The following is a 72,089-nucleotide window of genomic DNA, read 5'->3' as shown; positions in this document are numbered from 1 at the left end:
CTTGTGCACTTACACTCCTAGTATTTTCCTGTGGGTCGAAATTTCCTCTTTGAATCAGGGCACCAGTCAGATTGCATTAGGGCCCAACCTGACTATATCATTTTAACTTTATTACCTCTTTAAGGGCCCTAGCTCTAAATACAGTCACATTCTGAGGTACTGGGGGTTAGGGCTTTAACATGTAGGTCAGAGGGATCCATCAGGGGTTCTTGAACAGGGAGGTGATATAAAAATGGAATAAGGTGATTGCATCTATATGTGGTATGAGTGGTAAGAGGGGCCACTATATTAAATTATAACCTCTGAGTTTTTACAGATTCATCTTCTGAATGTCAACATGAGTTATCACTAGCTGCACAGCTATTAAAAAAGAAAATTTGCCCTCTTTGACTTATCAGTAAACATTGCAAGCTCAGACCACATAATTTAGTCATAGTTCAAAATGCTTTTGAAAATCAATGATTTTGTCCTTTAGCTGGCTATGGATGATAAATGAATATCCTTCCCAAATTCTCAGCTAATATAAGTTTTTACTTCAAATTTTAGTAAGGGAACATCATGATTCGATAGGAACAAAAGGAAAATACAAATTTGGGAATATACATGTCCAAAATTGGTATCTTGATGGGGGCATGGCATGCATGTACTACTTCATTCAGTTATTTGTATAATGATGACTATTTAGCTATCACTGTCAAAAATGGAATTAATTGGAAAGTTCTGCAAATGACTGACTTTTATTGGATTTATTGCTTTATTTTTGGCATGGAGACTTATTTTTCATTCTAGTTTAAAGAAAAACCATGTTGCCATTTGGCACAAACAAAATGGTCATACATTCTGTTTATTAAAATAAGTGTATTTGTTAAAAGCTTATTTTAGGTACTGTGACTGATGCTGAAGACATAGAGATGATTAAGAAATATGACTCCTTTAAAGAAATTCCTAGTATAGCTCACCATTCATATTCTGGAATTATTATGCCCTCAGTGCCCTGCTTTATCCTAGTCTTCCCAAAGATCTTTGATGATGACCTAAAAGTGTTTGGAATTTGCAAATTTTTTTCTTCTTTGTATTTTAAAATCTATTTTGTAGATCAAAAGATACAATGACACTCTCTCCATTTAAATGCCAATCATTAATCTTTTAACATTTCAGAACTAAATTTGAGGATTACCCACGCACTCAACATCACTATCATTTGTTTATTTCATCTATTTCTTACAAATTTTCTATTGTTTAAATAGTTTTAAATGACTGAGTTGAACATGAGTTTCCCCCCTCCGCCCATTGTCTTAGATGCTGTTCTTTGCAGACACTTGAAGTGTTCCAATTTATGAAATTTGTTTTCCATTTCTATGCTACTATTTTCTAGATGTTTGGGTTATTCATTGTCGAGGCCAATATGTGTGTGAATACAGAGAGGCAAATAGTGTTTTGGTTAGACCAAAGTTTTGAAGGCTCACAGCATGCAGCTTGGGGCAGAAGGATATGTGTTTTTCTGGATGGTCTCAAAGGAATGAATCAAAAGACAAATCTGAAAGGAAAAAGAATCAGTGAGTTTATTGATTAACACTTAACTCATTTAAGCCAATTGTGCTCGCTTGATTTGTTTGAACTTCAATCTTTTCTCTTCCTGATAGTCAATAGTGTCCCAAGCAAAGGCATAGAGGTGAACTTACACGTTCCTTATCAGGGAGTTGGGAATGATTATTGTTTTCACATATCTTGCACCTGATCAAGGCATAAAGTCTTAAGATATAATTACCATTCACAGTAGGACTACAAAAGAACCTCATTAATACATGTGTCCAGGCTATAGCTCTTACATGTAAGTGTAACCTGTTCTCTGTGGTCTCCACAGCATCGTGGGCAGAATTGAAGGATTGCTGCAGCATTCTGTGCACTTCTGGTCTGACTAATTGTTTCTCACTCCCATGCCAGCTCTTATGATCTCACCGATACTCTCAATATTCATCAATGTAGGCTAGCTGCTTTAACATAAAGCCCTACACCTCAATGTCTTAACAGAGTGTGTGTTTATTTCTCTCTTGCAAAGCAGTTCAATACAGGTGATTTCCTAAACAGTGATTCAGGATACAGGGTGCTGTCATCTTATGTTTTATCCTCCAGCATGGACTTGGGGTTCTCTGCTGGATCCTTGGTGCCCATGCTGTGAGTGGGGGGAGAAAGTGTGAAAGATGTGGGACTTTCACATGGGTTCCTGAAAAGAGTGTGTATTAGTTTCTTCTTATTGCTGTAACAAATAACCACAAACTCAGTGACTTAAAACAAGACAAATTCATTACCTTACAGTTCTAGAGGTCAGAATTCCTAAAATATGGGGATGTTAGAAGGGGAATAACTTCAAGCCATGCTGTCTGAAATTATTTTAAATTTTTAAATCCTAACCTTAAGTGGATTCTTAGTGCTATGCTCAATAATTCTACACATTTCCCTCATTTGTTATTTGTCAACTTTTAGTATGCATCAGAGTCACTGGGTGGGCTTAATGAAATACATATTGCTACATTTTACATTCAGGGAGTCTGGGTGGAGCTGGAGAATTTGCATGTCTAATAAATTTTTATATGATGCTGCTGGTCTAATGACCACACTTTAAGAGCCACTACTGTTATCTAGTCATTCTTGTATGCTGTGAAAATTTTCCACATTTCTAGCATCAAATTTCGAACACCTTTTTTAAAAAAAACATATTTTATTGATTTTTTACAGAGAGGAAGGGAGAGAGATAGTTAGAAACATCGATGAGAGAGAAACATCGATCAGCTGCCTCCTGCACACTCCCTATTGGGTTTGTGCCCGCAACCAAGGCACATGTCCATGACCGGAATCGAACCTGGGACCCTTGAGTCCGCAGGCCGACGGTCTATCCACTGAGCCAAACCGGTTAGAGCTTGAACACCTTTTTTTATAATTCTTAAGTTGGTAGTTACCTTGAATCCTGTATCAGAGCTTCTAAAACTGTGAGTGGGGAAGGACAATTTTCTTTTTTTTAAATTGATAGTCTGTTGCTCTGTTTTTCATTTCTAAATTTTTAAAATGTCCAATCTGTTACTTTTGTAAAAATATAACAAGTATGTGTTTTAGTGTACAAAAAAAAAAAAAAAAAAAAAATGGAGAAAAGAACACAAAGACAGGTAAAAAATGAGCCTAAAATTTTTAGTATTAGGGTCAGCAAACATAAAAGCACTCTGTCCAATTGCCATAATACTGTCCAAACACATACTCTGAATTATGTTCTCTTTTCATCAGGAGCCAGAAACCAATGGGTTGTGGACAGTGCCTGCCTGTAGGCCACACTCTAGTGGCACTGCTCTGTATCACTGAAAACAGAGCAGTCAGAAGGGACCTCTCTCATGCCCCATCACCATAAATCTACCAATCTACTTTTCCCAAACATCTCCCATTGCTATATATAAACTGTCATTGCTCTTATAAAGGGTCAAACCCTTTTGTCTACTCAATAAAATTTTCCTCCCTCTCTCAAAGTCCATTTGTTTGCTCTACTACGTCAAAACAATAACAATAACAACAAGAAAACTGTGGTACTTTTCCCTATTACAAAAAAACAAAGCTTTCCTGGACCTCATATTTCTCTTACAGCAAAACTCTTCAAAAGAGCTCATAGTTATTAAAACAACAAGCCTATGCTGTCATGGTAACTACAGATTCTTCAACCTACCTGTAATGCTAGTTCAGAATGAAACTTGACCTGTGTTGCTAGTGTTCACCTGTTGTGGGCAGAGGGGTATTGAAGAGTAAGTAGATCTCTTCTCCTGAATGTATCTTTCACCAACTTGCCCACCCAGTTCTCTCCCCCTCCCCTTAGCAGGGAAGCAAGGCTGAAGTGTTTAGGCTGCCTTCACCACATCATTAATGTAGGCACCAACTGAGCTGGACCCGCACCAGACTCGATGTCATTTAACCACTCATATCCCCAGCAACCCAGTTAATTGCTATTTCCCACAAACCTTTCTTTGCAAGTTCTGCCTTAATTTGAGACAGTTTCAATTAATGTTTCAAGTGTGATTTCATTAGACAATGTCACGCACTTAATAAAAATCAAGATCTATTGCAGTTACAGTTTTTTTCCTTCTGTTTCATAATTCTCATATTCTAAGTAATTATTTTTTTATGGCATGATTTGTCTTTGCCTAGTCTGGATCCTCATTGCCTCTGAACTGTTATCTTCATGCACGCAGAAATTCCCTCTTTTAAATATAATTTAGCTAAGGCAGTATTGCCTTTCCTTGTAAAATTACAGAATTGTCATCTCCCGTCTTAACATTTTTCCTCCCTTCTTATTCAGTTTTCCCAGGACACCAGATATTCTTTGAAGTGTGCTAATGTAATTTATTCTCCCTTTCTTCACAGTATCTATTTGTTTGATGAAGGATCCATCGCTCTGTTTTGCTGCTATCGCTCCCCCACCAAGAAGTATTTTCTTTTGCCTTCCTGAGTCTATCTCGACTCTGTGAGTGTAGGATATGTGATTTCCACATACCACTCCACAAACTTTGATTTTTGTGAATGTTGAAGGGGGGAGAGATTATACAAAGTAATGTAGGGCAGGAAGTCACTGTAATAAATCGAATCTTTTCAGAAGATTTTTCAGCAGACACACAAAAGGGCCTGGTGCACTGCTCTCCTTGGCCAAGAGTAGGGAAAGTAAAGAATTCCAGTCATGCAGGTCAAGTAGTAACTTGGCCCATCTGAGCATATGCCTTAAGCCTGAGGCCAGCGGTGTGGCTCGGTGGTTGAGTGTCAACCTATGAATCAGGAGGTCACGGTTTGATTCCAGCCAGGGCACATGCCTGGGTTGTGGGCTTGATCCCCAATGTAGGGTGTGCAGGAGGCAGCCAATCAATGATTCTCTCTCATCATTGATGTTTCTATCTCTCACTCCCTCTCCCTTCCTCTTTAAAATCAATAAAAAGAAATTTAAAACAAATAAACAAAAACTACCTGAGGCCATAGGGATAACTCTGAGATAACAAAGATAAGAGCTTTCCTAGAATGATAGGGTGACCAACTTAATCCTGATTTGCCTGGGACTTACCTAATGTCTTGGAAAACACCTCAGTCCCAAGGAAACCCGGAGGGTTGGTTACCCTATATATCACAAAAGCCTCTTGTTGGATATGGATGATCAATGACCTCTCCTGGCAGTGTGCTTTCAGGGGATATGTTTATTTTTTGTCCAACTCAAGCAATACAACTGTCCTCAATCTGTGTATGTGTATATATATAGATGGTGGGTGGGTGTAGCAATGGGAGAGAGTCAGAGGTTGAGGAGCAAGGAGGGATAAAAAAAATCCCCACAATATGAATAGCACAGGGATATGGGGACTTCTCTGTTCCCACCATCATTACAATAGCATCCTCTGGTCCCTTCAGATTTTGAATCAGGTATTTAATATGCAGCATCTCTATAGAAAACCTCATTTGTCATTTGTTATCAACACTTCCATGTGAAATTTCAAGTAGCCTTTGGCCTGGGCCAAACAAAAATGGATAGGGATCTCTTCTTCCCTCCTCAGGCTCTTCCAACTCAGAGAATTAGTAGGGAGAAAACTTCAACATCTCTCTCTACCATTGAATGGCTCTTCCACAAATGAGGGGCGGTGGCTACTATGGTTGTTTAGAAGCTAACATTTATTGGGTCACATTTTAAATCATAGAGTTACTTTCAAAGTTTACCTCCAAGTAAACTTTTCTCTTTCATTACCTTCCTCACCCAAGGATATTTTTTCCATTGATTTTTTAGAGAGAGTGGAAGAGAGAGGGAAAGACAGAGAAACACTGATGTGAGAGAAACACCTCAATTAGTTGTGTGAGATTGGTTGCCTCTTGCATGTGCCCTCACCAGGGCCTGGCCTGGGGAGGAGCCTGCAACCGAAGTACATGCCCTTGACCTGAATGGAACCCATAACCTTTTGATCTTGATGTAACCTTGTCAAATTGCCTTCTTTCTCTTAGAAATGTGCACTTAAGATTCATCTATGCCTTTTCTTTTTCTTTTTTTTTAAAAAAATATATTTTATTGATTTTTTACAGAGAGGAAGGGAGAGGGATAGAGAGTTAGAAACATCGATGAGAGAGAAACATGGATCAGCTGCCTTCTGCACACCCCCTACTGGGGATGTGCCTGCAACTAAGGTACATGCCCTTGACTGGAATCGAACCTGGGACTCTTTAGTCCACAGGCCGATGCTCTAGACACTGAGCCAAACTGGTCAGGGCCATCTATGCCTTTTCATAGCTCTTTACTCCTATAACTGAATAGTATTCTATGGATGTACCATGGTTTGTTCATCATCATCCATTCTCCTATTGAAGGACATCTTGCTTGCTTCCAGTTTTTGGTTATTAAAAATAGAGCCACTATAAATATTTGTGTGCAGGTTTTTGTGTGGACATAGGTTTTAAAATCAGTTGGGCAAATAACTAGGAGCATGTTTACTTGATACTATGCTAAGATTGTAAAGTTGTTTTCCAAAATAGTTGTTTCATTTTGCATTCCCACAGGCAATAAATGAGATTTCCTGATGTTTTGCATCTTTTCATATTTTTGTATCTATAAAATGAATCCTCTAAAAGGTCCAAAAGAGTATATATCTGAATTACTTAGAAGAGTAGTAAATACTCAATACATGATAGTATTATTGCTATAGATTTTTTAAAATATACTATTGATCCAAGAGACACGATTTCTCTAACTTTAAAGCAGAGGAATGCTAGAGAGGGAGTAAAATTTGCATTTTCTGACATGGCTTAAAAAACTATCAGACTGTTCTGAAACTGCCTCCCATTTACAGACTTATAGAGTATCAGATTAGGAGAACTGCTCAGGGTCTTGCCTCATGAGAGACCCTTGGCTTACCACACACCTATATTGTTCATAGACTAAGAGTTTCCCAAAGTCCAGGGCCAAACCTACGTGTCTCATCATTCCCCAGCATGCATTCTAGGGCTCTATTTATAGATCATTCATTCATTCATTCATTCACTCATCAAAAGTTATTGAGCATTGACCATACCAGGCAACAAGTATGCAGTGGATGAGCTTGAGAAACCATATTTGAGGGGAATAACAGCCAAGTGGGAGGGAATAGAATCTCACTGATGTCCTTTTTCATACAATGACAGTGAGTAGAGTCGAGGTGATTATAGGAAATGCAGTATTCTCAACAAACCACCCGCAGGTTCATAAGAGAATTCTGGGAGCTGAGTTTCTGCATGGTTGGGAGTCAGGTATAGATCATTAAAAAGGTTTCCTGAGGCTTGCCTTCTTCTCACACAGACCATTTTGTCATCAGTTTTTTTAAAGACTAGTGGCCCGGTGCACGGATTCATGCACATTGGAAGGAAATTAATTAGAAGAAAGATTCATGTGGTAATTATGTTACTGCAAAAATTTACATGTCAAAATAGTATATATAATAAAGTATTATAAAATTACAATACAAAATATTTTCACATCGCTACTCGCCCTTTCTCTATACTAGAAGTATCAGAGAGGAAAGAAAATTAATAAATATATATGAAAATAATATATAAATTTATTAATAAATAAACAATAACAACATGATATAAAAACAACAGACATGATATAAAAATAACAAAAACATGATATAAAAACAACATTGATAAAAACGATTGATAAATTGATTAATAAATAAACAACAACATGATATAACAACAACAAAGACATTGATAAAAACAGTGACTGATAAATTGATTAAACTTATTCTAATATCTCCCTGTACACCACATTAAGAGTAAAAACACTTTCAGAGTGCTTGACTAATTTCCCTTATGATGAAGTATTTACCACTTTAATGTCAAACGCTCTTTGAACTTGAGAGAAAGCAACATATAACTGACCATGTCTGAAAAGAGATTCAGGTAGGAATATTCCTACCCTGTCTAGAGTTTGTCCTTGTAATTTATTAATAGTCATCACAAATGCTGGCATCATGGGAAACTGTCTTTGAATTAATTTAAGTGGGAGGCTGGTGTCACACAGGGACAAATCAATTCTTGGAATCAGAACAACCCTCTCCTTCCGCAGATCCTGTTAATACTTCAGCTTCGATTATGGTAGGTCACAATCTTTTGATAATAAATCTAGTATCATTACAAAGACTTCATTTACATTCTAGTATTGTGTGTGATTGGTGCCAGTGAGAGCTTTATATGTATTGCACATGTGCGAGTCAACATTTATTTTTAAATTGCCAGTGTGTGTCATATGTACTGGCCTGTTGGATGTACATATGGTCAGTCACTTAGCTTTATATATATATATAGACTAGAGGCCCAGTGCACAAAAATTTGTGCACTCAGGGGGGTGCCTCAGCCCGGCCTGTGCCCTCTCGCAGTCTGGGACCCCTCAGGGGATGACCACCTGCTGGCTTAGGCCCGCTCCCTGGGGGATCGGGCCTAAGCTGGCAGTCAGACATCCCTCTGGCAGCCCGGGAGCCCTTGGGGATCTCCACTTGCCAGCAGGGAGCAGGCCTAAGCTGCAGTCAGAAATCCTTAGTGCTGTTGAGGAGGCGGGAGAGGCTCCCACCACCACCGCTGTACTGGCAGCCATCAGCCTGGCTTCTGGCTGAGCAGAGCTCCCCCTGTGGGAGTGCACTGACCACCAGGGGGAAGCTCCTGCATTGAGCATCTGCCCCCTGGTGGTCAGTGTGTGTCATAGTGACTAGTCATTCCCAGTCATTCTGCTGTTAGGGTTAATTTGCATATTACCCTTTTATTATATAGGAGTGCCTGGCCAGCTGGGTGAGGGGCTGATGGCTGTTTGCAGGCTGGCCACAGCCCCTTCAGGGTGGGGGTACCCCCTGGGGTGCCTGGCCAGCCTGGGTGAGTGGCTGATGGCAGTTTGCAGGCTGGCCACAGCCCCCAGCCACCCAAGCTCCCAGTGGAAGCTGGCTGGAAGCAGGTACCTGGGATTTATTTGTCTTCTATAATTGAAACTTTGTTGCCATGGGTGGAGGCCGCAGCCAGCTTAGGGGAGGTGGGAAGCTTGGCTTCCTCCATCGCCTGGGCAACCAAGCCTCCTGCTTGCTCCAGCTCCATGGCTGCTGGCCACCATCTTGGTTGGGCTAATTTGCATATAGTCACTCTGATTGGCTGGTGGGCATGGCTTAGGGCATAGCGAAGGTACGGTCAATTAGCATCTTTGTCTTTTATTAGTGTAGATAGGGCATATTACAAGGGAAATAGGTTTAAATATAGCTCAGAATAGAAAGTGAGATCTATACTTGGCTGAAGGCAACTCAGTGATCTTCCTTTGGGTGCCACTCGCATTCGCTGGGCTTTCTGCCTGCCAGGGCAACCTCAAGGTTACTGCTCTCAGTTTTAACCCTGTTCACTCTTTGAATGTACAATAACAGGACTGATTGCACACTTTTCCTTCCATCCCACACTCCTACACTTTGGTGTTGGTGTCTAAGTTAATGTTTTTTATGTTCTTCCCATTTTAAAAAACTGTTTTGAAATGTTGATTATCTAAGGGAAAAAAAACAAAACAAAACACCCGAACCTGTAATTCCAAACCTGTATGAAGATTTTGCTGACTTCATGAAGAATGGAGCACTCTCACACTCCCTGTTTTATTTGTCCACAGGAGAGCTGTATAATGCAGGTTGGGTATTTGCATCTATTTCCATAGAGTGCTGCTGTGTTCCAGCTCTGCTCTGTGTAGAAACATTCTTGTACTATTTCAGATAACATTCTATTCAGAGATGAAGGCCCAATAAGTAGGATAATCATGATTTGAAAAATATTTCATGCTTTCTACCCAAGTGTTCTTACTACTACTCCAAATGCTTGTCAGAATTTTGTTAAAAGGAAGAGAAGTGAATGCACAGCCTCACTAGACCTATTGATTTCATAGGTCCAGTAAGAACATAGCACCCTGAAGAGGGCTAATCAATCTTAGAAAATATTCCTGCTACCTCCCAAATTAAGTGCATTCCTTTCAAATTTCTTATTTATTATTACAGTACAAATAGTGGAGCCTCTGTTGCTTCTCTTGCCAAAGGGTGTCATCCTCTTGTGTTTCCCAGCATATTCTCTCTCAGCTCCTCATTATCCTCTGATATTGATTTTTCTACATCTAGGTCAGCGGTTCTCAACCTGTGGGTCGCGACCCCTTTGGGGGTTGAATGACCCTTTCACAGGGGTCGCCTAAGACCATCAGAAAACACATATAATTACATATTGTTTTTGTGAATAATCACTATGCTTTAATTATGTTCAATTTGTAACAATGAAAATACATCCTGTATGTCAGATATTTACATTATGATTCATAACAGTAGCAAAATTATAGTTATGAAGTAGCAATGAAAATAATTTTATGGTTGGGGGTCACCACAACATGAGGAACTGTATTAAAGGGTCGTGGCATTAGGAAGACTGAGAACCACTGATCTAGGTGATGAGAGGAGCTAACCAATATAAATCTTGTCTCTCCCTCCTCCAAAAACAATAATATCTCCTTTATGGGCCTATTATCTTCTGCATTGTAACTTACACAAATCTCCCCCAAATTAAACATTTCTCCACCTAAATCCTATCTGCCCCTCCAGATATCACTATATCTCTTTCTTCCCCATTACAATGAAGCTTCTGATAGGAACTATTCCTACTTCCTCAATAGCTCATCCCTTGGCTCTCTGTAGTCTGGATTTGGTCCCATTATTCCAACTCAAGCAATTTTTCTGGGGTCATCACTGATACCTCTGTTGAGGGATCCAGTATGTACTTTGTAGTATTGATAGCATCTGACCTCCCTGTAGCATCAGACTGTGGACTAGGCCTCTCTTTGTCACATTCCCTACAGGTGTTTTCAGCTCCTCATACTGTACTTTATAAATAGATAGTGTCGCCGAGACCGGTTTGGCTCAGTGGATGGAGCGTCTGCCTGCGGACTGAAAGGTCCCGGGTTCGATTCCAGTCAGGGGCATGTGCCTGGGTTGCGGGCACATCCCCAGTGGGAGATGTGCAGGAGGCAGCTGATCGATGTTTCTAACTCTTTATCTCTCTCCCTTCCTCTCTGTAAAAAAATCAATAAAATATATTTAAAAAAATAAAAATAAATAAATAAATAGATAGTATTGATTGCTAACTATGTGCTAGGTACGATTCTTAGAACCATGCATTTGGTCATATTTTTGTACCTTGTTCTTTAAAAAAACAAAGTGAATGTGATTGGGGGCACTTATGGAATGCCAAAAGGAAATATCAGATGAATAATATGATAAAGCCAAGATTTTTGTGGTTTTGTTGCTAGAAAATGAACATTTATATATTGGCAGTGGGAAGCTTCCATGGCCTTTATTATAAGAACAACAGTGTATTTAATCACTAAATGGAAAGTTCCTGATGTCAGGAATCTTTACACTTCTTTCTAGGTTTTTTATCTTGAATATTTGACTTTATGCTAGAATGAGAACTGTCACTACATATCATTTTAATTACCCTTCTTTTTTGCTTTGGCTCATATCTCTGTCCCTTCATGTCCACAGTCTCTTGTTCACTCCATCTTCCCCTTATTGGCAGGAGCTGATAAAGGGTTGGGCCAGGGCTTCATTTAACTTTGAACCATGATGAATGACATTCAAGCAGAGATGTTGTATTAGTTTGCTAGGGCTGCTAGGATATTTTTTCATTGATTTTTAGAGAGAGTGGAAGGGAAGGGGGAAAGACAGAGGGAGAGAAACATCAATGTGAGAGAGACATATTCATTGGTTGCCTCCTGCAAATACCCCAACCAGGGCTGAGGATTGAGCCTGCAACTGAGGTACATGCCCTTGACCAGAATGGAACCTGGAACCCTTCAGTCTGTGAGCCGACGCTCTATCCACTGAGCCAAACCGGCTAGGGCTGCCTCTGTTTCTTTACATCATTTTTCTTCTATGCATGTTTAGAATCCCTCTTCTTATAGTGACATCAATCATACTAGTTTAGAACCCTCCCTAATAATCTCATTTTAATGTGACTATCTCTGTAAATATGCAATGTCCAAATAAGGTCACATTGTGAGATAATAGTGTTAGGACTTCACATATCAATTTTTGGGTGAACACAGCCTATAACAGATGTCAAGCCGAGGGAAGAGGTTGGAGATGAGATGACATTTGCTGTTATTTGTACAAAAATTACATTTAAAGCCACGAGGCTGCATGAAATTACTATCTGGCATGAGTGGAGATAGAGAAGATGCCTTCAGATGCTCTAACATTTAGAGGTGGGTAATTTTTACTCAGACTTACTCTGAATCTCCAGACATACATTTTCATGAATTATAATTCCACCTAGATTAAGAGCTCGTGACTTTCTGAAGGGCCCTGCTTTCTGAGGAGAAGAGCACTTTGTGAGGTGGTTAAGATTAAAGCAGAAACTTTGCTAGAGAGGGGGAAGTTTCTAAGGCCTGGGGCTGTTGTGTTATTCGAAAAGCTCACTTTTGTTTTTTTTTTTTTGCATTGCCTGGAAAAACTTAAAGCAAAATTTAATATACATTAAAAAACTTTTCCATGACTGAATAATAGTCTTGGATAGAAAGTAGGAGACTTATTTCAGATGTGCAACTCCCAGGATGTCCTGTAAATGAACTAAAAAAACAAAGCCATTTTATTTTCATCTTTTGTTACTCATTGACACAGGGCAAACCATTTTTGCTTGTTTTGAGCTTTTAGAATGACTGCAAATCATGGTTTAGCTGTATTCCTGGAAAGGTAGTTTCTGCTCATCCAGTTAGCCGACATTTGCCCAATGCCCTTTGCAAATCATGATACTGAGTAGGATGATCACAAGTCTCACCTAAGGTGCAGTATGTGATGATTTTGCTTCCTGGGATAATTCTTCATGCAGACAACATATTACGGTAGGAAGAATGAGCAACTTAGTCATGAATTTTCTCCCCAGCTCAGACTCCAATCTAGAGCATGCCTTATTACTAGATTTAGCCCAACCAATGAGAGGTGTGGACTTGATGACTTATGATATTTCCACTAAACCTAATGTTCTCCAATCTCATGCTTTAAAAATTATCTACAATTTTGAAAAGCTATCATTGTTTCCAGACAGACACAACATGGCCTAATTCTGTGACTTGATATTGATGTGGAAATGACATTCTAGGTGGAGAGACTAAGTGTTCCTGTTCACAAAATAACAAGAAAGGTTTAAGAACAAATCCCCAACATCCCCAACACCCCAAACCTTGCCTCCGGTGTAACTTCATGCTTTTGTTCTACACCCACCTTGTATCTGTGACTCACACTCCATTAAAATGTATTTAGAGTGATCTTTATGAATGTTAGGCTTCAAAGTGTTCAGCTTTCTTGAGAAATATATTTAAAAATATCATCTTTTTTCTTATCTTCTGACTATCATTTTGAACTATTGTTCTCTTGTTTGGGGAACTCCTCCTCACTTTCTGTACTTAGATTAATACCCTGAGGTGTAATATGTGAGCAAAAGGCTGCCCTTAAAGTATACTTACCACCTTATGACTTTGAGGCCCAGAATCCTTGCCATCAGCTACAACTTCCCTTTTAATGACTGCTTAAAATCTAACGTTCTCCTGGGCTTTGTTATTCACCCATGATATAGGCATGTCATCTATCATCTATTGTTCTGAATCAGCAGCAAAGGAAACATAGGATTATGTCCATTCAATGGCAGAGAAAGTCACCTAACTGGTGTCAAAGACATAGTTTGCCTTTTTACTCTAAATACTGAATTTCCTTTTCATCGCCTAGAGTCTTCATTTGCAGACACTCTTCTCATAAGGATGTCACTTTCCATTTGATTTTAAAGAGTAATTAAATTTAAAAATCTAGAACTGGAAGTGAACTTAACGATAATTAGACTTATGAGAAAGCACGTCTAGTCTAGTGGTGAAACAAGTTGTTCAAGTTCACACTGAGACAGGCAATGGGACGCTCCTTAAAGCTTTAGGCTTGAGGATGAGAGGCAGCCTGGGGTGTATCCACACCTACATTGACTCCCAGTGAGTCTAATATTTTTCCTCAAACAAGACTTTATATTATTATTTATTTTATGAAATGAATGATTACATTTAAATATCCATGTTTTTTTCCTTAAATTTGTATTTATAAACCTTGAGGACTAGCTAATACTTGAATAGTTCTGGAACATTATGACTTTAAGGAGAAAACATTTTATGTTGAAATAGAGTTTTCTTTGTGCTCATTTATTATCTCAGAGGACCAGAGAGCTTCTGGAAATTTTGAAAGTCAGGTTGTTTTTTAAAGGTAAATGAAATCTACTTAGAAGCAGTAGGAGTGTGGATCTCAAGGATGTGACCTCATCCTCAAGGCCCTGAACTTAGAGATCTTTCTCTTCCTGCTACCCACCTAATGATGTAGCATTAAGACTATTTCAAGGGTCCAAACCATAAATGAGACCAGCTTATGCAGAGGCCCATCTCCTTCTTTTAGAATTTAGCTCAGAAGTTCATACAAACCCTCCTCCTTTCTTTTCCACAGACTGGATCATGGGCCTCTACATCTTTCTGTGTTTCCCTATATTAAGCACTCACCATGTTCTGTAAATGCCTACTTATTTGTCTTTTCCCCTACTATTCTGTGGCGTTTGAAGTCAGAGGTTAAGTCTTTATTTTATACCGATACAGTACTTAGCACAGTGCTTGAGGCAAAGTGCATGGTTAATAAATATTTCAATAGGTAAATAAATGAACATATGTGTAGTTGTATAGAGAAGATATTAGCCAAGGTCCTTGGAAGAGCAGGTGTCAAGACAGGACTAGATGTTGATGTGTTTTATTATAGAAAACACCTATAAGAGAAAAAGGAGAGGAAACTGGGAAAGGCTGGAGGCCCATCAGAGTGTTAGAAGTCTGGCCTTGAATGAGAAGGAACATACGCTGGGCAGAGAGTTGTAGACTGATGAGCAGTCTCAGGAAGGTGCTAGCAACTGGGTGGAGGGGCTGACAATCTCCTCCCCTTGGTAAGGACTGGACATCCTAGACAAGAGCAGCCAAGTTTCTAGGGACAAGTAAGGTTGTTATTGTTTTTCTCATTTTACACACAAGGAGACTGAAGGTCAGAGATTTTATTGTCAATCATTTGCCTGGGGTATCTATCAGACCTCACTCCACCACGTCTTAGTAGTGTTTAGTGCCGTCTTATTAGATCTACTTGATTCAGTAAAGTCTTGTCCCCAATAATCTGTCCTGCAGCTCTGCCACCATAGCATAAATTTCTTATGTAGTGTTCATCTCATTGTAGGTTTGGGTGATTCCTCCCTCTGATGAGTGTGGGCGGAGTGCTTTTCTCATTTCTTAGTAACTCATTTCTTTCATCCAGTGTTCTCTATCCTTTACCACCGAAGAGCTTCAACTCCATATTTCCCTTCCTGGAGCAGGTCCTCTATCTAAATTCCTTTTAGACAGTTAGGGGAATGTCAACAGTTTTTCCTGAGTGGTTTTTTCCCTCCTTAAAAATGACCAGGTTAAAATAATTACTATCCAAGGGAGCATATTTTGGGATGGCAAACTCTGCTCCTCCTTATTAACACAATAGAAATGTGCATTATTAACATAGTAATATATACCTAAAGTCTATTAAGTAAACTCAGTGTTTTCTTCCTTCCTCCCTCCCTCCCTTCCTTCCTTTCTTTTCTTTTCTTTTCTTTTCTTTTCTTTTCTTTTCTTTTCTTTTCTTTCCTTTCCTTTCCTTTTCTTTTCTTTTCTTTTCTTTTCTTTTCTTTTCTTTTCTTTCCTTTTCTTTTCTTTTCTTTTCTTCTTTCCTTTTCTTTCCTTTCCTTTCCTTTCCTTTCCTTTCCTTTTCTTTTCTTTTCTTTTCTTTTCTTTTCTTTTCTTTTCTTTTCTTTCTTTTCTTTTCTTTTCTTTTCTTTTCTTTTCTTTTCTTTTCTTTTCTTTTCTTTTCTTTCCTTTTCTTTCTTTCTTTTGGTTAATCCTTACCCGAGGATATTTTTCCATTGATTTTTAGAGAGAGTGGAAGGGAGAGGGAGAGACAGATAGAAATATCAATGTGAGAGAGACACATTGATTGGTTGCCTCCTGCACATACTCTGACCAGGGTCAGGTATCCTGCAACTGAGGTATGTTCCCTTGACTAGAATTGAACCTGGGACCCTTCAATCCACAGGCTGATGCTCTATCCACTGAGCTAAACCGGCTAGGGCAGTACTTTCTTTATGGAACAAAAATTAATAACTCTTTTTCAGTTTAGTATTATTTTTTTTAAAAAAATCAACCATATGAAGCTTGTATTATTTTACTGATGTTGCTCAAGAAGAGAACTTTAATATAACCCTCTTCTTGAATTCATTGCATGGCAGCAATCTAGTTTCTTAGTTCATTTCTGAAATAAGCTGTAGATCATGTGAAGAATTTTCTAAAAGCTAGCTTGGGGGCAGCAATAAACTGTATCTCATGGTGCAAGCTGATGAGTGTGATTTTTTCCCTCTGTGCAGATCTAAATTGCTTTTGTCTTCTCAATTCTGTGGAGAGTTAAACATTAAGAGCACAAAAGAATGCTTGAAATGCAGTTATTATGTAAGAAATAGAGTTGAGCTTGACAAAGATTCTAGAAGTAGGTATTCTAGAATAAAAATAGAATCAATGTATGATCTTGTAAAAGGTATACTATCTTATGGACTCTCCACTTTTATGTTTTTAAGTTGGGGATAATAATAATACCCAATGTATAGCATAGTTGTGAGAACTAAATAAGATATGATATAAATATTAGGATGGAACCTGGATCAGTGAATATATTTATAGATTGTTTTAACTGTGATATTAAATAAATTATGGTAAATCTATATTGTAGTAGTCCATGCAGCATATAAATACTGCTGTAGAAAAATATTTAGGGACATCAAATATGTCTAAGACTAAAAGCAGTTTACAATATCATATGCCCCATTTGGTGGAAAATATATAAATGGGCGAAGAAAATAATTTGTTTTACCAAGTATTAAAGAATTTATACAAGTTAGTAATGATCTACAAGGTCAAGGCAAAGCCACATGCTCCAGAAAGTCATTATCACAAGGGACTCATTCATGTTCAATATTGTTTGGGTGGCTGATCCCTTTTTATGCCTTCTGGCGTATCTATTATCCACAGTTCTGGTTTTTTCCATGTTTGACCACTGCCTAGCCTAATTTAACATTTATATTTTTTCTTCCATTTCTAAGCTTTCAAATTAAGAGAGCGAGGCTAAGCCTTGAGCTTAGTCCAAATTCTTTAACCCAAATGTGGTCATTTGTGCTTTTGTGCTTTGGGTATGAGTTAACTCTGTATTGGAAATCTTTCTGAATCCTGCCCACAGCTCTAAGCATATGGGTAAAAAAATTTTATTTTTCAAGATGAATAAACTTTGCACCAAGAACTTGAGGAAATATTTTGAACTTATCTGACTCCAGATCACTACCCACAGCACCCGATCCATGGACAAGTGGTTGTATTTAGCATTACTTCCTGCAACTTACACAACTATGTTTGAGATGGCAAGTTGTCCACAAATTCTTGTTCCCCCTCCTCCACATTATAGAATTACTGGGGCTGTATAAAATCTGAGACAGCAACTCTGCAAATCCACTCCACTCCATATGTAACCAAGTGATAGGAAAATAAGAACGAAAGTAATCTGTGTCTCTTCCAGACCTGATCCATAAACACTTGTGCTTTCATGGCTTTTCCTCTTCGGACTGCCCCCAATTGGAAATGAAATGTTCAAGATGGCAGAGCTTCTGACTGCCTGGGTCCTTGAATGATGGCAGGGAGAGGGGCCATTCCACTGTCCTTTACACGGGCCCAGGACTTGTCCCAAAGTCTATTGTGCTTAAGCTGGTATTTATTTTAGGGCTTTTGTTATAGCAGTCTGCCTGCCATAACTAATTCTCTGGGATTTAATTATTTACCGTTTAGATATTTTCCAAGCTATGAGCATAATGTATTTTATTTCATGTGATGTAGGGAAGAAAAAATAATACTCCAACCTCACACTGAGTTAATTACTGAGACAACTTTCTAACTCTACTTGATTATCTCCGACTTTTACTGTCTGCTTATACAGAGGTTACTTAAGCAATTATCTGGACTTATTTTTATCTTATAAGATCTTCTGATCAAAGTTCTTGAATACATACTTAAAGTAGCTTAGTGATAGATACAAACAGAAATCTTTTCTAAGTAATTTTTCATCTTTCTCATTACAACACTATATCAGAATGTGGAAAAGAATAGAACATAATCAAAAGGACAGAGTAAGAAATGACCTTGAATACAAAGTTTAGTCTTTCATCAACCTTCTCTGTTAGCTTTAGTGAGACATTTAATTGTACAATGAACTGTTCTGTGCCCTAAAGTGGAATGCATAATTTAAATTCCCTAAGAAATTCTTTTAGCATTTTTTTTGTTTTAGTTCCTGGCAGGCTGCCGAGACTTGAAATAAGAATTATAGATTCTGTATAATATTAAAGGAATATTTAGGAATGTGCTATATTCTTACATTTCAAATTTTGATTTTTTAATAGAGTAGGAAAATGAGAACACCTCACTTATTCACAGTGGGAGTTCTGAAAAGAAATGGGCACTGTGATCCCTGACAGATGACACATGAATCAATTATGGGGTCTTGGAGAGACTGGATTATTTGCCAAACAATTTCCTGGGCTTAATACCCCATTCTAACTTTAAAATATTGTAACCTTTTAATTGTTTGACATCTTCTGAACTTATTTATATTTTCAAAAAAAGTCTACTTCCCTCCTTCCCTGCTGAAACCAATTTGTTGTCATGTTTGGTTGATTTTGCCAAGTGGATCTTTCACATAAAATCTGATGACTTTCCTCAGTTCTTCCTCTTCTTCTTTAAAAAAATATTTTTATTGATATCATAGAGGGAGTGAGAGATAGAAACATCATTGATGAGAGAGAATCATTGATCGGCTGCCTCTTGCACACCCTACACTGGGGATGGAGCCTGCAACCTGGGCATGTGCCCTAACTGGGAATCGAACTGTGACCTCCTGGTTCATAGGTCAACACTTAACCATTGAGCAATGCTGGCCGGGCAGTTCGACCTCTTCTTGAACACTCATAAGCATTTAATACTTTGTCCTTTGACTTTCCTTGGGTTATCTGACATTTTTCAGATCTTGTTCTTTTATTAGGATTCTAGACAGAGTTAGGAATTCCTCTAATTCTAGAGCTTAAAATAATTTCAGTGCTATGAATAAATGTGAGCCTGGGGGGCAAATCAAGAAATGAAATTTCTTCCAGTTTCTCCATCTCTGACTGAAATTCAGAACCTCAGCATTATTGAATGGTTAGTTTCTATAAATAATCCATTTAAATGAGGACATCTTAGTATATTTCAATATTGGGTTTTATTAAAAACTTCACTGATATTCCACAAGAGGAGTGTGTCTGCTACAGAGAGTGGGACCCTCTCCTGATGTTTTCCTGCCAAGGGATGCAATAGCTCATCTTTCAGGTAAAAATTCCTTTATCGAGGAGGTACTGTTTATGAAACCCTTATTCTGTTGCAGATACTGGGTTCAATGTTGTGGTCAGTGATGGGTAGAGGAATGTGAGAAGGAGGAGGTACTGGCATTAATAAAGTCAACTCTGTGTTTTCAGAAAGCATTCTATCTTTTAAGAAGAACCAAGTGATTATTCCAATATATCAAATACAAAGTAGAATTTTGGTAAGTGCATAACAAAACAGCTAAGTGTTATTTCAAAAGGGAGGGGAAGTTTATGCACAGTTTTGATCAGGGAAGTTTTCAGAAAATAGCGTCATAGGACAAGTAGGGTGTCCTCTTCTCCAGTGGGTGCTGGGGATAGAGTCCTTACAATATCTTGAGAAAAACAATTTTCTGAGACTCAGACAGGAAAATGAGTGATTTTATTTGTGTGGAATTACATCCCTGGGTTTCCAAAGTCTGATTTCCTTAGTCCAGTTATAGAAGAAGTGTAGCTGGGGTTTCAGTAGAGCTAGAAGCAAAGCCAGTGTCCAGAGTTTTCTTTCCATGTTGGAACTGGTCCAGTTCAGCATCAGGCTAGCAGCAGTCAGTTAGTCCATTGTGTGTGGGGTCCACATGGCTCCGGGCTATGTGGACAAATATATGAGAGCATACCCTAAGCAATGAGTCCCAAGAACATAAGAGGAACCAAGAGAGCAAATTCCTTTGTTTAGGGGATTAAATATCCCAAATCTATCCCCTTGCAGTGGCCACGCCCATTCTGGCTAATGACCTTTGTTCCCAGGTGTGATTGACAGAAAGCACCTTCAGTAGTCCCCTCCAACTTTGCTGGGCATGTGTCTATCTTCTCATTGCTCCTTTCCTGTTATTGATAACTAGGTTAATTACAATAGTATCAGTAGTAGCATCTGACAGTGGTCCAGTAGGACGCATGCAATATAGGCAAAGCAAGATGATGTCATTTGATTCTGAATTAAATATAATAGAAAAAAATCCCAGGAAAAGCAAAGATGGACTACATGTGGGACATCTGTGATTACTCTGATTGACCAAAGGTAGAAGTAAAGTGAAGGAGAGAGATCAAATCAATTAGAACAGGTACTAGGGGTTTCCACATGGCAATATTTAATATTGACTCTTCAAAATTCAGCTTCAGGCATCATCATTTCTGGGGTACCATCCCTGATATTCTTTTCCCATCTTCAGAATCACTTCCTAATCTGCATCACTTCTATACACATGTCTACTGGTACATTTGACATACCATGTGATAATTTGTTTGCTGATATGTCTCTCAGGATATATCAGCAATGGAGAGTTCATTGAGACAGAAGGAATAGCTCATTACTATTTCTGGAAGTAGAGTGAGTACCTACTGCATAGGAAGGAGGAAGGCAGTAAATATTTATTAAATTATATTAAATTTTATCAACAGATCTTTTTTTCTAAATTTAATATTTTCCGAGGATACTCTCTAATTCAGTGGTTCTCAACCTTGACTGCACATTAGAATCCCTGGGAATCTTTTTAAAATCCTGATTTCTGGGCCTCATCCTCCGGGAATTCTGTTTCTTTGTTACTAATGTTGTGGCCCCACCCCATAACAAAGAAACAGAATTTCTGGAGGATGAGGCCCAGAAATCAGGATTTTAAAAAGATTCCCAGGTGATTCCAGTGTGCAGCCAAGGTTGAGAACCACTGTTCCAGTTAAATGCCCCAAATAAAGGCCCCAATGTAAACTTTAAAATGTATCTTTGGTTTTAGTGTGAACTTTAACTGTAGACTTGATGCATAAATAATTCAACTGTATTGAATAAAAAATGATTAATAATGGGCTGTAATTTTACTAGGAACATAAGTGGGTAGCTGGAAACCATTTCATAGCAGATAACCAGAAATATAGTATCCTCCCAAAGACTAAAAATTGCAGAATGATTCACCTAGAAACTATATAATTATTTCAGCTATTAATTTTTTTATCTAAAGTAAATTTTATTTATAGAACAATGTATGGCAGAGAGGCATTTGTATGCCTAGATAAAATGGATGCATAGTACCTCTCATTTAAATCACTTTAGATCATATGATTTAGAACTGTTCAGCTCAGAACAGAAAGGGCTGTTTTCAGAAAAACTATAGGTTATAAGAATGAATCATTTTTAAAACCTCAGTTTCATGTTTAATGACTCATAAAGCTTCTTAAAACAAATTATAGGAGAAATTATTAAGAAATTGAACTTTGCAATTAGGCAGACCGTGGTTTCCCTCTCTCCCTTGGCCTTTGCTGTCTGTTTGGCCCTCTACAAATTACTGAACCATTTTAAAAGTCAGTTAATGCATCTGTAAAATAGTTGCAATACATATCTTGTTGAACTGTTTGCAGAATTAAATACAATTTTCTGTGTAAATGCTTAGGCCCCTTGTCATCTGTCATCTATGCTCAGAAAATGATAGTTATGTCAATCACTACAACAGATGCATAGGAATGGGTGATGCTTAGGAAAATGTCAGAGATTTTACTGCCTATGTTTTCTTCTAGGATGTTTATAGTTTGGAGTCTTACATTTAAGTGTTTAATCCATTTTGAGTTTATTCTTGTATATGGTGTAAAATAGTGGTCTAGTTTTATTTTTTGCATATATCTGTACAATTTTCCCAACACCATTTATTGAATAGACTAGTTTTACACATTACATGTTCTTGCCTCCTTTGTCATTTATTAATTGGCTATATAGGTGTGGGTTTATTTCTGGGCTCTCTATTCTGTTTTATTGATCTATGTGCCTTGTTTTTACGCCAGTACCATACTATTTTGATTACTAAACCTTGCAGTATAGTTTGATATCAGGTAGCATGATATGTCCAACTTCATTCTTTTTTCTCAAGATTGCTGTGGCTATTTGTTGTTGTTGTTGTTTGTGGTTCCAAATAAATTTTTGGATTGTTTGTTTTAGTTCTGTAAAAAACACCATTGGTATTTTGATAAGAACTGTGTTTAATCTACAGATGCTTTGGGTAGTATGAACATTTTAATAATGTAAAGTCTTCCTATGGATGAGCATGGTATATGTTTCCATTTATTTGTGTCTTCTTCAATTTCTTTCTTAAGTGTCTTATAATTTTCTGAATACAGGTCTTTTACCTCCTTTGTTAAATTTACACCTAGTATTTTTTCAATGCTTATCTAAGTATTTCTTGTTCATTCCTGGGACTTAGAATATTCCCCCCACTTTTATTTGAACAATAAGAGAATTGTAGTTCTGGTGGTTTGAAGTTGGAGGGTAAGCTCTTACTTCTTTTTTTTAAAAAATATTTTTTTATTGATTTTTTACAGAGAGGAAGGGAGAGGAATAGAGAGTTAGAAACATCGATGAGAGAGAAACATCGATCAGGTGCCTCCTGCACACCCCCTACTGGGGATGTGCCCGCAACCAAGGTACATGCCCTTGACAGGAATCGAACCTGGGACTTTTCAGTCCGCAGGCCGATGCTCTATCCACTGAGCCAAACCAGTCAGGGCGGGAAGCTCTTACTTTTCTATTCATGCTACAGTTTTGCCCATAAATTTGTATTAAAGGCTATTAAAGCATTGTTGTTTACTCAACTGCTAAGATTTCCTTCTAAGGAGGTAGTTTAATAAGTGCACAAAATTCTTGAGAATGTTCATTGCAGTAGAGAAAAACTGTAAAGTCCTAAATTCCCTATAAGAAGCACATCTCTAAATAAATGATGTGCAAAAATACAGTGGGACATTATAGACCTAGTGGATGTATTGTTAAATAATATTTTTGGGGACATAAACTTATGATTAAGATAATTAAAATGAAGATTATAATACCTAATTCTTAATAGAGCTTATTTGAAGATACTATTTTAAATGCTTTGTGTATGTGTGTTAACTCAATGAATCCTCAAAACAATCCTATGCCAGCAGTAGTATTAGTTTTCTCCCATTTTACAGATGAGGAGACTGCTACAGGAAGGGAAGTAATTTGCCCAAGGTAACAAATAGTTAATATGCCATGTTTATGTAAAATGTGAAAACATACACACATATTTATGAGATACCCCTCTTGTTTGAAGAATACATGGGAGAAATATACTCTTCATCACTTCTGTGGAGATAAGTGGTGGCTTTGGAACAGAGGTGGGAGGGAGACTTTTAACCTGTGATCCATGTGAATAATGTACCTTTTTTTTTTTTCTCAAATAGTTACATTTTTTCCTATTTTTTATTAAATTTATTGGGGCGACATTTTTAAAAAAATTATGTAGGTTTTGAGTATACATATCTATGCTATATGGTCTATATATTGCATTTGTGCTCACCACCCAAAGTAAAATAATCTTCTGTCATCATATATTTGGCCTATTTTATCCTTTACTAACTCCCACCCCTTTCCCTCTGGTAACCACACTGTTGTCTGTGTCTACCTATTTTAAAATTAAACAAATGGAGAAGTTACTAGGGTCTGAGCCTGGTATTTGTGTAAATGCAGAAGAGAAATATTGAGGATTTCAAACAGAGGAAGCACATGTTGGCAAATGGTCTGGAACATATATGAAAAACAGTGAATATTTGTGGCTGGCCAAGATGTAGGGTGTATGAAGTGGGATAACTAGGACATAATATGGATCAATTTATGCTTGATATTATTCTTTTAGAACACCTTTGCTCATTGCTGATAACAGCTTTGTCATATGGACCAGTACCATAGCAGTAGCAGGTTTTCACAAGTATTACCACAGCTCTAATTTACTTCTTTCTTCAACTTTACATCCTCCTTCTATTCTTCTCTGTAGTTTATTTATGCACTCAGAAGAAACCAGATGCTATTATTGAATAAAATCACTCCGATGAAAAAGTTGTCTGATGTTGTTCTTCAAACTATCTTGGCTATTTTTAAAAATATATTTTTAATTGATTTCAGAAAGAAAGGAAGAGGGAGAGAGAGATAGAAACATCAATGATGAGAGAAAATCATTGATTGGCTGCCTCCTGCATGCCCTACGCTAGGGACTGAGCCTGCAACCTGGGCATGTATCCTGACCGAGAATTGAACCATGACCTCCTGGTTCATAGGTAGATGCTCAACCACTGAGCCACACCATCTGGGCCTATCTTGGCTATTTTTGACTGTTTGAATTTTCATATACATTTCAAAATTGGCCTGTCAGTTTCTACAAAGAAAGTATTCTACAAAGACACCTATTTTTATTTTTTAAAAATAATTAAATTAAGGGAAAAGGAGATCAAATAACTTGTTCAAGATTATTCAGCTGATGAACAAGTTGGAGCTAAAATGGAAATATATCCTCCCTAACTCTATAATCTAATATTTTTACCATCACATTACTAGTATGCTTCCTCCAAGGTTTTTATATTGTTTCCTTGGCCTTGTCATTTTTTCCACAAAGAATAGGCTCACCCCTATTACCATCTAGTGAGATTCCATTTACCCATGAACTTGCATCACCAGGACTGTCTCACTCCAGACACTGCTGCTGGTAACCTAGGTCAAAAGTGATCCTTCCTTACTGAATTCTCAGAACTCTGTGCCTCATATATTTACCTCTGTTTTGTATTTGTAAAAGCCACCTTTACTCAATACAATTGCCAGCATCTTGAACTGATTCCTATAAACTTGGTATCCACAGTGCCTACCCCCGTCTCTAGTTAGAATAGGTTCTTACTACTTGTTTAACAAATAAATGAATTAATAAATTTAGTTAGCAGAGAAAATGTATTAGTATATCCATGGGCAGGCATTTGGGATTATGGCGGCGACGCATAGAGTGTGCTAACAAAAATATAATCCAGATAGTTGCTCCTCCCAAGGAGAAGAAAGTTAATATCATTAGCAAGAAAATCAGGTTTCACTTGATGCTGATACATTTGTTGTTTCCATCTAGGGATAGTTGTCCCTCCCAGTGTGCTCTTCTGGGGCTGGGATGACTATTGTTGTGGTCTAGTGACAATGTGTTCTTTATGGCTTTAGAAACAGAAACATAAGGCTATGCTATAAATCTTATCAGATTTTAAACTGCTGCTTTCAGTTTCTCCTTAAGATAAGCTGGAAGTTTCATTCTTTAAAGAAAAATGAGAATTTGGCTTGTTTATTGTAAAACCATAGGTCATCTGGAAAGGCAAACAGTGTTCAAATTAAAGATGGTATCTTGTGTATTGGAGAAAACCGGAGCGTGCAGCCTGCCCAGAGTTGCAGGAAGAGCACATCTCTCTGTTTGGGAGCTCCTGTTGCACCTCATCTGGGGAACTACAGTAAGTTACTTAATCTTTTAGGGCCTCAATCTTTCAGCATCCAAGGGAGAAAGATAATTTCCTTTTATCATGGTAAGGATTAGATATGAGATAATGTAGACGGATGTGCTCCATGAACTCTACAGTATTGGGCAATTGCGAGGGAGTGTTCATATTGGAAACAGCCACTGATATAGTCTACAATAATTGAGCTGGGAATTTGAAGGCCTGAAGCTAAGATACCCAAAGTTAAAAGCTGACTTTCTCTGCCCCAAGCAGTGAAGGACGGGGAGGGGGCTGTGGCTTCTCGTGCTTGGCCTCTCCCCATGCCTTGAGTTTCCATAAAAGATAGTGTGAAAGCCACTGTTTTATCTTATTTGATCCTCCCTACTCGCTTATGTTTACTATTAATCCTACTTTAGAGATCACAAACCTGAAACTTGTATGCCTTGCCCCAGGTCCCTCGATCAATAAGTAGTTGAGCTAATGTCGCACAGGTGTCTGACTTCATATTTTGTTGATGATTCTGTTCACTCTGTGATAACAACAGCTGAGGAATAATAAACCTATGCATTTATTAAAACCGATTGCTTTTGAAATAGAGAGTTTAGTGTGATTATAAAAGTATAAATCCTCTTGTGTTTGAAAACTTGTAAACACTGAAGAGAATGAATTATTTAGCAGACAGAAACAAGTTGTCATCTATCATCTCAGAGTGAGGAAGACAGTGTTGGCTGGTAGGATTTATTGCTTTGGTGTCTCAATCTGGAATGTGCCTTTGGGACATCCTGAATTTTCATGCCGAATTTGTATGATCTGCACCCACACAGTTTCATATGTTTGATTTAGGCAAACTATGTTTTAGAGGAAAAATTCCATTTTACAGATACCTATAGCAAAGCTCAGAGTATTCTTAGATTTCTCATTAAAATTTCAATTTGAAAGAAACCTTAATAAATCTTTCAGTTTAGTGTTTGTCTGACACTTTATCCCTATCTTTGAAATCATCAGACTGCGTTCACACACACCTTCATAGTAAAAGAGCTGTAAGTCTGGCAGAGGCACAGTGTGGTAAGGCTGTGAGTACTGGAATCCAAGACGTGAGTTGAAATCCTAGTTCTGTCTCTTAGAACCGTGGTCGGCAAACCGCGGCTCGCGAGCCACATGTGGCTCTTTGGCCCCTTGAGTGTGGCTCTTCCACAAATACCACGTGTGGGCGCACACGTACAGTGCGATTGAAACTTCGTGGCCCATGCGCAGAAGTCGGTATTTTGTGGAAGAGCCACACTCAAGGGGCCAAAGAGCCGCATGTGGCTCACGAGCTGTGGTTTGTTCGACCACTGGTCTAGGTTGTATATGGGACAGAACTGGGTAACACTCTGAAGGCAGACAGAAGCATGTGAGAGGAAGTCAGGCATGGACCCTTGGGAGAAAATTTAAATTGCCACAGCCCCAGAACTGGTACTTGAGCCTTATTTAGCCAGATCTCTATATCAGTCTGATTTTGCAGAACAATCTGGAAAAACAATCTAGCCTATGTTTCTTGTTGGTTTACTACAGCTCTGTACCACAGTTTCATCCTGTCATTTAAGCTGAGGGAGGGAACAGCCCTAACAGGAATGCTGTTCTCATAGGAGAAGAAAACGTAGTATTAGAGGTATGATGGCTCTTACAGCTCCTGCAAAGTCATGTTACTGCTGCTCACATTCCAATGGCCAAACAAGCCACACAACCAAGCCTAATGTCAGTGTGTCAGAAAGGTATGATCTCACCAAAAGGGGCAGTGAATAATTTAGAACTATAACCAAGCTCCCACAATATCTAAGGACAGGGAGACATGAGCCAACATCAAGATTACATGAAAGTGTCAATGAAGTCGTCTCTGGAGAGCTAGGATTTATCCAGCTCTTAAAAGATGATGGAGTGGGGATAGTGGAGAATGGTGCAGCAATAAAGGATGTAGATTGAAGGAATACTGGGTCCAGTTTTTTTTAATAAGTTTTGAGTACCATGGGGAGAAAGGTGCATTTTATTTGTAGAAGGTGAGTAGCTGTTATTTATTTTTATTCAGGTAGATAATAATTTTAGCACTTTTTTCTGGAGGCAGTGTGAAGAATGGATAGAAGAGGTAAGAAATGTAGATGGAAAAATCAGTTGGATATGGGTAGAGAAGTCCAGGAGAGTAATGACAGTGGCAGAGTCAATGCAAATAAAAAAAAGGAGGAATGATCAAAATTATCAGAGATATATTTGGCAGGATCTGGCTATAAGTTGTCATTGAGCTGGGAAGAATTTTACTGTTACATAAGCTTATTAACATAAAGTTTACTGAGGATAATAATAGAGTAAATAATATAGTGACAGGGTTTACTTAGCTTCTTTAGAAGCAGAAGCATTTTTAAAAACACTCCGGAAGTGCCCAGCCAGTGTGGCTCAGTGGTTGAGTGTCAACCTATGAACCAGGAAGTCACAGTTTGATTCCTGGTCAGGGCACATGCCCTGGTTGTGGGCTCCATCCCACAACCATCCCAGTGGGGGTTGTGCAGGAGGCAGTCGATCAATAATTCTCTCTCATCATTGAAGTTTCTGTCTCTCTTTTCCTCTCCCTTTCTCTCTGAAATCAATAAAAATATATTTAAAAAAGACACTCTGGAAGCATAATAACAGTTTGTCCAGTAATGGTAACCTTGAAGGGTATATCAATTCACAGACAAGGTAGAAATTCTGCTGGTTCCCATTGATACAGATGTATCTAAGAAAAATTGGAATACCGTTGGCCCACAAGGACACTTCCTTTATCCTTGTATTCTTATAGTCTACATGATATCACTGAGTGGAGATGGAAATGGGCATCCAAATTCAATGATTTCATTCCCAGGGTTATGTGCTTTGTCCACTTATAAAGACCTCATGAGAGAAGATCTAAACCCATATCTGAGTATTCTTTAATAAATGGCCTCCTAATTTCTCCATGAGATGAATCCCAGCATAACATATCAATCTTTGTGAGTCTTGGTAATGGTCAAATATTCTCAGTTCCCCACTGTAGCACTAACATCTCTTATCTTCCTTGCTACTCTTTCCAGTTGCCAAGAACCCACAGACTTTATAATTATTATAAATACTGCTTATTTACATTTAGTTTATATCCAAGCACTGGAGTCAAGTAATATTTCGCTGATATTCCCAGAGGTAGAGAACTCATGTTTTTCTTCTTTCCTTTTGAGATTAGGGAGTTTCATCTTGTCCTTATTGAGTTCTTTTTTCACACACCGTCCTCTATTACACACTGAATTGCAGTCTTGTTACATTAATGAAGTACAAATGTCTAATGTATAATTTGCTCACCTGATCTTCTCCAAGTTTAGTTGGAATTAGCCATGCTTATTTATGATATAGTCCTTGAGGGCTGAAATGCGTGTGTGTGTGTGTGTGTGTGTGTGTGTGTGTGTGTGTGTGTGAGAGAGAGAGAGAGAGAGAGAGAGAGAGAGGGACTATGTTGTATTTTTTTCTCTGTGCTCTATTTGTATTATTTGCTTTGGATGCTGGCTGTGGATCAACCAGCAGAAATCTCACATCTACAGTCCACTGATTAGTCTTTGATGAGTGACCCAAGATCCAGAGCATGATAGGCCCCAACTGAATAGGCACAATAAACCGAATCTTACAGAATATTTCTCTGAATTTCCCAAATTGGAAAACTCAGGTTTATATGCTACCTGGCCTATAGAAAGCCAGCTTTGATTCTTTCCAGGGACTTTATTCCAGAAGTGTGGCCAGATAGAACTAAAAGTTAGTCTGAGGACCCCTGTACAGCTGATCTGACAGTTAGGTATACATTGGGAATGCCTTTCCTAAAGCAATCACATATTTGAATTATTGCTGTATTTCGTCTAGGCATTGTTAAATACAACACATCTTTCTTTCAAAACAAGTTTAGAGTTTGCTATAGTTCCAAGCGATTGTTAACTCAAATAATCTGAAGGAAAGCAAAGATTTAAGTTTTCTGAACTAATCTTAATTCCCTTGCAACTGTAAGTTCTTTGTCTCCAGCATATGTATGCCTATTGGACTCCAGATGCGTCATTGGACTGCTGCTGGACCTTTTCTTTAAATGCCCCATAGAACATTTAAACCTAGTGCATATAAATTAACCTATCATATTTTCTCCCAATTCTTGTTCTTTTGTTCTACATCTCAGTGAATGTTGTCACCATTCACTAACTCTAGACTAAGTCAGGATCAAGAGCATAATCATTAATACTTTCTTCCTCACTTCTCAGTTTTAAAGCTCATCTCATATTTTCCTTCAAACTTTTGAATTCACATCCTTTTCACCTTCCTCACTATCCTGCTACAGGAAATTCATTTAAACTTGCCCAACTTACTGTAATAGTTAGTAGGCTGTTTTTAATTTCTAATTGTGTTCAATTTTATAATGTTCTACATGGCCTGTGCTATTCTTTTCTCTCCAAATATATACAACATTTTTTTCAAGTGTAAATATCGTATTTCTTACCTTTTCATATCTGCTCCATGTTAATTCTGGTGCTAGGGCTATAAATGTATATATTACAAGTTGAAGTTCCTTTTAAGGGGTCTGTGGAATATTTCCTCATTATCCATCACCTCATGCCCCCAAGTATCAAGGCTGAAATTGGCCCATTAGTTAATTAAACTTGTGTAACACTATTGGCATGCTTTAAGAGCTAGAAAAATTTCAAGTGAGATCAGAAGCAGCCAAGCTTAACTTTCACTAGGGCCGCTGTTACTCCAGTGGGTAAAATGTCTCTGTTCATCAAAAGGCATTTTTTTCTCTACTCAATATACTTACCAGGTGGTTTTATTAGAATGAATAGCTCTCTCCTTGTAAATGGATTTGGTTGGAAATCCAATTTCTTTCAGGGCCAGTAGAAGAAGTTGAAGGACCATAAATATTACTCCTCTAAACTATTTGTAAGTAAAATGGTATTGCTTCAAAGGCCCAACAAATGTCTTGCTATATCCTTAATTATGTACAAATCTCAGGCAATCTTTTCTTTCTTTCTTTGATGAAAACAGATTGTACTGCTGTCTCTCACAGGTGCCTTAATGGATAGCAATGTCTAGAAGAATAAGAGTGGATCCCCAGAGCACCATTCCTAGCTCCTAGCCTTCCTTCTAAAGCTGGGAAACAGAACTTAACAAGGCTTCCCTTGTTTTTTGATCTGGTGTTGGACTGAGAAAACAAGGATAGAATGAATTAATCCTTCTGCCTCTGATTTGTGTGACTTTAGTGTTATTGTTTTGTGTGTGTTATATGAAAACAGTTTTTCTGTGCATTCTTCACATGATTTATGTGGACAGAGATTTCACCCTATCATCAAAATTTGCACTAACTCCATTCTATCAGGTAATTAGTTTCATGGAATTTGATCTTACCCTTCCTTGAAAATGATTTGCTGGCCTTGCCTGTGATAGACACTCAATTAAATTAAATTGAACCATAAAGAATTCCAAAGGAAGACATCCAATTAAATGGTAGTATGATGAATTTAGTAAGGCTTCAATCTGCCAGACTTATATGTGCAAAAATGAGTATGAGACAGTAAATGAATACCAACTCCCTGAAATAGGAATCAGAATTCTGATGTGCTAATTGTTAGGGCAAATGTTATAGAAAAAAGGGAATTATGGAAGAAAAAAGATAGCCCAGAGTGCTAGAGTATTCTAGTAGGACAAATTATCTAGTCTGTTTTTTACCTAGTTAATTATTTATTTTACAAATTATGAGATGTAGTTTCTGACTCCTAACTAGACTTTAACTGATTACATATATGCACAATCACTGAGTACCTGGTGGTATAATTCTCCAGTCTGTTTAATTGCTTTGCTAACATTAGCATCATTATTTTTAGATGTGAAATCTCTTTGTTTTGCATTTGAGAAAAGGGCAGAAGGCTCACACTGAAATATTAATATTTTCTAATCACATCCCATTGTACATCCAGATTTGTTTTATAAGTGACAAGGAATAAGATTACAGGAAACAAAATGGCTTCCAAACCCTGAAGTTCAGAAGAATTCTGTATTATTAAGAAAAACTCAGTTGGCATTAAACTTTCATAGTGTGAACCGATAGTTTATTGCTTCATCATCTAGAAAAGGGATCACATTTCTGCTAAACATTAAAATAAGTTTATAAAAATCGCCATAAATCTACTATTATGTAATGATTACCTCATGAACTTTCTTGAAATGCCCAAGATCCTTGACTTGGCATTCAAATGCATGGCTGACTTTACCTTTCACCACTTTTCTAAGCATTTTCCAATTATTATTTTATCCTTTACTCCAAAACAACATGTGGCTGCCTGCCTCCCCATCTGTCCTCCCCTCAAAGCATACTTGAAACTGTGCAGGCTTTGGGTTCCATGAAATCTGGAAAATTTTGCAGAGGCTGCAGAACAGTAGAAACATTAATTTCCCTCTGGTTTCCCAGTCAATGAAGAACAGACTGCTTGTTAAAATGGGGAAAACATCTCTAATTCGGAATGCCTGTAGTCATAAAATTTAATTGGGAAAGGGAGAATTCATTATAATGATATAAAATATATCAAACTGTCATATCACAAAATAACTTTTAAATGGCTCAGCTTTAGGATATCCATCTTGCTCAGTGTGATCCTTTGCTTGGAAATATGCAGATCTCCCTGGAGGTAAACTTTGGCATATCTCAAAGTTTAGCTGTTAACCTGAAGACACCATGATACATGCTATCGTCACTTATCTTCTTCTATGCCTTTTTTTTCATATCTTTGCCTATTGCTGGATTTTTTCCCCCAAAGGAATATCATGTTCTACTGATGTCACTATTTTATTTATTCATTTACTAGAGGCCCAGTGCACAAAATTCTTGCACTGGTAGGGTCCCTAGTGGCTGGTGGCTGCCGGCCAGATACTCCCTCCCTTCTCCCAGCCGCCTGCCATTGTCCAGGGCCTCCCTCCCTTCCCTGGCTGCCTGCCACCACTGGTCTGCTGCCTGCCTGTTGCTGGCCTGCCGGCCTGTTGCTACCACTGGCTGGGGCCTCCCTTCCCCTAGCCACCCTCTACCGGCCAGGGCCTCCCTCCCTTCTTCCGGCTGACCCCACACCCTGGTCAAACTCCTGGAAGAACTCCCGGTCAAGGGGACAATTTGAATACTATGCTTTTATTATATAGGATTTATTTCTTTACTCGAGGCCCAGTGCACAAATTCGTGCACAGGTGGGGTCTGGCAGACCTGCCCCGATGGGGGCCGATCAGGGTGGGCTGGCTGGGGGTGGGGCCTAATTACCCAGATTGTGGTAGTATACTTTTTCTGCTCTCTGAGGGCATTCTGTACTTAACACTATCATAACATTTTCACGGCATGTATTGTTTGTGATTTCCCCATTAGACAAAAGTTCTTTGAACATCATGTATTCTGAATCTGGAAGACCTAACACATTCAGAATCAGAAACACCTTAAAATTTTGACCTGAACTGAAACACAAACACAGGCTTTTCCTTTTCTTGCTCAGAGCAAAAACAATTTCACTTTTTTTTTTAATACCTGAAGTTCCTCCCAGACGTTACTAGTCTCTTCTCAAGCGTCAGTTCCATTTTGCCCAGGGATAAATGCATTATATCCTTTGAACACTAGAGTGTAAAGGGACCTCAGGGACCAACTTTAAATGCCTTTCATTATTTGGATTTTGAAGTCATCTTGACACAGTGTGTAGGATTCTAAATTTGTGAGAGAGTTACTGGGTTCAAGATCTAAACTCATCAGTATTTATGAAGTATAGTGTCTGGCCCATAGGACATATTTTCAAAAAAGTGCTTGTTCTATTGAGGAAATAAAAATATCACATTTGGTAAATTGCTTGCCCACTAAGAGCTTTCTGGGCATTGCCAAGTAAGCCCAACTGTATCACAAGTTCAAAAATAAATTTGTCAAATATTAAACTCCTTAAAGCATCTCCCAGTGATTTCTGAGGTCTCCAAGTGTGTGTTCCATATGCTTGGAATGCTTTTCTCTTTCTTTAGCTTTCTCTTGAAGCTGCTGGGCAGTTGCCTTTGCTGGCTGCTGCTGTTACTGCCATTCTAAGAGAGGAAACCCTGTTCTCCCTTTTTGTATTCTGTCCCTTTAACTCCTGTTGGTCTGCATCCTTTGATGAGATTTTATGAAAAACTGTCAAATAATGGAAGAGTAACACAATGCAGGGAGTCATTTGCAGCCCTGCAACCTTCTCTTGCTTGTCACGGAGCTGATAGGAAAAACTATTACTAATGTGGTCAGTAATACAAGCACTCTGAGGCAGAAATGCAGTTGTGCTCCTCCAGGCCACGTTTCCTCTGGATGAAGCATTCGAGATTGAGTTCAGACCCCATTTTTGTCCTTTATCATCATTGTTAGTATTCATGTAACACCCTCTTTCCAGTTGTCCTTCTAGAGCAGTGGTTCTCAACCTTCCTAATGCCGCGACCCTTTAATACAGTTCCTCATGTTGTGGTGACCCCCAACCATAAAATTACTTTCGTTGCTACTTCATAACTGTAATTTTGCTACTGTTATGAATCGTAATGTAAATATCTGATATGAAGCATGTATTTTCATTGTTACAAATTGAACATAATTAAAGCATAGTGATTAATCACAAAAACAATATGTAATTATATATGTGTTTTTCGATGGTCTTAGGCGACTCCTGTGAAAGGGTCGTTTGACCCAAAGGGATCGCGACCCACAGGTTGAGAACCGCTGTTCTAGAGGCTTTGGATTGTAGCTGCTGTCATTCTCAAGCTTTTCATCATCTTTTCAATTTCAAGTTAATGACCTGCCAGGTATGGTTATAAATCAATATCTTGACCTGTGGACCACACCTGACTACTGGTGCAATAATGCTGGTGCTCACATGAATACTGTTTTTGTACAGTGCTGCGTTAGCCTGGCATATTCTTTTTGTGTATGCAGTATCCAAGACACAGTGTTGGATAAATTGGATTGACTTTCTGGAAACTAATAATCAAGTATGTGAGACATACTTAGGAAAATATTTAATAGGTATAATAGTTAGAAGAGGGAGAAAGAGAAATTAGTTTGGATGGGTAATGTGAGGTAGGTAATACTTGAGCAAGCTCTTAAAAGATGTGTTGGCAAAAGGCTAGATGAGAAAAATTCCATGGGCTGAAGAGCTGAGAATCTATTTGGAGAATGTCAAGTAGACTGATAGGGCTAAATTTATGGGAGCGGGGTGGGAGAGAGGAACGTGTGCTAAGAGGTGAAGATAGAAGGTCATTTGGGGCCACCTTAAATATGGAGAGTTTTGAGTTTCAGGATTATGAGTAAGAACCAGTTTGATTACTCTAAATAAGATTGAGTTATGTGCCAACACAGCAGGGGCACTTTAATAATGATTGGCAGTTGCCCCAAAGCCAGTATGTGACATTTTTCTTCCTGTGGCACTTGCAGATTTAGAGCGCAATAACAAGCCTTGGATTCAAAAAAGCAATGACTCTGTACCTGACATCTTGGAGCCACAGAGGGTCTGAGGTGATAGGAGTGAGGTGAACCAAACCCCCAAGCTATGAGAAATCGATGAGTGTAAGTAACTGCAGACCAGAGCTGTAGATAGTAGCTGCTGCACTGATTTCAGTTCCAGTTTCTAATTGATTCAGCAGGCAACACGAATGCTTCACTCGAGTGTTTAGGGCTCTATAGATTTTCCTGGTGCGTGAGCTAGAGCTCTTTTTGCTTCCATTGATTCTGTGTGTTGCTCATTTGGACATTCCCTTAAGTCATGATCTGCATGGAACTTCTCTATTTCATGATTCTATCCTAATCTTCCAGGACACAATGTGGTCTTCCAGGACAGAGGCTGTACCTCAGCTATTCTTGTGTGTTCCATAGTGTTAGGCATATGCTTACTTCAACAATCCTTGATAAGCTATATCAAATGTAAACTTAAGTTATTAGTATTAAAGTATTATAGCTATCATATAGAAAGATAGTTTCAACCAAAAAAATTACCCATGCCCTGACAGGTTTGGCTCTGTGGATAGAGCGTTGGCCTACGGACTGAGGGGTCTCGGGTTCAATTCCGGTCAAGGGCATGTACCTTGGTTGCGGGCACATCCCCAGTGGGAGGTGTGCAGGAGGCAGCTGATCGATGTTTCTCTCTCATCGATGTTTCAAACTCTCTATCCCTCTCCCTTCCTCTCTGTAAAAATCAATAAAATATATTTTAAAAAAATTACCCATAATCCCACTTTTGTAACACAAAAATGTTTCACTTTTTCAAGTTCTCTTCTAGCTTTTGGTCTTTTTAAAAAATATGTATTTTTATTAATTTCAGAGAGAAAGTTAGAGTGAGAGAGAGATAGAAACATCAGTGATGAGAGAGAATCATTGATTGGCTGTATCTTGCATGTCCCCTACTGGGAATTGAGCCCACAACCCAGGCATGTGCCCTTGACTCGAACTTGAATCTGGGACCCTTCAGTCTGCAGGCCGATGCTCTATCCACTGAGCCAAACCAGCTAGGGTTAGCTTTTAACCATTTTCATACCTATGTTGACATAGTTGAAATTCATTCATCTATTTGTCTAACAAATATTTACTGAATACATTTTAAGTGTGAAAACCTGTAATTATTAGGATTTTGTAATATTATATCAAAATGTTTTGCATATTATTTCACAATTTTCATAATAATTTATCAAGGTAACAAGTCTGGTACCTTCTTTTGCTCACAAGCCAGATGTGTGCTATGGAGAGCTAGAGACAAGTGCACTCACATTATACTGCAATGAAGTTGTATAATTCACAACCACCCTAATCAGTTCAAAGATGAGAGGGAAATCAGCCTGTGGTGGGTAGTGGCACAGCTGACACTCATCTTGTGTAATCTGCAGTGCTTAATAGAGAAGACATTTCTTGCTGTAAGAAAATGTTTACTACCAAGATTTATATAAGAGCAAAAATCAGACTTTCATCAGTAGTGCCCATATCTTAGAATTACAGAATGTGAGAAAATAGGTCACAAACGATGGACATGTGGACATGAGAGCAAACTCAACTCTTCATCCCCCCTAACCCTTCCCCTTCACAATCATTCTCATTGAATAAAAGTGTTTCTACCTAGCTCTTCCTCTCATTTTGTGTTACCCCAAACCAGCTGAGCAGGATGAAACTGGAGGATGCTCACATTTAATTCATTGCTGCTAATGCCTGCACTTGCATGCTAGTGACTCAGATGAGCTTCTGCAGAAGAAATATCCATAGCTAGTTACCTGAAGCAAAGCTTTCTTTTGTTTGTGAAAGTGCTGATGTATCTCCCTGGTTAATGTGTATCTCACATGTTCTTAGACAGACATGATTAAACAGTAATGCCTTGGAGAGTCATATCCCCAGTAATTGCCACATCACTGTCCAAATCAAGATTTCCTTTCATTCTGGACCCTGAGAGGGATTCATTCTCCCAACAAAAAGAGGAATTAAAGCCTTCTCCCCTCTCCAAAGAGTGCAGAGTCTGATACCAGCACGGAGAATACAGCTGATAAGAGGAGGTATAGAAAGGGAAAAAGCAGGAAAGATAGGCGAGGATCAGATCACAGCATAATAGGATGTTGAGTTGTTTTTAAACACAGAAGGAGCCATCAAAGTGTTTTGAGCAAGGTGATTATATGTTATAGGCATACTGGGAAGATTAATCTTTATTCATTCTTAAGTATGGATTAATATTCTGACAATCCAAGGCATTTGACTTTTGCTACAGTAGTCTCTTAGCAACAGTGTGCAGAAAAAAAATCAAATTGCAAACAAAAATAGCTTTATTGTGTGTTTAAATGCTATGAAATAATTTGTAATTTTAGAGTTTAAAGCACATGTCAGTATCATTCAAGTATGATGGTACCTGGGTTGGAATCTAGATTTAGATGAAGGTGTCTTAGTGTGTGAATTTTTACTTTATTGGGATTATAGTGGACACTTTAATAATGTGCTTTCATGATATATATATATCATATATATATATATATATATATACACACTATGGCTTCTTTTTACATTATTTTATTTTATTTTTTTATATAATTTTGTGTCAGTAATAAAGGGCATGACTATTTAAGGAGAATGTAATCAATCATATCTCTATGTAAGTTCCCCAGTGGTCATCAACAAGAGAATTGTGATTATGTTTTGAGGCATTATTTATTCTTTAAAAAACAGTTTTTTCTTATTCTTGTTATCATAGCTTTACTGTAAAATGGTAGTACTCTATCAATGTCTCCCTTTTTCATTTTTATGTCAGTTAATTTTATATTTTTCATTGATTGATTGATTGTCTAAAGTTTTACATATGTCACCTTTTACACCGATTGAAATACCCCCGCCCCCCCTTCCCCCCGCCCTGCCCCGCGCCCAGCCATTCCCACCCTGGGCAAGCTCCCATCACCCCAGTGTGTGTCCATTGATTATGCTAATATGCATGCATAAAAGTCCTTTAGTTGCTCTCTAACTCCCCCCCCCCACCGCCATTTGTCTCTGGATCTATCATTACATCTCACATATGCGTGAGATCATGTGATATTTATCTTTCTCTGACTGGCTTATTTTGCGTAGCATAATGCTCTCCAGTTCCATCCATGCTGTTGCAAATGGTAAAAGTTCCTTTTCTTTTACAGGGGCGTAGTATTCCATTGTGTAGATGTACCACAGTTTTTTAATCCACTCATCTGCTAATGGGCACCTAGGTTGTTTCCAAATCTTAGCTATTGTAAATTGTGCTGCTATGAACATAGGGGTGCATATATCCTTTCTGATTGATGATTCTAGTTTCTTGGGATATATTTCTAGAAGTGGGATCACTGGGTCAAATGGGAGTTCCATTTTTAACTTTTTGGGGAAACTCCATGCTGTTCTCCACAATGGCTGCACCAGTCTGCATTCCCATCAGCAGTGAAGGAGGGTTCCTTTTCCTCCACATCCTTGACAGCACTTGTCATTTGTTGATTTGTTGATGATAGCCATTCTGACAGGTGTGAGATGGTATCTCATTGTTGTTTTGATTTGCATCTCTCAGATGATCAGTGACTTTGAGCATGTTTTCATATGTCTCTCATCTCTCGGCCTTCTGTATGTCCTCTTTTGAAAAGTGTCTATTTAGGTCCTTTGCCCATTTTTGATTGGATATATCAGTTAATTTTTTGTACATATTGCACCATTTTTAAAACCAGTGGGTCTATGAATGGACATTTCTGATTTGTGTTGATAAGGGACCTTTTTCTGATACCAATTCAGATACCTCTCAGAGTAAATAAAATTTGCGATTGCACTTTCAAATGAAAGTAAGTGCACATTCATTCAATGAATATATAAATTATTGAGCTTTGAGAAAACATTTTTACAAATGCATGTGCTTTAGGTAAGGAGACAGTGGTAACAAGTGGAATTACTCACTAACACCATTGTGAACAGTATTTTCTAATGCATCTGAAATCGTTGGTAGTAGACCTATAAATCAACTTTTTTCCTTTGACCAGGATAGGAAGGCTAATGGAAAACATATGCATGGAATCATATTATAAATTCAGCTGCAAGAATGTTTACCGAGTATCCATGGTTATCAGTATGATGAGTTTGCACTAAGAACCCCAGTCAGAATCCCAGATAAAGCACTAGCCCCACAATTTAACCCAAGTACCATATCACCATATGTTGACAATTTATTCCAAATGCAGAAAAGGATTGTTATGCTTTCTGTTGAGTAAAATCTCAAAGTGTGACTCCTTGTGTAATGAGAGGCCAAGATTTAGCCACTCACATATTTTCCAAAAAATATTTACAGAGTACCTACAATGTGCTAAGCACTCTACTCACATGCCTTGGGAATGAAAATGAAAGGAAGATAAACCACAATTGATTGAAAAAAGTTGTTCCTGGACCTCTCAGGTAAAATAGGTAGAGACATGAGTCTCTTGGAGGGGAGGAGTAAAGAAGAAAATTCACATGACTCTGGTGGGTCATATCTTCTATTGTAACAAAGCAATTTGCTGATCTTGAGACAGAATTATCTGAGGACCTATCTACCCTTTGATCACCCCCTTACATTGCCACCATTTGCTCTAAATCCTTATAGTGAGGTGTTGCATAGCTTAGATCAACTCTTTCTGATCCATAATGTGGGCCTCCAGAAGTTTATATATATAATACATTTACATATAAATTATCTTTAGTCCAGAATGTATTGAACTAGAAGAGACTATCCAAATCCACCTAAGCCAAGGGGATTGGGACTCCAAGAACCTAGTTTATCATCTGGAGTGACCCCTGAGCCTTTGGAGCTGAGGTGCGTTATCTTCCTCCATGCAGATTAAGCAGCAGAGAAAGCTGCAGAGAGAGATAAGAATGAAACAGCTTCTTTTTGAGCCCTAGTTTTGCAGCTGCAATGGGTCAGTGAGGCTTGTCTGTATCCTGGGAGCTCTAACATATTACTTTAATGTCAGCTTAAGAGTGAGGTCTAGTTCAAAAGGCAGATCTCTGTAGGCATGGGAGGTGGGAAGGAAAGGCAGCGTATGTTATTACTTGTAATATACATTCATGCAATCTTAAAACTGAAGTAATCTTTAGAAAGTTTCTAATTTAGCCCAATTTTATAGGTTAAGAACATTAAAGCTCAGAGAGAGGAAACATATTTTGACCAGGTTAGGCCATGAACGAGTAGTTATTGGCAGAGTCAGAATTTAAATCTTTGTTCTAGAACAGTGGTTCTCAATCTTCCTAATGCTGTGACCCTTTAATACAGTTCCTCATGTTGTGATGACCCCCAACCATAAAATTATTTTCATTGTTACTTCTTAACTATAATTTTGCTACTGTTATGAATCGTAATGTAAATATCTGATATGCAGGATGTATTTTCATTGTTACAAATTGAACATAATTAAAGCATAGTGATTAATCACAAAAACAATATGTAATTATATATGTGTTTCCGATGGTCTTAGGTGACCCCTGTGAAAGGGTCGTTTGACCCCCAAAGGGGTTGCGACCCACAGGTTGAGAACCGCTGTTCTAGAAGTTCTCACATATATATCATGGGAATGAAATGTCTGAAAATTATATTGTGTTGCCTGTACCTCTACAAACAGTTCCAGACAAGTATTGCAATCCATTAATATGTTCATGTATTATGCCTTAGTCAAATACATTTTAGCATTCTCTAGCTCTTCTTTCTATGAAAAATGGATTGACTAAAAGTACCATTTCCATTGGTGTGAATTGTTTACATTACTTGGTCTTCCTTTAACTTAATTCTCTAGATGAGAGATTCATGATCTCTTCCACTTCTTACAAGCTGCTTAATCAGTTGTTTGCTCTACGCTCAGCAGGTCCTTCACAGTTGCTCAGCAATTTTTCTCTTATTCTTGTGGAAAAATTTTCATGTTTCCTCAAGGTCCCTGTATAATCCCTTTTTGGTGCTGCAAATTAATCTTTTTCTTCACACAAAAAATCTGAAATTGCTAAGGGATAAAATCCACCCACTTCCCTCATGCATTAAGGATTAAACATTTCTTCCATTCTCTCTTGCCTCAAAGTGATACGAGTCTTTCTTTTCCATAGCTAAAGTGTGTTGCTGTGGTCTCTTTCCCATGTGCTCCTACATCTTCCTTGGTCATGATTCACTGATCTTCCTGGCATCTTTACTCTTTCCTCCATCATACTCCTGTTTCGACATAGGAAAATGGCTAAGACTTCCTCATTCTATGAAAACCTGCCTAAGCTTTCCCTTACGTTGTACTGTTAAATTGACATTTTTTTCTCCTCCATTTTTTTAATACTTATACACTTACTGCTCTTATTTCCTTCCTTTACTTTCATTTTTTAAATAGTTCTTTTTGGCATTTGCCTTGTCTAATCTGCTCAATCTTCTCTTAAAGGTTTTCAGGACTTTTTTGATTGCTGAATCTAGCAGCCTCTCAAATTACCATTTCTATTTTAAACTCTCCAAAGCTTTTGAAGTTATTGATCACCCCCCTTCCTCCAATAGCTTTGTGACAAGACCCTCCATGGTCTTTCCTGGTAGCCTCATCAGGGCTTCTAAGTCTATTTAATTAGTGTTCTGGTTTCTACTTATTGTCTAAATGGAGGCGTTCCCCAAGGTTACAACCTTGACCTTTTTCTCTCCTCCATATGAATCAGGCTAGTGTAAAGGTTAAAGAGTGGGCTCGGGAGTAGATTATATTGTCCATTTATTTAATGTCATGTCCTTAGTAGTTAATTAACTTCTCCATGACTTAGCTTCCCTTGTCTGTAAAACAAGGTGAAAATAATTGCCCATATTTATTGAACACTTACCATATGCCAAGAACTGCTATACACACTTTATATGCATTAAATCATTTTGTATCACAGATCTGGGATTATTAACCCCATTTTACAGATAACACAGACATTTTAAATAATTTGTCTCAAATGAAACAAATAGCAAGAGCAGAGCCAGGATTTGAATATTGGGTAGTTCTGCTCAAGATGTTAATCACAACATTATTCTGCTCATCAATTGTGATAGTCTTTACTCATGGAATTCATATGAAATTGAACAAAATGATGCATTTAAAACTCTTAGCATAGTTATTGGCATAAATGAAATGCCTAGCTAATGTTTACTCTTAATATTTCTCATATTGTTCATTTTTCCTTGGGGGTTGAGGGTGCATATACACTCTTTATCAGTTGAACACTCAACTATCTCTCTAACCATATTTGTTTCCTAAAATACCTAACTGTATATCTTTATCTAAAATCAGCATATAAAAATTGAACAGGACCCATTGTTTAACTTCCCTTCAACCTCTGACCCTTATGCCCTGGAGCTTAAACCTTACAGTTGTCACTGCTGGTTCACCTTGCACCTCACTGTCCACATTCATTATACAGACAGTTCCTACTTATTATAATTCAAAAAGTATTTTTTTCTGTTTTCTACTAGTGTTGATTTCTCTAGTTAAGGGTTTATAATATCTTAGCTAAATTATTACAATATCTCCCTAAAGTATCCTTGCCTGTCTAGAGTACCGTGTATCCAGTCATCTTTCCAAATTTTAGGTAGCAAACACTTAAAAATTGTGGATCTCTTTGTTCAAACCAAACCCCAAGTGGAAGCTTAATATGAAATAATATACAAAGCAGAGCTTCTCAAAAATGGATTTGGGATATGGAATTTGGAAGCAATGACTCTCTTATTTTCTTCTGTCCTTGTGTTCTCTGAATTGGCTTATGAGTATTCTGTAGAAGAAAATGGTTTGAGAACTTTTGTTTTAAAGCAGCCTTAATCATAATGTTTCTCTACATAAATCCCTCATTAATAAGACATTAAAGATCCTTTAGAGTTTTTTTTTAATCAAAGTATATTTTTAGTCTCATTCACTGCCTCTTGCACCTCATAGCTACATTTGCTCTTCATTCTTTGATTATTTGGTTCACTTTCACATCTCCCTTCCTTTGCTTATTGCTTTTGACTTGTTGAAATTCTCTTTTTATTCTCTTTCTCATTTAGCCTAATTCATTCTTAAAGATTTGGCTTACACATCACCTCCTTTTATAAAGCCTTTTTAAAATATCACAATCAAAATTATTTTATTCTCTCCTTTATACTCTATATAGATTTGGGGTTTAACTTATATTAAAGATTGAATGACTACCTTATCCATACATATATATTTTTTCTCCTCTTCTGCATCTCTATATTCTGAGTTCCTGTAGTTTAGGGAATCTGTCTTTTTAACTGTTGTAACCCCATCACCTAATTAGTATCAAAGGGTTTGGGCTGTAGTTATTTATGAAATTGAAATAACTTGATCCATATGGAAAATGTGGTATTGATTGCCCTTTCTTTCCTTGCTTTTTTAAGCTGGGTCCTGACAGCTCTTGTTTCAAATTCTTCAATATAAAGTACCATTGGTGCTATTTCTATCCCAGATATTCTAATTTAAGCTCAAAGTTTTTATTATTTTTATTGGTTTGGCTCTTTTCTTTAAGTAGTCTTCCCTGACCCTACATAGAGATCTATCTTTTTGGTAAATATCTATAGCTTTGCAGTCTCTATTTTATCTTTTAAATCTATTGATAATACCTTATATTTTTAAAAGTCACAAATATTTGTATTATTTTCTCCAACTAGAATCTAAGTCCTTTTATAATAAAGATACTAAATTTGTACTCTCTTTTCTATCTCTCAGAGAACATAGTTTATTTTTAGACTCTGTGACTGTCCTTTCCTTTTTTTTTTTTTTGTATTCTCTTTCCTCAAATGAGATCCTAGTTTGGTTATGAGTTTATATTTACAGTCAGTGAGTCTCCAATTTCACATGATTGCATCGAAAAGAATTTTATTAAATACCAACATATTCCTAGCTAACCCCACACTTCCCCATCTGTTCATTTTCTCTTCTATATAAAAGGATTCTGGTGTGTCTGTTTACTGGGGACTTCCAAATAACAGATTCAGCACCACCACAAGAGGACAGCTCAATACAGTGTTTTAACTGAGCCACCTAATTGCGGGTGCTGTGTTGCAGGTTTCTGTAAAAAACTTGGTTAAACCTCTCAAACGTTGCCTTAGAGTAGCTTATCCAAATTACATATCATAAATATGCTAAAAGGTTTTTACAGTCAAACAAGTTTTGCAAGCACTATCCTAAACAGAGATCAAATATTATTTTACTGTATTACATCTTAGAGCCAACATTATGCTAATGCACACTAAATATACCAATATGGGTAATTCTATGCAACATTTTCCAAAATTATTTGATAACGGGAAGCTGTTTTTCAGAACTTCTCTAGGACTGGGATTGAGAAAAATGGTCTTTGCGAAACACTGCATCAATAATTCAATTCTGTATCTCATCATAGATTTTAACAGCTGATCTCATAATTTTTATATCTTTATTTGGCTAAGTATTGCTTGACTATTTTCCCCATGATAATATTTTATAACTAGAGGCCCGGTGCACAAATTCATGTATGGATGGGGTCCGGCCGGCCTGCGCTGATGGGGGCTCAGGGGCTCATCGGTCTGGTTCATGGGGGGGAGGGGCCGTGGGCAGTTGGCCCGCTGGCCCTGCTCCTGATTGGGATGTTGGGGGCCAATCGGGGTGAGACCAGCTGGGGGAGAGGGGCCATGGGTGGTTGGCCGGCCAACCCTGCCCTCGATCAGGGTGTTGGGGGCCGATTGGGGCCAGGCTAGCCAGGGGATCCAATTGGGGCCTGGATCAGGCTGGTTGGCTGCTGCAGTGCACATCATAGCCACTGGTCATTCTGGTCATTCCACTGTTATGATCACTGGGCTTTTATATATATATAGATATTATCTATAGAAAGAATACAATACTTATTAAGTTTTTTTCTGTCATAGCTAATTGAATTTTTAAAAAGTATTGATCAATAATAATTTTAGTGATGGTATCTCAATTTGGGGGGTTGTTGTTAAATTTAGAAATAACCCCTTTATTATATATATTTCACATATAAGTTATAGGTTTTGAAAGAATTTTCTGCAGGCTAGCTTTCAGCTCTGTACATTTCAAACTCTCTCTCTCATTCCTTCATTATTCACTTACTTCTAGTATCAGATGTGATAGAACTTATTCCTATAAACATACAACCTCTGCTCTATTCCTTCAGGTCAAGACATAGGGACATTTGGCATAGTTAGTAAGAGTGGTATTTCTGGAAGACACTTATTTCTATACAGAATAGCTGGCTATCAATAACTTACCTACAGGTAGAAATAATGGAGAACCACATCAGTACATTTCTTTAACACCAAATTAAATATGTCCCAAACTCACTTTTGTTTAGTTAGACACAAAAGAAACCTGCAGGTACTTGGTACCCTACAGAAGGGAAAGTAAGACAGAGATAAAGTAGAAATTCAATAGTCTCAACTGTCTGCTGCTAAACACATTTATTATGCAAATTTTATAACATCACATAATTGAATCCATTGTTTGCTTCTTCCAGCGCCTTATGCAGTGCAAGTGAGAGCCCTGGAAGATTAAGCTTCTGAACAGGAAGTCTAGTCATTGCATAACCAAAAATTTTTAAGGGCATTATTTGTTACTTGAGAAATGAGTCAGGTTTTTAAGTGAAGAGCTATGTGTCTATTTTTTAAACAGAAATGCTCTCTAATGATCTTTTATTGCAGAAAGACGATTTAAGATGGGAATTCTTTCCTGGAGCTTTAAATGCTTCGCATAACAACAATCACTATTTATTATTTACATAAACCAGCACTTACCATATGCAATTTCTAATTTTACAAAAACTTTATAAAACTGAGGGAGAGAAAATTTACAGCAATTGGCCTCCCCGGTGTCATCTTTGCTCTCTAAAGACTCTGTTAGAACAAAATTATACAGACTTGCTTTATTTGAATTTCAAAGGTAATTTGGGTTCTGAAAGCTAGATAAATCAATCATTGTTTTAGAGATTAAACAGTGATTCACAATAAGCAAGCTCTCAGATGTTTTAAAATTTAACAGGTAGTATAGTTGAGATGCAGTTCTGTTTTTCTTTGGGGGTAAGCCAGAGACTAGCTGTGATGAATTTGTTGTGTCTGATTAATATTGCATATGTTTGTACTTTCCTGCACCTTTGCAGAAATGTGTAAGGTCAATCAAAACTTTCCATTAACCTCACTCCAAGCCCACGTCCCTTTGAGAACAGCCTTCTTCCAATGATTCAGAGTGTAATTCATCTGCTTTGTAATTCTACTTAATACTTTCAATTGCTTTCCAGTTTGAAGCCTGTGGTAATAATGTTTCTGCTCCTTTATGTCTAAATAAAATATATATTTCAACTATTCAGACTCGTTTAACCTAGTTTGCCTCTTCCAGCGCCTTATGCAGTACAAGTAAGAGCCCTGGAAGATGGTCTTCTGATTAACCTAATGCCCTTATTCATCACACCAAAGAATCATAGAGCAAGGAGCCAACAACACCTGCTTCACTAATCAGCAGATAAGTAAGCATATACTGATATCTCAGTTTTCCAGTCAGGCCTTTCAGAAACACAACTTAAAAATAAGTAGAAATTATTGAAGAAGCAAGAATTTAACTGTTTTTGATGAGAAATTTTGTAGCATAATTACACGTTACCTTAACAAACAGTAGACTTAAACGCTTAACTAGGTTCCTTGACTAGGGGCATTATTATAAATTATTATACTTTCCTGTTTCATCGGAGTGCTATTGGTAGCTGGATGAGCTTTTATTGGGGAGAGCAGAGGGCTAACAAGGTGATTATTAGATTTATAATTTTTCTGGTTATTTTTCTTGTTCTAGCTTAAATTTCTCTTAAGTGGGTCCCCAAAGACTACTGAAAACTGTGTTTGCTAATGAGTAAACTTGATGTCACATGAAGCATTTACCTTACTAGGCTTTTTCCCTGAAGATGGTGTATTCCACAAAGAGATTACTTGCATGGACTTGGTCATAGTTTGGCCCGGGGATGGGGAGCCCTTTGCAGATTCATAGCCATTTCTGGATTACTAGAATTGCTAGACATCTTTGTCATCACTGGTTGGTACTTGAGGATTGGTAGAACTGTCTGTCTGAGTGAGAAATAGTCCTTGTAGGTCTCTAACATTCTCACTTTTTATTACTTTATTGACCATGTACTCTTTCTTCTACTGGGAATACTCTTGATCTTCAAATACGTTGGAGTCAAGCCCACTCACCCATTAGGACTTAGCTTCATTGCCACTCCCCCACTCCCATGTGGCCTTCCCTGGCACTGCCCTCTCCTCCCAGGAATGGTTTCTCTCAGGGAATATAAAACTTTTCTGTTTTAAAACTTACCAAAATGTATGCTTTCCCTCTTCACTAAGAAGTTATATCTTTGAAGGCAAAACCATATTTTATTCATTTTTGCATCTCTACCTGTTGGCATAATGCCTGTCACACATAGGCCCTCAATTTATACCCATTAAGTGAACAATTCACCCATTAATTTATTCATGTAACAAATGCTACTTTTGGTGTGTTATTGGAAGCACATAAACTACATTGTCAGTTTCCTCAAATAGTTGGGAGTATCAGATTTAGGGAATATTATCACTTATTAGGCAAGCTGAAATCTGCGTTAGCACAGGTCTCTTTTGGCTGCTTACCTTAAAAGCTAGCTTCATACCCATATAGCTGCCTGTGTCCATGGCAACTAAATGCATGAATACAGGTTCTGAAAAAGGATCTTCCTAGAAAGTCAAGGCCCCTATTAAAACTGTAGTTCACATCTGTATGCCTCTCAGACAGGCATTATCACAGGCCTGCATGGGTGACTATTTCAACTAGGCAGGAGTGACTTCATACAATATTATTTTTCCAAAGCAGTTTCCCCTAAGATCACAGTGGGCTGTTGATAGAGCTAGTGTGGTGAGGTCAAGGATCACATCAATTCTTGAGGGGGCTCTACAATGAAAGAATAGCCTTTAGCATTTCATTTATGGGTCCGGTAGCGTCTCAATTCCCTTGCCTCATGTTAAGAGAGGTAGCAACTCCATCCGAGCTTTCTGTGAATGTCTAAAGGTAGGGGGCGGCTTTGTATGTCCCATGTCCCTTGGTGAAGGCTCCTATGTGGTGCTGCAGAAACAAGAGATGGAAAATGCCACTTGAGATGAGAAAACATTGAATAGGCATAGACATAAACTAGGAACATTTGTTAGATTTTCAGATCTATATCATGGGGCAGGTGAGTTTAACCCACCCACCACTGAAAGAGCTCCTTTTAGATGGGAACCAGGAACTATAGAGAATTGTATAGATTTTGGAATATTTATTACATCCCTATGATGATTAATATGTAATCATTTATATTTTTCTCCAGAGACCTTAGTGGTAAAATCCTTACAATGTAAAGCGATGTGGCTGTGTCTTAAGGTGCAATGGGGAAGCAGTGCGCTGAGGAGAATGGGTATGCTCTTTAGCCTTTCTTGCAGGGAGAGCGTAACTGGCCTGCATAGGTGATTGCAGTTTGAAAGATGTAGTTTGCTGAGTCCACATGGCCTTCGACCTTTAGTTTTTTGCATCATGGGAGAAGCCCATGGGTCCCAAGAAACAGATGAGGGTGGGAAGGTAAGCCAGGGTTGCCTAGAAGACTCAGAACAGTAACAATGCCTATGCACCAAGTGGAAAAAAATTAGTTCAATATTTTAATACTGGTCACTCTCAATCTGTATTGGTTTACTAGGGTGGTCATAATAAGGCAGCACAACTGGGCAGCTCAGAACAACAGGAGTTAGTCATCTCACAGTTCTAGAGGCCAGAACTTCAAAATCAAGGTGTTGTCAGGGCCACCATCCCTCTGAAGATACTAAGAAAGAATGTGTTCCAGGCCTCTCTCCCAAAGCTAGTAGTTCCTTGGCTTGTGGAAGCATAGCTCCAGTCTCCCCTGAGAGTTTTCCCTGTGCACACGTCTGTCTCCTCACAAGGCATTCTTTTTATCAGGATACCAGTCATATTGGTTTAGAGGTCTACTTGCTCCAGTATGACCTCTTCTTAACTTAGGGAATTACATCTGCAACAACTCTATTTCAAATAAGGTCACATTCTGAGGTCCTGGAGATTAGAACTGAAACATATGCATTTGAGGGTCCACAATATAGCCCTAATATTAACTTTCCTTTCCTTTTTAAAAATTGATTTCAGAGAGAGGAAGGGAGAGGAAGAGAGAGATAGAAACATCAATGATGAGAGAGAATCATTGATCTGCTGCTTCCTGCATGCCCCAATGGGAATCGAGCCCACAACCTGGACATGTGCCCTGACCAGGAATCGAACTGTGACCTCTTGGTTCATAGGTCGACACTCAACCACTGAGCCACACCTGCTGGGCTACTAACTTTTTTTAAAAAAACATATTTCCTGGTGCATGTGCTTAAGAACTTTTCTATAGTAGATACCTAAGAATGAGTAACTGGATCCAACATGAACTTGGGAGTTGGTCTGAAGCCCAGATGAAGTGATGGATATTTCATCATAGAAGGATGCCTTCTCATGCAGTATAGACGTGAGGAACCAAAGAATCTCTGTCTGGGGAACTTTGAGCCACTACTGTTTTGACTTGGGTAATCATTGAAGTCTGTGCTTTGTGAATTCTATTATTTTATAAGCTGTACTCTCATGTAAGAGCTTTACATAAATTTATATAAGAACCTTACTGTGGCCAGCCCACAAGATTTTTAAAAGAACTCCTTCTTACTTATTGTCCCTGGCTTCATTGAGCTTTTTGCAATGCCTTAAGAAAAAAAAAGAGAACTGGCCCTGGCTGGTGTTCTCAGTTGTTGGTGCATCAGCCATGGACTGAAGGGTCTTGGATTTGATTCTGGGTCAAGGGCATGTACCTGGGTTGCAGGTTCTATCCCTGGCCCTTGGTCAGGGAGCATGTGGGAAGCAACCAATCAATGTGTCTCTCTCACATTAATGTTTATTTCTCTTTTTCTCCCTCCTCCCTCCCTTCCACTCTCTCTGAAAATCAATGGAAAAAATATCCTCAGCTGAAGATTAACAGAAAAAAAAAGGAAAATGCAAAAGCAAACTGGCTTCTGGGTTGGGGTAAGTGGGAGGAGGAAAGCTCCTAGGATGCTTAGAGAGTGTCTCTCCTCCCCTCCCCCCCCCCCCACTTATATTCCTAACATGTGGTAAACTGGGAGGTCAGACACCTAACTTTTACGTATCCTTATTCTTTCCCCATATTCTACTTTAAATAGGTGAGCCATACAGCAAGAGATTATGTAGTGAACAGTAAGTCTCTTTTTAAAAAAATCCATTTTCTCAGATAGCTAATCCTTCTTATATAAGAAAACCTCTTAATAGTTTTTGGTAAGCAGTTTCCAGAGATACTCTGTAGAGGGTAAGGAAGGATTTTATGAATGTCCTCAACAGAGCTAAGGTCTAAGCAATGAGCAGGTAAACAAGAGAGGGGGCAATAATCCAGGCATGAAATAATAGTACAAAACATTGAAATATGAAATAATATAGTTTTTAAATTGCAAACTTAGATTAGTTTTACCTATTCTTGACTTTCATATAAATAGAATCATTCAATATGTACTCTTGATTCACTCAGCATTTTGCCACAGATTTCTTTATGTTGTCGTGAAACAGCAGTTCATTTGTTAAGATGTTATATAACATTCTAGTGTATGAATGTAACAAAATGTACTCATCCATTTTCCTAATATTAGACATCTTCTTCTGTGTTAGAGTTTTCATCACACTTCCCTGTCTTGTTTGTTTGTTTTTTGGTTAATCCTCACCCAAGGATGTTTTTCTATTGATTTTTTAGAGAGAGTGGAAGGAGAGGGAAAGACAGAGAAAAGCATCAATGTGAGAGAGACACATCAATTAGTTGCCACCTGCATGCCCCCTACTGGGGATCGAGCCCACAATCCAGGCATCGAGCCCATAATCTGGGCATGTGCCCTTGACTGGAATCGAAACTGGGACCCTTCATTCACCAGGCTGATGCTCTATCCACTGAGCAAAACTGGTAGGGCCACACTGTCCTGTCTTAACGAGTTCACATTTGTTTCTCTCACAGATTTTAACATAGTGCCCAAGAGCCCACTTCTTGGTAGAAGTGAATAGATAAGGGTTTGATGCTGGGAAACTGAAAGGCAGTGTCCTGACTTCCTGACTCATTCCTTTGGCCCTGATGGCTATGATAGCAAGGGTGACATGGTTTAAACTCAGTGTTCATACTGTTACTGATCATTTATTCATATTGCTTGTCTGATAGCCAATAACCAAATAACTTTGGTATCTTTAAGAATTTCATTCCAGTGATCCAGGAAGCTTCTATGTTTGGTTAAAGGCTGTAGTTTACATGATTCTGCTTAAATCTTAGGACCTCAGCACTTAGCAGTCACACCTATCTTCTCCCATGAACATAGTTCCTGAAGTCTAGTGGACTATAGAGTTTTGGGAGCTACACTTGTTCTGTGTCAGTGAAAGCCGTGACTGGAGATCAGGAGTTATTATACAATATGAATGTTCAAAGAACTCTCCTGAATTTAGACTTACAACTTCTACCAAATATCTTCTGCAAAACATTTGTACTATGAGCTGTTAAGAGGGAAAACGTGGCTGTATTTTCAGTGTGGGTCTTGCAGCTTAGGCTATCTAATGGTGGCAACAGAGGCAGTCATCCCAGCACCTGCCACTGCGAAAGATGAGTCTGCAGAGATCTCTGCGCAAAGCTTTTCTGAGCTGTGCCCTCCTAGCAAAAGCCAACGGCCTTTTCAGTAGACCCATCTATTCTCTGAAATGTTTGTCAACATACTGGACAAATCAAATTTCCTCCCCACTTTCAATAACAGCAGGTGCATGGATAAAAGCAAACCCAGCTAGCTTTCCATCATGACAAAATAGCTGGAGACATAAAATCCAAGGAGTTTATGCATATGAAATTGCTAAAATATTGAAGTACAGAGTGAGCTGATGTGCTGTAAGAACTCAAAAGGTCATCAAGATGGTTCAAGGATAGAGCACAGAATTTAAATTGGGTATCCATGGAATTCAATTAAATCCAACAAATATTGACTCCATGTCTACTTCCACTGGGACATGTTAGCAGGGAGGTAGGATTTGATAGGCAGGATAGAATGAGAGGTGAATGAGACATAAACCTTGCCTTCAGGAGACCCTCAGGCTAGGGTCTAGAGGGGAAGGGGGATCAGACAGGAAAAATTGCTGTGCTAAAGAGTGGGGGCAGAAAGCTACAATGAGGAAGGACCCAGACTGCCTGGGTTTGAAACCTGGCTTCATCACTTAGAGCTGAGTGACCTTGGGCAGAGTGCGTCTCCAGCCTCATCTCCTCATCTGTAAACCTGGGTTTATGGCACTGTCTGCCTCATAGTGTTATTTTGAAAATTAAATCTAATAACCTGCCTAGAGCACTTAGTCTGGCACCCTCACACAGTGCTTAATACATGGCAGCTATGAAATGTCAGGGAGGAGGCACAGAGCAGGGAGGAACAATTGTACCCCATTGAAGAGTTAGACAAGCCTTCCAGGAATAAGTAACATTTGGAAAAGAGGGGCAGAATATCAACTGATAGAAATTGGGGAGAGATGCACTTAACTTATGTTTATAGTAGTTGCCTTGTGAGGTATATTGTCTCTGTGTAATCCTCTGGGACTAATTTGTGAATGAAAGGATGAATGAATTCACAAGTAGATAAATAAAAGGTATACCATTCTGTCAGTGCACACCTTGCAGGTAGGGCTGAAATGTCAGATTGGAGCCAGATTATGCAGGGCTTTGAGTGAAGGGCAAAGAGTTGTCTGCAGACAATGACATCACTGTGCTTTTATTTATTTTTATTTAAGTTTTAAAGGAAATAAAAAAGGCAAGCTATATTACAGAGTCAGCTGAAGTCTTACAAGCTCATCTTTCATTTTACTGCCATCAGTAATGTGCAAATTAGACATTCTCTCCTGCCTATAAATTGCTTAATCTAAGTTTGTGCTGCAAATAATACCAATGGCTTTTGAAGCTTGTGTTGGAACTAAAAATGAGGTTGATAGACTCTTTGAGATTTATTTTCAAGAGGAGGCAAAGTCTGCAGTAACCAATCCCGAAATGATGCTTAGATTAAAATATTGTGTGGCTTCGCTGGTCTCGGGCAGCCCGATGTCAGGATTCTTTATAAGCCTGGTTCTCTTTATTCACACATGTCATGGACTTCTTGTGAGGTTGGCCAGTCCAAGGAAATATGATGATCATTCCCCTCTCTTTGTTTTGCCAGCCTTCAGCTTTTTATATTTATGAAGGCTTTTACAAGCCCTGTTCGAACATAGCATATCATTTAGTTCTCAGAACAACTTTGCTCAATGGATTTTATCACCGTGACAGAGGAGTATCCAGAGCTCACTCAGGCTCCATATCTTGCTCCCCAACCTTTGTGGATGTCAGAGGTTTCTTCTGAACTCTCCAGACTTCTTCCTGCAGTCACCGCTCTGCGTGTGATCCTTCATCTTCAACCCACCTAATTATGATCTCTGAAAAATGGAATAAGGTTTATTTATTTATTTATTGATTGATTGATTGATTGGTGGAGAGAATGTCAAATAGAGGCTGGGAGCTCTTATACTGAAATTCACAGAAAGAAGTTGAGATGTTTGAAAACATGCTGGCTTCCTAAGGAAGTCTATCCAGAAAACCTGTAGGATATCTATTTTCTAATGGCAAAAGCCTTCCCTCCACGTTCACATCCATAAAATATTTTACTTAATTATGATAATGTCTATGGTCCTCCGTGTTTCCTTGGGGTTTCTGCTTGACAGTGTCCTTTGGTCATCTCCCTAGGCTTGAAGGTGACTGTTGAGGCTGACTGTGCCAGTAAGAGGAGAATGTGTCTGTACTGCGGGGGACTTCTGGGGTCCTCTAAAGTCTGAGGCACAACTATATCCATCTGCCCATCTTCCATCCAACTAGGCTTTTTGAGCACCTACCAATTTCTTGGTCCTAGGTTAGAAGCTTTGAAAAAAATACATTAAAAATAGTTTCTACCCTCAATCTAGTGTTTTGATGGAGCAATGTTGCAGGAGTGTGAGAGCACAGATGAAGGTAGGATGAACTCGGCATAGGTGTATTTGGGAAGGGTTTCAGATACAAAGCTATGTTTTAATAGGTCAAAATGAGCCTTACTTACCAGAGGTGGGGATGAGTGGCATTTAAGGCAGGGAATTGGCTGTGAAAATGCAGAGCAGAATGAGAAAGTAGAACCTATTTGATGTGGACCATGGACCAAGCATTTCTAAGAATCATTCATTTAAATAAATATACTCTGTTTTGAGGTTTTTTGAATGATGGAGAGAGGCGGGGGTAGGGGGAAGAAGGAAGAGGACAAGGGAGAGGAGGAGGAGGAAGAAGAAAAAAAAAGCAGAAGGAGAAGGTTGGAGGAGAAGAAGGAAGGGAGGAGGAGGCTGGGAAGAAGGGAAGGCAGGAAGGCGAGGAAGAGGACAGAAAGTTGCTGAGTAATAATCAGGTTCAGTTGTATTAAATAGATGTTGACTCAAGGCTCCACAGATTGAAGTGAAGATGTCCATGTTCTTGTTAGCCTCATGCACTTGACCAAGTTATCACCCTCATCTCCCTTGTCAGCGTGGACAAGATGACCTGGCAATATATTTGGAACACTGAAAATTTGGGTCATTATCCTAATTCTAAAAAGCAATGGCTTTAGAATTTGATAACCCAAGTTTTGAACCCTAGCCCTTCTTATTATGTGCCATATGAATGTGAACAAATTTCTTAATCTTTCTGAGCTTCAGTTTCTTTTGTAACATAAGGATTTGGTTTCTCTCTTGCACTGCTGTTGAATGGATTAGGTATAATTTATAAAAATATCTAATATGGTCCCTGATTTATAGGAAACAGTGAATGGATATTGTTGTTATTATTTCAGTCATTATTTTTTTCACTAATAACTCTTTTAGTGTTATCTTATTCTTGTATTTGTTTTTGTTGTTTTTTTTTTTACTAGATTGTAAAATCAGAGGAGAAAGGTGTTGGTTGAATCTTATCCTTCCTAGGTACTGGTGCTTAGTAGGTACTTGGTAGTTGACTAATAGAAAATTCTGTGATAATTGGAAATGTGGAGTTGAGAGAATAGATTCTTATCCACTTCTCTGGCATTAATTTTGTCTAATATTTTATGTGCTTGTATAGAATTTACTGGAACTTCACAAATGGGAAAATAGATTAAGTTCAATCATAAGAGGGTTAGAAAAATCTCTGAACATTTCTGAAAGAATCCTTAATCCTAATGTCCCCAGGAAAGGGAGAGTATATTACATATATAAAGAAAGACATGATGTGGGAAAACCTTTTGAGCCATGCTGTTAGTTGCTAAATGCTGTTGGAACAGAAGGCATACTAGAAGGCTCTTTTATCAGAGATGCTCAAAAGTTCATGTGCCCAGGACTCATGTGGAGAAGCTTAGCAAATTGCAGGGTTCTAACCCCACAGATTTCGATTCAGACTGCAATCCTGTTTTGTATCTGCTGATAAACTGAGGTCGAAGCCAGGCCATCACCCCAGTGTGGGCCCTGTCCTGGCCCAGGCTGAAACATGAAAGTGCTTGTGTTCACACAAGGGCCACTTTAGCCAATACTGACACTTAATTATATGGCTTTCTGAGCCAACAGATAATTGTTCTTTTATCGGCCCTGCTAGCAGAACCATGGTTCAGGAATTTGCTAATTACTGTTCCCCATTGACTGATTATCTACAACTACTGTGTTTATACTTAGACATATATTTAGTTGTTTTTTTTGTTTTTTTTTTAAAGTATATATTTTTTTTTTTAAATATATTTTATTGATTTTTTACAGAGAAGAAGGGAGAGGGATAGAGAGTTAGAAACATCGGATGAGAGAGATAGACCAGCTGCCTCCTGCACGCCCCCCACTGGGGATGTGCCTGCAACCAAGGTACATGCCCTTGACCGGAATCGAACCTGGGACCCTTGAGTCCGCAGGCTGACGCTCTATCCACTGAGCCAAACCGGTTCGGCTATATTTAGTTTTTAAATCAGTTTAAATCCCAGGTCCACAGCCACTTGTCTGAGTGGCTGCCCATGCTATGTTTACATGCTGCTGCCTCCACCACCTCAGCCTGAGCCACTGAAGGTGGCCACGTTAATAAGCACCACTGCAGAAACAGCTATGTCGATTGCTGCCACCACATCCGAGGAGCCTCCTGGAGGCTTTAAAGTGTCCCTTGAAGGTGGATTAGTCCCTTATTGCTCCACAGAATCCTTGGCTCAGAGAGATTAAGTGTCATGCTCAAGGTCACAGTGTTGGTAAGCAATAGAGCTGTGATCCAAACTTAAATCCATCTGATTTCAAAACCCCTGCTACTTGATCTAAAGGCAAATCATGTCTTTTCATAACTTATACTAGGTGAATATTAAATGCAGTATTTCAAATCTGTCTGAATGAGAGGAGAACCAGTTTTACTTTGTCAAGGTGAGGATTTAGAATGATTTTTCACATTTCTTTTAATCGCTTCTTGTGCTTTTCGTGCAAAGAGTCAATGTGAGGTGGGGGTAAATCAATGTGCCATGCAAGGGCATAGCCTTGGCCATGGTCTCCAAATGCAGGTGTTTGAATTCAAGAGAGAACATACAACCTTCTAAAGGCTTCTTCCCCCTGTTGTTAGACCAAAGAATTTGTTGCACATATTTCTAGAGAGCTTAGGAATGAAGCAGTGCCACCAGCAGCTTTTCTGCCAGGGACAGCCCGGTAGGTCATTGAGAATGGGACAGGCCAGAGGTGGGTCAATCACAGAGACAACTTCTACTGCATTGCAGAGTCCTAGGGCCGAGCCATGGAAAACAACAGCTGAGAGTGTGAGCTGGCTCTGCTGGCAGGAAGGTGAAACGCAGCTGCAGTTCCAGACAAGAAAGCGTCTGCACAGAAGTAACTCAGAGAGAATATTTGCACCTCTCTTATCAGATGAGCAGAAAACAACTCTCCCCCGTCCCTGCCCTCCACCAATAAACAAGCTTAAGATGAAAACTCCCTGACACTTGAGAATAAAATGACAAAAATACTTTCTTGTATTGAGGAAGCTGGGACCCGGGTGCTCACAAAGAAATCACCTTTGAAAGGGACCACTCACATCTGGGAGTCACTCAACAATGGGTGCGTTAGCATGTAGGGTGCAAGGGGGAAGGGCAGGGAGATTTGGGGGCTCCTGAGGACCAAGCTCCTAGAAATATTCACCATCAGAGTCAATTCTCAGGTTGCACGGAGGAAACATATTTCTATATTACATCTCTAAGTCTGAGTCTTTCTCAAGCGCATCATTAATTAATTCATTTATTTATTCATGCTCTCATTCATTCAATTATTAAAGATCTGCTATATGCTGGACACTATGCTCTATGCTAGGCAGGAAGCCAGCAGTGCTTAAGACAGCTAAGCAAATGCAATTGTGCTCAGCTTCTGAAATCTCCTTAATCTTTACGATGAAAAAACTACCTCCCTCCTCAGAAGCACCACACCCCTTTACTGAACTTTCTTTGAGACCCAGTGCTCTTCGCAGTGGCATATTAGAAAGAACACAGAGCCTCCTGACATACCGCCAGGACTCTATGCCTCTAGGAAGTTTCCCCTGCCCACATTCCCCACCACAGCCCATATTTTGTTTACCAAAATCTTGCAATCTTGATACCTGACCCTTCCACAAAACCCAGGCCCAAACTACCTGTGCTCAGAGGTTGAGTGCATAGCAGTTAAGCATAGTGGGTTTTACAGTCAGGCTGCCTGGATTTACGTTCTGTCTTGGCTACCTAATAGCCATGCAAATGCAACCTTTGGCAAATAACAATTCCTTAGACTCTCAATGTTCTCATTTGTACAATAGGAATAATTATAGTACTTACCTCATAGGGTTGGTGTCCTGAATGTGTTGATATATATGAATTTTAAAAACATATCATTATTCCTCCCTCTCCAGGAATATTCACTGAATCATTTTTGCTTATCTAATCAAATCCAAACTAAATGTGATGTCCAAGATACTGTCTTCTCTGTATTATTCTCTTTACGTTTCCTAAGCTGTCAGCCTTACACCCACCAGACTAATTACTGTTCCCTAAGATACCTCCTGAGCTCTTCTCCCATGAATCTTTGTTCAGCCTTCCCCTTCACTTAGGCTACTTTTCCCTTTGCTCTGCACTGTACACCTTGACCAATCATCCAAAATCCAATGTGAATGCATCTTCTGCTCGTGTAGCCTCCCCTGATGCTTAGTCAGAATCAACTCTCTTCTTTTGCTGGCCATCATAATTCCATCTGCCTTTTATTAGAACTATTTGGGTAGATAGTTATATATCCTATTCAATGATGACTTTCTCTAGGTGAGGGGATTTGTTTACTAGTATTTGTTGAATAAAATTAAATTAATTTCACCTATAATTATCTTAAGTTGAAAATGCAGAGTCTCACTTAATAAAAAAAAGAACAGTTGGTTTGGGGTTAACCCTTCAATTCTATTTATAAAATCTGCTATCTATATGATTCCTAGGATAATGGGGCCTAGTTAAAAACATAGGGTTTTTCCTGGGGCCGAAGTTGCTCAGTGGTTGAGCATTGACTTATGAATTAGGAGATTACCTTTGGATTCCCCATCAGGGTACATGCCCAGGTTGCACACTCCGGTAGTGGGTGTGCAGGAGGCAGCAGATCAATGATTCTCTCATCATTGATGTTTCTATCTCTCTCTCCATCTTCCTTCCTCTCTGAAATATATATATATTAAGTTCGCCTAGCGACCACCAGCTTGGGACAGTCATCCTCTGTTGGATTGATTAGAAGACGGAATTGACCCAACCTCCATAACCTCAGCAAACATAGGGCTGAATCAGGAAAAGCAAATTCTGCCTAAAGGATGCTATTTTCCTAGAGAAAATGCTTATCTTCCTGCAAACCAGTGGAGGGAATGAATTTCAAGAAAATCACTCACCCCTGTGAGATGGGGGACACTGTCATTTCACTCACTTCCTGTAAGTCTGCTTTGCTGGTGACCTTGCATATCACCCCTTTTGCTGCCAAAGCAGCCACAAAAAAAATTAGAGACCATGAGACTGAGAGTCTGAAACAAAACAAAAAGCATTCTCACCACTTGTCCTGAGACAAAGATGTAAATCCTAGGAGCTTATTGGAGACTGAAAAATTGTTGGGTTTCCCCTGTCAGCCATAACCCATCCATGATGTCTACCTGCAAGGTGTCAGGGCTCTGGCAGCATGAGGCCAAGGGATAGGCTCTCTTTGAGGTACCAAAGGGAGGATGGGAGAGGACAGACGGTGGAAAGAGCCCTCTGAAAGGCTTACTCATCTGATCCAAAAGAAAGTCACCCAAAGCATATTGACAGCCATGGAGATAACAAGAGAAACAGCAACAACCAAAAGACAAAGGGTTGTAATCTGCTTAATCAAGTACTCGCCCTCCTCCTTCCCATCCTCAGTATCTGCAACATTTAACAAACTATTATCTAGAAGAGGGGTAGGGGTCACAGGAAGTCTGGAAGCTAGGTCAACCCCTCTCTATTCCCCCACCCATACACTTCCCTCCAAAACACTGTTCTACCCAGTGCTGAGGAAGGAGACAAAAAGAGCTTTCATCAGGGTTGAAATGATCATTTAAAATGAAATCTTGTGTATGAGAATAAAACTCTTCTAATAACTTAAAATGACAGGAAAATCAAGGGATAAGACCAAGATGTTATTAAAGGAGATATTACCCATCAGGACAGGGGAGTGACACAGCACAGTTGGGGAGCAGTTTTTGAAAACAACAAAACCATTTCATGTTCATACCCAATGAGCTGAGACACTCCAATAAACATCAGTACCACTTTCCAAAACTCATAGAAAGTTAAATTGAAACTGGGAAAAGTGACGCTGAATGATTATTCACTCAGCTTGGGTTCTTAGCAAATTTTACAGGGGAATGTTTGCTGGAGAGGAGTTGTCTTGTTTCTGCGGCCTGGAGTATTAAAATAGCAAATAAGCAATGGAAGAGGGCATGTGAGCTGAGGAGCTGGGCTTTGGCTGAATGGCTCATTATGTCGTCTATTAAAAATCACAATTTGCAGTCAATTTACTACCACAGAGAGAAACATTAGAGAAAAGCTTAATGTTTCAGGCTTAACTGGAGCCATAATTCAATGATTTCCTATCAATAATAATTCTAATCTCGGCCATCAACCTGGAGCAATTCGTTACCACTCTTCTCACTTTCTCTTCGCAGGCGCGGCCTGAGTCTGGATGACCTTGTTAGAGATTGGGATTATTTTATGAAAAGGACCAGGAACTATAGGACTTCAGGGCGGCATCTATGTCAGATAGAGGCTTGTGATTATGGATGGTTCAAAATGAATCATGCCAGGTTTGACTTCTAGAGAAGCAGGGAAATAGCTTTTAAAACCCGCAGGGAGGACCAAGAGGAAGTCTGCATTATGACCAGTCAATCCAGGTATTCTTGCCGGCTCTCCTCAAACCTCTCCAGGTTTTGAAAAGCCCAGGTTGTGGGAGGACTGGAGAGAGGAAAAGGGAAGAACCAAAGCCCCTATTCTAGGAGGTGAATGCTCTGGATCCCCCTAAAACAGAAGGGAGGCAGAGGAAGTCATAAAACTAGGGTATAGAGTGAGGAATGTCAAGTTTAAATATGAGGCAAATAGGTGTGTGTGTCTGCGGTGTTCTTGCTATTACAGTGGTTATAGCGATAACCTACAGAACTTGTTTCGGGTGCTTAGTGTGTGTTTTTGCACAGGTGTACTTTTAAATGCACACACAGAGACACAGTTACATGCACAGATGTGCACCCAGCAAACCGCCCCCCCCCCCACACACACGTGATGCTGTCATTATAAACAACAGGCACATATCCACTTTTCTCTTTGTTTCAATAAGAATTAGCCTTTGCAATCAGGAAAATGGTTGAAATGCTCAGTCCAGAGGACCAACTGGAGAACAGGCAGTATGTTATCCCCAATGACCTTTTATGTTATTTGCTGATGCTTTGTTCTTAACTCCCTTTTCTCTCTTCTGTCTGCTGTGATGCTGAACAGTGTTGCAATATTAACAGTCAATATCAGCCTTGGTTTGTAGCTGACTTTCCCACTTCCTTCTTGGTTTTGGTGACTGGATGAGCAATTGCTAGCACATGCCTGGACTGACTGATGAGGACAGTGGCCTTACATGTCCATGGAAACTGTAAAACAAAGTAACCAGGGCAGGAATCATAGATCTGTTGTCTGACATCACAGTCTCTGAGTTGTTTTTTTTTGTTGTTGTTTTTTTACTGGCTGCTATGTAGAGACCAAGCACTAGTTCTTTGATGATTACCAATCAGGGAAAGAAGAGTATTAACCAAGGCCATTACCTTCTTTCAGTTTTATATTCACTGATGTATAGTAGTTCTATTGTAAAAAGTACCCTTTGGGTAACTATTATATTTCTCCTCTTGTTTAAAAGAGAGGCATTTGGATTTCAGTGGTACTTTTGGAAAACCCATCCATAGGAAAGGTGGACTTATAAAAGAAGAAGACATTTTATTTAAATATGAAGAAAACACAACACTTCCTTCCAGATTTAGATAGAAAAAGAGGTCTGTGCTGTAGAGACATATCTAGAATGGTACAGTTACTTGGACACATCAGTCTAGTTTATATTGTCAGGACAGAATAGATGGTAACATGTTGAGCTGTGAGGATCTACAGAGACAGAAACAAAAGTAGGGAGCATAGTGCCTGGTGAACAGTAAACCTTAAAAACCATTAGCAGCCCTCAGTACAGCACGACAGAACTCTGGATTCTGGAACGGTCATCCTTCCTAAATTCTCCTTGGGCTCTGGATTTCTGGCAAGAGCTTTATCCTTGTCGCCCTGGTCTTCTGGCCATGTCCTTCTTTAGAGGAGGTCCAACATTCCACTTCCCCATGGCTCTGTTGTCTTCCAGCTCCAGTTTAGGAAAATACGGAGTTCACAGAAAAGCATGCTACCAGGCTGGGAATTTCCAGGCACCCCTAAGACTCATCTTAATGAAGTGACACCAGGAAGTGATGTCCACTTTTGGCTCTCTTCCCTGTGCTATTTCTATTTCCCGGGAAACTAGGCAGCTACATTTCAGGGTCAATGACTTTACTATGAGGTCACTTTTGCAGAATAATTTCCTATTCATTAGGTCAGTTTAAGGACACCATTACCTTCATTACTGCCCCAGAGCAATATCAAACGTATTACATTTCAAATCCTGGAGCTCTAATGAGACCATTGATCTGAGAGCTTTTGGAAGGGTGGATATGTATACATACCTAGATCTTTATTTGGCAAGCTTCAAAGTACTTGCTAGTTTTCAAAGTTTCCTAACACTTTCTACTTTATTTCCCCTGAAGATCTTGTGTTTTTTTTTCTTCAGATTGATTCCATTTAATGAAAGTCACTGGAGACAGCTTTATGTACATTGTAATGGGGGCTGATGATGATCTAGAGTTTGAAGACTGGTTTGGATTTGTGTTTATTAAGGTGCAGAAGTTTCTAAGTAAAAATTGAGGAATAATCTCCAGAGACTAGTCACATGAAAAGAGTTGCTCTCAGAACATTTTTTACTTATATTTCTACAAAATCTCAATTCTACAGTTAATTTTAGGTAACCAGAATAGTCTAAAGTGGGCCAGTCCTCAGAGTGGCAGGCAGATGGGGCTATCTCAGTCTCATTGTTGAGTCTTAGTCCTTAAGTTGAAAACTCAATGAGGGCAGAGATGACTTCCCATCTATGTTTCTTGCACCTTGTGTTGTGTCCTCATGTAGTAGGTAATTAACAAGTTTTTGCTGAGCAAATAAATGCGGATTGAATAAATATGTTTTACATATCTTATTGAAGTATTAATTTAAGTAAGTTTATTTAAATGCAAACCTTTTCTCCACTGATTCATAAAGTGTGATGCTATTGGGTTTTGTTTCCTTCCCCAATACTTTTGTGTTTTAATAAGAAATGTTCTGGTTGTACAATAAAGTTATGGTGGAAAGAGCATTAAACATAAACCCAGGAGGGCTAACTATGCTCCTATCCTACTGTGCTAGCAACTATCCTGGTATTTGGTAAAGTGGTTTCACCTACAGACCTCATATTGAAAACTAATAATGGTAGAAATTTCAGAAAGCTGTCTAAATCCTTTCTGGTCTTTAGGTAGGGCGTATTTACCTCGGCTTTCCTCTTGGCTTAAGTTTATGAAATGCCTAAATGAATTTTAAAAATGTGAAGAGAAAGCGTCTTTCTTGAATGACCAGGCCTGTTATCACAACTTTAGTTATATTTTGTATATTCTGGTAGAGAATGACTTCTTTCCCATTTATTTCAAAATATATATTTTAGATTAATTATACAACTTCTTAGATCATTAGTAAGAAAATACTATATTTGTATTTTGTTGAATTTAGTGTATTTTAACTATGGAAAATTGATATCTTTATGATATTTAACTTTCTTTTAGGAATATGTGATATTTGCTCATTCATTCAAGTATTCTTTTATTACTCTCCAACTGTAATTTGTATTTTTCCTTTATTATGATTTATTTTCATTAGTTTTATTCATGAATATTCTCTCTCTTTTTTTACTAGAAAGATATAATAGAAAGTAAAAATATGCTTTAGATAGCTTGACAGGAGACATAGTTTTATAAAAGTTTCAATTCTTTTTTCAAGGAACAAATTGAATATTTTAAAAATATTTGACACATCCATTTAGTCCTATGTCATTCATTTAATATTTTGGCAGTTCTACCTATTGAATTTATTATTTTCTGAGTTCTATATATTCTGGCAAGAAAACAAATCACTTGAAATTTTAAGATGTATTAATAAATACCACTGTAGAAACAGGGCCTATTTCAATAGTTTCTGCCTCATACTTTAAAGTAATTGCCTTTCCTATGTCTCAGCTGATATTAAAATTAATGTGAGAAAAATAAGTACAAATGTGTTTTTAAATGGCTAGATAATACTAGTGATATCACCTCTTGATGGGACATTTCTTGCATACTGGGATGAGCACTTGACATATATTAAGTATTTTAATTCTCACAGTACCAGAATAAAAGAAATGTTAGGGCCTCATTTTGCAGGTGAGCACCCTGTCTAAATCATCCAGCTCAAACCTGCTCTTATCCATCGCCACTATACATACTGCCTTCCTTAAATTGAAAACATATACATATACACACGGACACCAGCTTCCTCTCTTAGGAAGGCTCTATATTGAATCAGTAAATTGCTTTGCTAGCTGGAATTGCTATGTTAAGAATATCAACTTCAAATCAGATTGTATTTTTGCTTCATGCTATATTTTCTCTCTCCCTAAGACTCAAGATAACAAAGCAGAAAAATTTCTTTTGACACTGCATTTCTCTTATAAGAAAGATACATGGTCTATGAACCAGTGCTTAAACATATTAGCATAAAGTTATTATGCAATCACTAGAATGAAAACAGTGCACATTTATAAATCAAACCAGTTGGTACAAATGAATCAGCAACAGCTTAATTTCCTGTTTGCAGGTATTTGTTTTTGGTGGTGGAGCTGAACACACTAACTTGTTTCTCTTCCTGATGCACCCGAATTTATTAATATAGAGTGATTTAGAAGAGTTTTCCTAAAAAACCAAAGCAACACTGTTTTCTAAAAATAAATGTTGTTGATGATTGTGGCTGAGACTGATATTTGTGTCTTCCATAGTCATTCTCCCCATCTTTCTTACTAACAGAACCATAAGAGGGGAGAAGCAAAAATGTGACCAGTAGAAAAAAAAAGTTTATCATCTATCTATCTATCTATCTATCTATCTATCTATCTATCTATCTATCTACATTTTCCAGTAACACCACAGTATTTGGTCTTTGAGATGTAAGCAAACGTTATTAGGTGGGGCTTCCTTTAGGTGAAGGGCAGGCTCAGCTTGTGCGTGCTCCTTCCCCTCCTCTAGTCCACGTCTTCCTGCCTAGGACACACATCAGCTCAGCTCTCCTATCACAGCAACAGCTATGGGACAGCAGCAGCTCTCTTAACACAGACTGGAAGGAGAAGCAAAGGTCACAGAAATTTCGTTGAGGCACTGAACCATTATTAACTGCAGCTTGCAGCTAGATTTCATATTTTCATATAGAAAAGAGTCAGACTGTCTTACTTATTTCCAGCATTGTCCATAGGGAATACAACTAATTGATAAAATGTGTCTTTAGATAAAAATTATCTTCAGAAAGCTGGAAAGAAAAGACTGATGTCTGGAAACCAACAATCAACAAACCAGTGTATTATGATCTTATAGTCACATTTTTTAGTAGAGACACATTTTTATTATAAAATTTTCAATTTGACACTTTGGGAAGTGAGTCCTCAAAATTTATTTTTCTTTGGTCCTGGATTAATTTATGGCTGAAAAACTGAATTAACTTCACGGTCCTAACGCCATCTACTTGGGAAATTTAAGACGAAATGTCTCTGGAGACAGTGAATGTAAGACCTAGTGTGGCCCATAGAATCCTTGGAGAGTACTATCATGTACTGTTCATCTTTTCATCCTCTTCCTTTGCCCATCTCCTTGGAGTTTGCTTAATGCTTGCTTTGCCCTAATCTTGGTGCCTTATAATCAATTGTCCCCATAGCTTTGCCCTCACTGATCTGTGAGCTCATTGATAGCAGAGATGCTGTTTTATTCGTTTATATATTCAGAATATAGTCCAACAATAGTGCGCAGTAACTGCATGTTGAATGAATGAATGGATGAATGAATGAAGATGATCACCAAGTCATATTGGCCCTCTCTCTGAGGGACTGAGCCTCTTCATGCATTAGGAAAGGACACTCATCTCTGCTTTGCTCTGGGGTACTTTCTGACAGAGATGAGCTTCCAGGTATGGCTGTAGATGAAGGCATGGATCTGATGTACTCACCTGAGGTTTTGGGTCTGATCCCTGATCTCATGGAGATGTGAGCTGCAACAAGGTACAATTTTTCAGGTGCTTCCCAGACCTTTTCTTGGAAAGTGCCAATGACCAGAGACTTTTGCTCAGAAAGTAGTGTGCAGTGGTAGAAAGGTCATAGGGAAAGCAGTCGCAGGGACAGCAGCTTACATCTAAAATGCATTATTTGTCTTTATTTTTCTCTCTCCAAAATGGGGGTTATGTCTACCACATAGGGCCGATGTAAGGACTGAGAGAAATGGTAAGTTGAAAGTGCATGCCTGTCCCATAGAAGATGCTCAAAGACAGGAGTTGCTCTGCTTTATTATGTAATAGGTCATATTGCTCTAATAAGAAACATTGTCATCATTTTCCAGGAGTGTTTCTAGGATGCATGATGAGGAAAGGACACACATTAGGCTAAAATACTTGTGGAATGTGACTTTATTTACAGTAGAGATTATAGTATAAAGCAAGGACCTTCCCATTCTTTGGGGTATCTCTACTGTCAAGCTAGTAACTGCTTCACCAGTGAGTGGGGGCCAGGAGCCGTCCAATCCAGTATCTAATGCACTCCCCCTCTACAACCTTGCTCACCGAAGGAAATGAGGGAAGAAACTAGGCACTAATGTTTTCACAAACCTCTTCCGTTTCAATGCCCCTTTCTCTTCCCTCCCGTGCTATTTTAAGAGACAGTGAATCAAATTATTTCTGCAAGAATAGGCTTTCATCCTGACATTTCAAAAAGATTGATGTTCATATTAATTATGGACCAACTTTGCCTCTCTCCACCAGCAGCTCTTTTATTATTTTTTCCTGCTACAAACATCTTTTTTCACTTTAAATTCACCTCCCCATCAAGTTTCTAGTTCTAGAAGCTTTACGAAGACTGAGCAAATTTTGGAAACTGTAATAACTACTATGTAAAGTTCTCTTACTTTTTCAATTCAGATATAATGATAGTGCCAGTTGTCATAGAACCTGCTATTTTGATCCACAAAGGTTAGACAAATATGTTTGTAAACATCTGGATATTTGACTATTTATCTTTTGGGAAATAAATACGCCTTGTAAGGAAATGTGAGTACAAGACTCTGCAGCCTCATTCTCCCCACTGCCCTTCCTCTCCTCTGCTGCACTCTAGCCTGCAGTACTTGCAGATCTGACATGGCTGTGTTCTTCTAGGTGTCCATGACCTTGCATAGATCTTCTGTCCCCTTGGAATAACCTCAGGGAATCATTTGTCTTCCTTTCTTCACTTCTATTCATCCTGCCGTACCCAGCTCTTCTTTCCATTCCTGCTCAAGCCATCAGTATGAGTCATTTCCATATCCACTCTGAAGGCCCTTCTAAACCTTGACCTTATTGGTTCCAATTGCATTTTTTGTTCACCCCACTTCAGTCATGCCCTTGTGGAAGTTGTCATTCTAGGAACTATTCAAATGCTATGATTCTATGTTTAAACCAGTTATGCTGTAACTAGAATATCCTCTCTTTCCTTGTTCCTCAATAATGTTTCTCACCCAGTAACTGAATTCTGTGACCTTTTCAAAATCTGTGGTGCAAAATCTACTTTTCCCTTATCTCTCAGCCTCCTCCAGTGTTTGTTTCCTAACGCATCCAGCTTATGCGCCACGGTCTTTCACATAAACCACCCTTTCCAATAACTACAGCTTTCCTCTCTCTTTCACATTCACTTGAAAATCCACTAGTATGAAGCAATGGTCCAACTTCTTTCTCCTTAGCTTGTGTTTTTGGACATCACCAAACCAAATACACAGCCTTGCATTTTATTGTCACATATATGCAGGTGACCAACATGAGCTAGGACTTCAAAGACTCCTTGGAAATTTACATGTTTCTAGTTAGCCTTTCTATTTTTAAATACGGCCTAGTTCAAAACTTGCTACTGTTAATGCACTATTTATTTTCCAAGACTGTCAGTGGGTAGCTCCCCTCTGTCTCCTCTCTCTCTCTCTCTACCCCTCTCTCTCTCTCTCTCTCTCTCTCTCTCACACACACACACACACACACGACACATATGGGACCTAGCAAAATCTTCAACTGTTGATCTCCATACCCACAAACATTTTTTTCCCTGAAGAAAGAAAGATGTTCTGTTTTCAGGATTAAGCTAATCCCTTCACTAGTGATGTGAATTTCATCTTTTTCTTGCCATTGGATGTTGGCCTCTGTCATTGTTGATACAATTTGTCAAACCTGGTCTTGGTATTACCCACAATATGTTACTAGAACCTGTTTTCTCTTGTGGTTCCTTGTTATGTGGTCAACACTCTCTTCCCTTCCCAGTCCCATTGCCATGCATTTTTCGGTCTATTGGCTCTTTCCACATCCCTGGGTCTTCCACTGTGTTGTGTAAAATTTATGCATCTTCTTGAGTCCATATTTAGGTGAGGGCCTTATTTTGGAGCTGTCATTTCAGTTCTATTTATTAATAAGTTTTTCCATTCTCAATAAACCAAGGATTTTTTTTGTATGAATATTCTCACACTGTTTTTTCTGAAATAAGCTTATGAGCCTCTCTTTAAAGTAAAAAATAAAATACTAACTCTTATTTTAAGCTGAATTCTTCCCTCCCTCTGGCAATCTCAGGCTCAATAAACAGAGATCAATGAACACTTTGAATAACCATAATTAAAAATATATGATAATAAATTTAAATATTATCCTAGGACACTATACAAGAAAATCATTATGCAGTAATGAAGGAAACATAATTGTGTCATGTATTTGATCAATTAATGTAGTAAAGGAAAAAAGGGAATACATTGTCCTTGAAATCTGAAATGCATTACTTTGATTGTCATGAGTTTAGAGATAGTCTTACATTTTCTTCTTTAGGAATCAATCACTACTAAATGTGCAATATATAATGCTGAAAATTATAATTTAATTTATTTTGCTCAGTTTTCAATTTTATTCTTCTTCTATAGATGATGCTTAGATATCTTAATCATAATTATGAATTACAGTTCAAATGTTATAAATGTAAGAAGGTTAAAATAATATTAGGGCTGACAACAGTCAGTAAATTAGACTAAGGTTGAGAAGGATTAGAGGATATTCCTTTCCTTGTTTTATGCAGTGGTGAGGTATTAGATACAATCCAATAGCTATTGTTTTAATGAATGAAGAAACATAGGGTTAAGTATATTACTTTTAACTGTGAAATAACTGGAAATTATAAATTAATAACAGAAATAAAAATTGGATGATAAACAAGATTAAATACTAACATTTTCATCTTTGACATAGGGAGCCATATTTAAACAAAAAAGTCTGTATCTCCAGAAATAGAGCTGTGAATATATACTTTGAAATCATGAGGTGAACTACCAACTTTATTGAACTACACAAATAGTTATAAGGAACATTGAATTCAAAGTTCGCCTGAGAATGCAAGGAACTGGGTAAAATATTTTCAATGTTCTTTCATCTTTCTATATGGATTTACTTATTACTTTACCATATGAATAAATAGATTTTATTATATTAAAATATAAAAAAACAAAATAATTTTATGGTATATCTTTCTTGATCTCATTTTTGGCATTAAAATTTTTTATTATCATATTTCATAGATACATTTTCTTAAAAATAACTTTGAACATCTGCAAGTTTATCTCTGAAAATACATAATCTCTACCAGATGTTTCTGTCTGGCTATGGGCCAAGAGATATTAATGGAATTACAATGGAGAAGGTCTTGAACAAATGTATTTGCCAGTCTGACTGTGCTCTCAATCTCAAATCATACTCAAACAGATGATAGGATAGCATTAAGTAAAACTGTTGTGGGGCCTCAGCAATTTATCTGAACATCTGGTAGATTCTATTATCTTCTGTTCTCTTTTTAGAAAGCCAAGTATGTCCTTACACCATATTATGTAACCCAAGATTAAGATTGGTCATGCAGAGAAATTTGAAAATCTTTATTTCCACATATATTTAAATGTAAACTATCTCTTGGGCACTTATGACCTCATACACTTTTCTTGTTCACATCTACTTTTTATTTTTTATTTTTTTTTTAGCTATGTCTTTATTAAAGTCATTGTCAAGCTTTCTATTTTTAAATTCTTTATTGTTTAAAGTATTACATATGAATTCTTTTTCCTCCATTTACCTCTCCCTGGTCATTCTAACCCCCCCCCCCCCCCCGCCCCACAAGCACTTGCCCTCACCCCCCTCCCTACTGACTGTGTCCATGGGTTATGCTTATATGCATGCATACAAGTCCTTTGGTTGATCTCCCTGCCTCCCCCACCTTCCCCCTGAGGTTGGATGGTCTGTTCGATGCTTCTATGTCTCTGGATCTATTTTAGTTCACCAGTTTATGTTGTTCATTATATTTCACATATGAGTGAGATAGTGTGATATTTATCTTTCTCCAACTGGCTTATTTAGCTTAACATAATGCTCTCCAGTTCCATCCATGCTCTTTCAAATGGTAAGAGTTCCTTCTTTTTTACAGCAGCGTAGTATTCCATTGTGTAGATGTACCACGGTTTTTTAATCCACTCTTCTGCTGATGGGCACTTGGGCTATTTCCAAATCTTAGCTATTATAAATTGTTGCACCTACTTTTTAATATTTTTTCCTACCTTGGCATGGTCAAAGAAAAGTAGAAATTAATTGTTGAAAATATACTCAAATGCCATAAAGGAAGACTAATAAGAATCAAACAGTATCATTTTAGCTTTATTGTTGAGCCATGTTTCATTATAATTTCTCTTCATCTACTCTGTTATGTTTTGTGTAGTCAGTTTTTTATAGTGATTTATTAAGACAAGACACCTGTGGTAAGATAGTTCTAGGCTCTCTATAAGCTCCTTAATTCCTCTGAGAGATGACTGGCTGAGTTTCCATGAAGTCAGGCACCAAGCCAGCCCTTAATAGCCGAAAACACACTATTGTTATTGTTCGAAGTTGATAGAGGGGAGTAGCAGAATGAATTTGACACTGGCTTTTGAACATCTATTCTATCATTCTAATCCCTCCCAATAGATTGTAAACTGTTTAATAGCAGAAATGGATTTTGACTATCCCTCGTAATTCTGTAATTGTCTTGGACACATTATAATTTCTGGAAATATTTAGGATGATTTCACTTGTTACAAATAAAGTTCTCATTGATTTCTAGATTGGTTTGATTAATACAAATACACATTGTTTTCATTATCTTAAGAAAATAGTGGCATTACAGCTTCCTCTTGGGAAATAGAATGTTGAAAAAAGTATTGCCCTCACTATAACAATAATAAAAAAAGACAGGTCATATAAAAAAAAAAACCCACATAATTGTTACCGATTTCAAAGAGGTGAGGTTACAGAGCAAGCAATAAGCCTGAAACCTGACAAAAGGCAGGCATATCCAAGGACAGATGGCACACAGGAAATGACTAACCTATGCAAAGAGGAGGAGAAAGACAGAGCCTCCACCTAAGTGGGAAAGAAAAATTCAGCTAACATGTGTAAATGAATGATTAAAGTCTGAGTGTGGGATGGTGTAAGGCTCCTGGGCCTCAGACACAAAGGAGTTTCCAACTACTCTTAGGTTCTTCTCCACAGACCTCCACTAGGAAATATGGAAAATACTGAAGGCAAGCAGGAGATCATAGAAAGCATACCTTGTAGTGCATGCCCAGAAGACACAGTACTCTGTACTAACAGCCAAACAGAACAAGGTTACATACTCATGGTTTCCAGAGATTAGGA

Source organism: Myotis yumanensis, unplaced genomic scaffold (genome assembly GCF_028538775.1).
Source record: "Myotis yumanensis isolate MYYU_CA2020_CCGP unplaced genomic scaffold, mMyoYum1.0.hap1 SCAF_11, whole genome shotgun sequence".
Classification (NCBI taxonomy): Eukaryota; Metazoa; Chordata; class Mammalia; order Chiroptera; family Vespertilionidae; genus Myotis; species Myotis yumanensis.
This window is presented reverse-complemented; position numbering follows the sequence as displayed.